The 64,623-nt window shown below is 56.6% G+C and overlaps 6 protein-coding genes across 7 annotated transcripts; 1 reads left to right on the forward strand and 5 right to left on the reverse strand.

Annotated features, from left to right (window-relative positions):
- Positions 1 to 2,504: 2,504 nt before the first annotated feature.
- FHIP1B (FHF complex subunit HOOK interacting protein 1B) lies at positions 2,505 to 13,061 on the forward strand. Its single transcript, XM_056858765.1, has 11 exons — positions 2,505 to 2,652; positions 2,874 to 3,488; positions 5,863 to 6,021; positions 6,296 to 6,382; positions 6,724 to 6,891; positions 7,839 to 7,918; positions 8,288 to 8,457; positions 9,484 to 10,443; positions 11,498 to 11,676; positions 11,786 to 11,948; positions 12,759 to 13,061. The coding sequence occupies exons 1-11, from the start codon at positions 2,515 to 2,517 to the stop codon at positions 13,052 to 13,054; spliced, it is 3,015 nt and encodes a 1,004-aa protein (XP_056714743.1). The 5' UTR covers positions 2,505 to 2,514; the 3' UTR covers positions 13,055 to 13,061.
- Positions 13,062 to 14,245: 1,184 nt separating this feature from the next.
- C12H11orf42 (chromosome 12 C11orf42 homolog) lies at positions 14,246 to 18,388 on the reverse strand. Its single transcript, XM_056858766.1, has 3 exons — positions 18,311 to 18,388; positions 16,047 to 16,755; positions 14,246 to 14,376 (listed from the first exon to the last, which is right to left on the reverse strand). The coding sequence occupies exons 1-3, from the start codon at positions 18,386 to 18,388 to the stop codon at positions 14,246 to 14,248; spliced, it is 918 nt and encodes a 305-aa protein (XP_056714744.1).
- A 9,094-nt stretch (positions 18,389 to 27,482) lies between these two features.
- LOC130485552 (ankyrin repeat domain-containing protein 50-like) lies at positions 27,483 to 32,235 on the reverse strand. Its single transcript, XM_056858767.1, has 3 exons — positions 31,835 to 32,235; positions 31,324 to 31,559; positions 27,483 to 30,475 (listed from the first exon to the last, which is right to left on the reverse strand). The coding sequence occupies exons 1-3, from the start codon at positions 32,233 to 32,235 to the stop codon at positions 27,483 to 27,485; spliced, it is 3,630 nt and encodes a 1,209-aa protein (XP_056714745.1).
- A 4,446-nt stretch (positions 32,236 to 36,681) lies between these two features.
- On the reverse strand, positions 36,682 to 38,768 carry LOC130485267 (olfactory receptor 52W1-like). 2 transcript variants are annotated; one of them, XM_056858418.1, is made up of 2 exons: positions 38,241 to 38,768; positions 36,682 to 37,098 (listed from the first exon to the last, which is right to left on the reverse strand). In XM_056858418.1, exons 1-2 carry the CDS (start codon positions 38,766 to 38,768, stop codon positions 36,682 to 36,684), a joined length of 945 nt encoding a protein of 314 aa, XP_056714396.1. The 2 variants fall into 2 exon arrangements, with proteins under 2 accessions (XP_056714396.1, XP_056714397.1); XM_056858419.1 differs by having other exon boundaries at positions 36,682 to 37,095; positions 38,238 to 38,768.
- A 12,712-nt stretch (positions 38,769 to 51,480) lies between these two features.
- On the reverse strand, positions 51,481 to 53,093 carry LOC130485553 (olfactory receptor 52R1-like). Its single transcript, XM_056858768.1, has 2 exons — positions 52,176 to 53,093; positions 51,481 to 51,711 (listed from the first exon to the last, which is right to left on the reverse strand). The coding sequence occupies exons 1-2, from the start codon at positions 53,091 to 53,093 to the stop codon at positions 51,481 to 51,483; spliced, it is 1,149 nt and encodes a 382-aa protein (XP_056714746.1).
- An 8,579-nt stretch (positions 53,094 to 61,672) lies between these two features.
- Positions 61,673 to 64,401, reverse strand: LOC130485554 (olfactory receptor 52E4-like). Its single transcript, XM_056858770.1, has 2 exons — positions 64,328 to 64,401; positions 61,673 to 62,630 (listed from the first exon to the last, which is right to left on the reverse strand). The coding sequence occupies exons 1-2, from the start codon at positions 64,399 to 64,401 to the stop codon at positions 61,673 to 61,675; spliced, it is 1,032 nt and encodes a 343-aa protein (XP_056714748.1).
- Positions 64,402 to 64,623: the final 222 nt, after the last annotated feature.

Below are 64,623 nucleotides of genomic sequence, written 5' to 3' on the forward strand. Positions count from 1 at the left end.
AGGGCAGCCCTCTTCCTCCAGAGGGTCTTCCCAGCCCCGGGCAGTGAGGCAGTCTCCGAATCCAAGGGAACCAGACTGCCCTGGCCCAAAGGGATGCAAGCTGGGTTTTTTTTTTTTATGGGGGGGAGTTCTACCTTTCCCCAGACCTGATCTGTTTGGGGAAGGGAGGGTGTAGAGCTGCCCTTTTCTATGGACTCCTCCCAAATGGGTTGCAACAGGGTGTTTTGGACTGTGGTATTTTCTGAAGGACCAGAACCTGCTGCCATTTTGGAGTGTGGGAATGCTTAGCTTGGAAAGAAGGCGGCTGAAGGGAGACATGATAGAGGTCTGTAAAATTATGCATGGTTTGGAGAGAGGGAGTCCAAACCATGCATAATTTTATAGACCTCTATCATGTCTCCCTTCAGCCGCCTTCTTTCCAAGCTAAGCATTCCCATAAGTTTTTCTCCCTCTCCTATAATACTAGAATGCGGGGTCATCTGCTGAAGCTGGAGGGTGAGAGAGTCAAAACAGATAAAAGGAAGTATTTTTTCACACAACGCATAGTTAAATTGTGGAACTCCCTGCCCCAGGATGTGGTGATGGCTGCCAACTTGGAAGGCTTTAAGAGAGGAAGGGACATGTTCATGGAGGAAAGGGGTATTCATGGCTGTTAGTTAAAATGGCTACTAGTCATGATGCATACCTATTCTCTCCAGGATCAGAGGAGCAAGCCTGTTATATTAAGCGCTGTGGAGCGCAGGCAGGATAATGCTGATGCAGTCGTCTTGTTTGTGGGCTTCCTGGTGGGCCACTGTGTGAACAGTGAACAGACTGCTGGGCTTGAGGGGCCTCCTGGGTCTGATCCAGCAGGGCCTTTCTTATGTTCTTAATGCTGCTGCTGCCACAGCTCCTCACCTGGAGCAGCTACTTTGTGCCTCGATTCCGGGGTGGGGGGGCGGGAACAGACATTTTTCAGGGATGCTTCATTTATTTACTTCATGTACCCACCGCCTTTCTCCCCGAAGCACTTTATATCGTTTTCCTCCATTTTATCCTCACAGCAACCCTGTGAGGTAGGTCAGGTCGAGTGGCCCAGGGTCACCCAACAAACTTCCATGGCAGAGTGGGGGATTCAAACCTGGGTCTCCCAGATCTTAGTCTGATACTATAAGCACTGCACCACGTTGGTTCTCATATGCTGAGAAAAACAGTTTTTAAAAAATGCGTACTCTTATCTGGAGAGCTCAGGATGGGACTTGCAATAACGGGTATTAAATTACAGGTGGACCGGTCCCGGCAGGACACTGGGGATTTTATTTTTGGAGTATGAGTAGTTCAGTAGTGGAGTGGGCAGCCTAGGGAGGTGGTGAGCTCTTGGGCTTCTCCGTCAATGCAGCCTCTCTCACAGGGTTGTTGTGAGGAGAAAGGGGGAGAGCAATTGAGATAACCATAGAATCATAAGAGTTGGAAGGGGCCATAGTGGCCATCTAGTCCAACCCCCCTGCTCAATGCAGGATCAGCCTACAGCATCCCTGACAAGTCTTTGTCCAGCCGCTGCTTCAAGACTGCCAGTGAGGGGGAGCTCACCACCTCCCGAGGAAGCCTATTCCACTGCTGAACTCCTCTCACTGTAAAGAATTTCTTCCTAATGTCCAGCCAGTATCTTTCCGACCAAAAATTTAAACCCATGATTGCGAGTCCTCTCCTCTGCTGCCAACAGGAGAGGCTCCCTGCCCTCCTCTTAAGTGACAGCCCTTCAAGTACTTCAGGAGAGTTGATCCTGTCCCCCCCTCAACCTCCTCTTCTCCAGACTGAACATTCCCAAGTCCCTCCGCCTTTCCTGATCGGTCTCGGTCTCCAGGCCCCTGATCCTCCTCTTGGCTTTGTCCGAGTTCAGCCAGCCCAGCCGGGAGAGAAGCCTCTCACTCCTGTGCAGTGTCTGTTCCGGCACCTGAGGAGGGATTTGAACTCAGGTCTCTCCTGTCTAAGCCAGACCGGGAGTCTCCCAGCTTGCTCCAGGGAGGAGAGGGAGGGGACTGGCAAGCAGAAACCGCAGCAGGAGCCCTTTCTGACAGCCCCTCTTCTTCTGTCTACGCCCCCAGGGAAGTGGCCGCTCAAACGGCAGCAGCAGCAGCAGTGGCGTTGGGGCCTTCCTAGCTCATCTGCTGCTCCTGTTTGGGGAATTAGCATTTCTTTGATGGCCACTGCAAGTCCCCCTGGGTGTCCGGGGTGAGAAGGGTTGTGTGCGTGTGCAGTGATTTAAAATAAATTAGGCATTTTCTCAAACGGGCTGCTTCCAGGGGTTGCAGCCACCCTCGGCCCCCTGCTCCCCCTTTCCTGGGCCCCACAGCTCGGCTTTCTCTCTGCAGTCCGGTGCCATCCCGAGGGCAGCATGGAGTACCTGGACCCCTGCACCAGCTGCCCCTCCTGGCCTGACCAGCCCCGCTCCGCCAGGCGAGCGCCAGGCGGCCACCCGTGACCTCTGAGCAGCCTGCCCCCCCTTCGCTGTGCCAGCCGCGGCCCCCACCCCCGATGGAGAAGATGAGCTGGCTGAGCAAGCTGAACCCCCGAGTGGCGGGGCACAGGGCCAGCCGTGGGGCGAGCCTGCAGAGCCCCGTGATGGCAGACCCCGAGACCTGCCTCATGGTTTTCAAGAACCACTGGGCCCAGGTGAGTGGCTGGAGGGATGCGGGGGAGAGAGGAGAGGGGAGGCAGCCAGGCCCCGGGGAGCTGGTAAGGGGGCTTCCATGGTCAGTGTGGGAGCAGGGCCAGCAGCCTGCGCACAGGAGGAGAGGTCCTCTGAGCACTTGCCGAGTGCCTTTCCCGTGGGGCTGGGTGCTCCCAAGTGCCACGGGGGCGGCTCTCAGCCCCACCGGCCGCTGTCTTTGCAGGTGCTAAGGATCCTGGAGCAGCGGGGGCCGCGTGTGGCCCAGGGGGCTGCAGACGACCTCAGCGCCGTGCGGAACAACACCTACCAGATGCTGACCCTGCTGGCGGAGGAGCGCCCTCGGGCAGGGGCGGCCGTGGGGCCCATCCTGGAGTTCGTGGGGGCGGAGGGGGTGCTGGAGCGCCTGCTGGGCTGGCACCTGCAGCGGGAGCTCCCCGAGGAGCGCAAGGTGGAGCTGCTGAAGCTGTTCGAGATGCTCATCAGCCAGTCCCCACAGCCCCTGCTGCAGCACCAGCCCGTGCGGGGCCCGTTGCTGCGCCTGCTGGGCCTGTGCGCCGGGCCTGCCTCCCCGCTGCTGGAGAGCAGCCTGGTGCTCCTGCTGAACCAGCTGTGCGTCTCGGTGGCCCGGGAGCCCCCCCTGCTGGAGCTCTTCTTCCACCGCCCCTCCCCCGAGCAGGGCCCCGCCAGCCTCCTCCTCTTCTCCCTCCTGGTCCCCTTCATCCACCACGAGGGGCTGGTCGGCCAGCAGGCCCGTGACGCCCTCCTCCTCCTCATGGCCATGTCTGCTGGCAGCCGCACCGTGGCCCAGTACATCACCGACAACTCCTACTTCTGCCCGGTAAGCAGGGGGTGGGGGCACTGGGGATCAGGAGAGGGTGGCTTGGGGGAGTGCCGGGCGGCTCGCCCCTGGCCAGAGTTTTGCTTCTGCTTGCCCTGCGGGGACTCTCCCACCGCCAAGGGTGTGGGCTCTTGCATGGCCAGAATGCAGGTCCCCCGAGGGGGAGGGGGGAAGGCCCTGCCCTCCACCCAGAGTTTGCTGAAGCCAAGAGGCCCTCCTGTGCCGCTGAGTCCGCATGGGCAGCCGACCTCTTCTGGCAGCAGAGGAGGGCGTGAGGCTGCCTGGCACTGGCTGCCCCTGGGCAGAGGCGGAGGTTTGGCAGTGCACGCGGCGTGGCAGGCAGGTGACGAGAAATCTGCCCTGGCGGAGGGAAGGCTTCTGCCTCGGGTCTACACTGGCTGGAACACACGAGCCAAGTGTGCGTCAGGGAGCCGAGGTCTGCTCACTGTGGCTGTGCTGGAGGAGCCCTCCTGCTGGAGGCCGGAAGGGGCCTCTCTCTCCCCTATTGCCTGAGCACTCTCGGCCAAGTCTGCCCCTTCGGACTGGGCACTTGCAAAGGCCTCCCTGGAGGAAGGAGAAGGCAGAAGCGGAGGGTGGCATTGCTGTGGCTGGGTTGTCTGGCGGGAGCTCTTTGCTTGCCAGATGGTGGGTAGGTGGGCTGGCTGGCCAAGAAGCCCTGGGGGCAGGCTGCCTTCCCACTCCCAGAGTCGCTGCCCACCGGCCCCCCAAAAGTGCCCCCCTTCCCTCCCTGCCGCCATTTGTCTTTTTCGCTGCTGCCGCCACCGCACACGGAGTCAGCAGGTTCCTCAGACGGGGATGCAGAGGCCTTTTTCCTGGCCAGCCCTTGACGGCACATGCTCTGTCTGCCTGGGGGTGTATTTGGTCCCCATGGGCGTTACTTTACCCTTTTACCCTGATTTGTCACATGGTCGCCCCTCACCCCGGTGGGGGGATACTTTGGGCACTCCTCACAATCCACCGTGGTTCTCCCCATCCTGGCGAGCTGGGTGGCATCTGCAAAGCTGGCCACCCTGCCTGCTTTTGTGCTTTTGTACTGCTCTAGAGATGAGATGGGAGGGGAAAGGCTGTTAGTGCATGCTCCTCCCACCCCCAGTTACAGGTGGTGGGGGTGGTTGGCAGAGCAGCGTGGGGTTCTGCCCCTTGTAGGGCCGCTGCTTTCCCCCAGAACTGCAAGATTGACTTTAAATTCAGAGTTTGAGCGTTTGACCAGCCTTTGGCAGGCATGTGATAGAATCATAGAATCATAGAGTTGGAAGGGACCACCAGGGCCATCAAGTCCAACCCCCTGCACAATGCAGGAACTTCACAACTACCTCCCCCCTCCACATCCCTAGTGACCAGAAGATGGCCAAGATGCCCTCCCTCTCATCAGCTGCCTAAGGTCACAGAATCAGCATTGCTGACAGATGGCCATCTAACCTCTTCTTAAAAACCTCCAGGGAAGGAGAGCCCACCACCTCCCGAAGAAGCCTGTTCCACTGAGGAACCGCTCTAACTGTTAGAAAATTCTTCCTAATGTCTAGGCGGAAACTCTTTTGATTTAATTTCAACCCGTCGGTTCTGGTCCAACCTTCTTGAGCAACAGAAAACAACTCGGCACCATCCTCAATATGACAGCCCCTCAAGTACTTGAGCATGGTTATCATATCCCCTCTCAGTCTTCTCCTCTTCAGGCTAAACATACCCAGCTCCTTCAACCTTTCCTCATAGGACTTGGTCTCCAGACCCCTCACCATCATTGTTGCCCTCCTCTGGACACGCTCCAGCTTATCTACATCTTTTTTAAATTGTGGTGCCCAAAACTGAACACAGTACTCTAGTTGAGGTCTAACCAGAGCGGAGTAAAGCGATACCATCACTTCGCATCATCTGGACACTATACTTCTGTTGATTCAGCCCAAGACTGCATTTGCCTTTTTAGCTACCGCATCACACTGCTGACTCATGTTCAGTGTTTGGTCTACTAAGACCCCAAGATCCTTTTCACACACACTACTGCTCAGACAAGTCTCCCCCATCCTATAATTATGCACTTGATTTTTCCTATCTAAATGCAGAACTTTACATTTGTCTTTGTTGAAGTGCATTTTATTAGTTTTAGCCCATTTCTCCAGCCTGTCAAGATCATCCTGCATCTTGGCTCTGTCTTCTACCGTATTTGCTACCCCTCCCAATTTAGTATCATCTGCAAATTTAATAAGCATCCCCTCTATTCTTTCATCCAAATCATTTATAAAGATGTTGAACAACTCAGGGCCCAGCACAGATCCCTGAGGAACTCCACTAGTCACTTGCTTCCCCTGTGCTTCTCTGCACCCCTTCTTATGGGCATTTGTCTTCCTCTGCCCTCCAGGTCCTGGCCACGGGTCTGAGCGCCCTCTACTCCTCTCTGCCCCGCAAGCTCGAGGTCCGGGGGGATGACTGGCACTTCCTGCGGCGCGAGGACTGGATTGGGGTCCCGTCCCTGGTCCTCTTCATGAACTCGCTGGAATTCTGCAACGCCGTCATCCAGGTGGGCCCCTTGTGTGTGCCGGGGGTGGGGTGGGGAGGCTACCCCCCCAGAAAGGGCTGTGGGGAGGCTTCGAGGCAGAATCCCATGTCGGGGGCCTCGGCTAGAAGAAAAACACTTGGGTTGGCTGGAGGTGTGGCCGGTCAGATCTCCTTGGGGTGACTTACCAGGAGCTGGAAGCCTCCCTTCCCCAGTGAGGCTCCTTGGCCCCCTTCACTCCCCCTGCGCCCCACTGCCCGAGAGCTGGGTGCCTGACGCCCCCTTTCTCTGGTTGCAGGTGGCCCACCCCCTGGTGCAGAAGCAGCTGGTGGATTACATCCACAACGGGTTTCTGGTGCCCGTCATGGGCCCTGCCTTGCACAAGGTAAGGCTGGCAGGGTGGGGTGGGGTGGGTGGGGGTTTAAACGTGAAGCAGGACTCGTGGCCGTTGGCTGTCTCTGCCCCCTTCCCCCTTCCTTGTTGGGGGGGAGGCCTCTGTTTGCCTGGCTGTCAAAGGAGGGGGGCCTTGCCCGGGGGCTGGGCCTTGCTTAGTTTCACTGCTTCGCCAGGCTGAGTTTGAGCCCTGGGCGCAGCCAGGGCATCGTGAAGAGCCCGCGCCTGTCTGTGTGTGTGCGTGTGGGGGGGAGGCACAGAGTGGCGATGGTGGCAGAGGGCGGGGGGAGGGCTGCCTTCCACTGAGCCGCCTGCTTCCTCCCCCTCCGCCAGACCTCCATTGAGGAGATGATTGCCAGCACCGCCTACCTGGACCTCTTCCTGCGCAGCGTCACGGAAGCGGCCCTGCTGAAGACCTTCCTGCGCTTCCTGCTGCTCCACTGCCACGACAGCAGCACCATCCTCGACACCCTGGTGGGGCGCATCACCAGCAACTCCCGGGTGAGTGAGTGGAGGCGGCCGAGGGCCCCCAGCCCTCCTGGGGCACTTGGCCCCCGCAGCCAAGCGCAGGGCTGCTCTCCACTCCTCGGGAGCTGGGGGCCACACGCCCGTCCTTGGTGGGCCGGCGGTCCCTGCAGGCGCTGGTGGGAAGCTGCCCAGTATACTGCCGGCCCCTCCTGGTCCCAGCCTTGGTCTCCCAAGTCCAACCAGGAGGGAATGCTTGGCTTGGCTGGGGCCATTTGCCCCGCCAAGCTCCTTTCTGTAGTCTGGATCGACTGCGAAGGCGAGTCTCTTGCGGTACATGAGAGGGAAGGTCAGCCAGCGGGGAGGGGAGGTGAACACAGCCCCACCGGGTCAAAGGTGAGATTGTGGCTCAGTGTCAGAGCATCTGCTCTGCGTGTGGAGTGTAGTCCCCTCTCCTGATTCTGGGGGACCCTTTAAGCCCTCCTGAGCTCCTGCGAAAGCAGGTGAACAAAGTCTAGCAGAGCAGGGAAGGAAGGCCTCTCTCTGCCGGAGGCCCCAGAGGGGGGCGAGGTGGGGTTTGGGCGGCCTGGGTAGTGGCCTGGGTTGGGCTGGCCTGGGTTGGGGCCTTCTCCCCCTGAGCCTCCTGCCAGCCTCCTGTAGTGGTTAAGAGTGGTGGTTTGGAGCGGTGGACTCTGATCTGGAGAACCAGGTTTGATTCCCAGCTCCTCCACATGACCGACAGAGGCTAATCTGATGAACTGGATTTGTTTCCCCACGCCTTCACAGGAAGCCAGTCCTTGGGCTTGTCCCAGCTCTCTTTGAGCTCTCTCAGCCCCACCTACCTCACGGGTGTCTGTTGTGGGGAGGGGAACGGAAGGTGATTGTAAGCCGGTTTGAGTCTTCCTTAAGTGGTGGAGAAAGTCGGCATATAAAAACTAACTCTTCTTTTTCTCCTCTTCCTCCTCCCCCCCCCCCCCCCGCAGCTCTGCATGGTGTCCCTCAGCCTCTTCCGGACGCTGCTGAGCCTGCACTGCGAAGACGTCCTGCTGCAGGTGGTGCTCAGGTATGCTGCTCCTGGCTGAGCTGCGTGGCATCCCCCTTCTCTTTCTGTGTCTGGCCAGGCTGTCCTCAAGCCACTGAGCCTGGCCCCTTAAGTGGGTGGGCTCTCTTGGGGCGCCTGCATTGGCTGCCCAGACGTGTGTGTCTCCAGGAGGCTGGAGGCCTGCAGCAGCAGCGGGAGTGGACGTCTGCCTCGCGGGACCCCCTCTGGAGGGGTGGCCGGGCACAGGAGTCTCCCTCCGGCCCTTCCCTGCTGGGACAGCCACCTCCCACCTCGCCCAGGATCCGTCCCTCGCGCAGCAGCTCCCTCGGGGGGGGGGGCCTTGGGCCACTGCTGGGCCCCCATCCTCCCTCCCTCCCTCCCTCCTTGCAGGTACCTGATCCCCTGCAGCCACGTCATGTTGAGCCAGAAACGGGCGGTGAAGGAGCCGGACCTTTACGGCAAAGCGGCCAGCAAGTTCCTCTCGCTGATCCCCCGCTGCTGCCGCCCGGAGAACCTGCCCCCGCTGGAGCACGAGGAGGAGCACGCCGCCTGGTCCAAGGGTGAGTGTGTGTGGGGGTCTCGGAGGCAGGGCTGGAGCTCTGCGTGGGCTGTTGCCTGCCATGGGAAGAAGGGGTGGGGGGCTTTCTTCTCCCTCCCTCCCTCCCTCCCTCCCTCCCTCCCTCCCTCCCAGAGATGCTTCTCCTTGCTCAGGGGGACACCAGCCCTTGGTGTGGCTAGTCAGTGATGAGGTGAGCGGATGAGAAGAGGGTGGGACGGAGGGAGGGGAGCTTTCTTTTTTAAAGCTCGCTTTTCCTTTACAACCCCCCCCCCCCAAGCAGTCCTTTCAAAGGGGCCAGGTCTTCTTTGGTGCTGGTCAGGGCATCCCCCAAGCCCAAAGGGGAGCACCCGTAGGCCGGTCCTGGCCAGCCGAGTGCTCTCGGTGACGCCGGTGCCCACCGCGGGCAGAGTGGGGAGTGGGAGAGCAGGCTGGGGCCCTGGAAATCCGCCTTCCAGTGCCCTTCTGTCTCGGCCAGCTGGCAGGGAGGCGTGGAGTCCCTTCGTGGCCTGCAGGGCTGGCTCTGCTGTCCCTCCAGCCGGGCCTCCTTTGTGGCTCCAGTGGGGGTGGGCAAGAGGGTGGAGGTGCCGAGCAGGGAGTCTGGGGGGGGGGGAAGCTAGAAGGGAGCAGAAGGGTGACCTGGGCAGAGCTTAGTCTAAGTCCGCACACTTGAGGTAGGCAGCGAGGGGGGCAGCGGCTTCTGCTTGGCTGCTCCTGGCACAGAGGAAGAGCGTGTGGGAAGCTTTTCCACGATGAATGGGAAAGGCTCCACCTGAATGCTTTTGGGCGTTGGCTTGCTCCTCGGGGTGGTGGTGGGGGAGATGGTAGCTGCCCTGGGGAAGCGTGGCTGGTGGACTTGGCGTTGATCCAATTTGCTAGCTGGGGGGTCAGAAGGCTGCTAGGTAGAGGGGATGAGGGTTGGGTCAGCCCCATCATTCTGAGGAGCAAACAGGTCTCGGGTCCTGCTGGATGATCTCTGGAGTCTTTCTGCTTCCCGGCCCTCTTCCTCTGACCCTCCCTCTCCCCCTAGGCCACGGCAGCCCCAGTGTGGATTCCTCTTCGGTGGTGACGGTCCCCAAGCCCTCCACCCCCTCCCGGATCTCCTTCTTCATGCGCCAGGCCAGCTTGAGCACGGAGGCCTCTGGCCCCACCCCCCGCTCCCCCGGGACCCCCACCGGGAGCCCCGGCCACCTTCCCGGCCGCTGGGAGGAAGTCTCGGAGCTAGATGGGAACTACCTGGAATACCTGCGGGACGCCCGCCTGAACATCGACCGCTGTGTCTGGGCCTGCCGGGCGTGGTCCGCCCCTTACGACGGGGAGGTGCCCAGCGCCAGCAGCGTGGCTCCGCCCCAGGGTGCCTCCCTGCCCATCAACAGCGACCACTTCGGCTACACTTCCTTCCACCCCGGGGGGCACCCCGGCCACGCGCCTGCCTCTCCTCGGACTAAAAAGCGGGGCCTGCCGGAGGAGGGGGCCGGCCAGGAGGGGGCCCCCGTGGGCGCCCAGGCCAGCCCCCCCACCTCCCCTGGCCCCAAGGACTCTGGTGGCTTGCTCAACGGGGCCCACGCAGACGCCGGCATCAAGAAGGTGCGCCGGTGCCCGCAAGGGGCCGTGGTGGAGAACGGCTCCGGCCCCCAGCCCCTGCCCCCCTGGGAACCAGCTCCCTGCCTGGACTCGCTCTTGGACGAACTGCTGTCCCAGGCCCCCATGGAGAACGGCGGCGGCGGCACCTCCTCCACCCTTGAGAGGTTCACCGCTGAGCTCAGCCAGCTGGAGGAGGAGATGGAGGGCAGGGGCCGAGGGGAGGAGCCGTCGACCCGTGGCCCCCCGCCCGAGCCTGACCCCCTGTCCCACGAGGAGGAGGAGGCCTTCCGCAGCTTTTCCTCCCATCCGGACAGTGCAGGGCAGCCCCGGCCAGCCGACCCCCTGGCCCAAATCATCAGCAGCCCCCCGCGGACCCCCAGCCAGCCCCTCAGCCAGCCTTTCACAGGTGAGCCCTTTTGCTGGTCATCCCTCATGCTGCTGTTGCCTTCATTGCTACATTTTAAAAGCAGCCTTCTGCGGTGAAGGTGTGTAATGATTAGGCAGAAGCCTGAGGAGGTCTGTTAGGAGCCGGGGGACGGGACAGGGACCTGGGAGGCTGGCAGGAGGAGTTGCTGAGCAGTCTGCCCAGTGGGCCTCGCCTCTCTTGCCAGGAGGCCTGGGTGTCTTCCAGCTCCCCTCATGCACTCCAGATAGGCTGGCAGGGAGGCCGGCATGGGGAGATGAGGTGGAGTCAGAGTCCGGCTGGGTCACGTGCTCGGCATGCAGAAGGACCCCGGTTTAGTCATCCGGTATTCCATCATGGTGTAATGGTTAAGAGCAGTGGTTTGGAGCAGTGATCTGGAGAACTGGGTTGTATTCCCCACTCCTCCACATGAGCGGCGGAGGCTGATCTGGTGAACTGGATTTGTTTCCCCACTCCTCCACACGAAGCCAGCTGGGTGACCTTGGGCAAGTCACAGCTCTCACAGCCCCACCCACCTCACAGGGTGCCTGTTGTGAGTGGGGAAGGGAAGGTGATTGTGAGCCGGTTTGAGTCTCCCTTAAGTGGTAGAGAAAGTCAGCATAGAAAAACCAACTCTTTTCTTCTTTTTAAAATTCTGAGTGTGAGGGGGGTGGGAAAGCCCTTTCTCTGGCAGAGGCGCTGCTAGCCAGACTGGTCCGTGGGCAGACATGGGTGGCTAGCAGCAGGAAGTCTCAGGGGCAGCCTCGGCTGTTGCCAGTCCAACTGGACGCTGCTGAGCCAGAGGGGGGTGACCGGGCCGGGGGGGGGGCAAGGCCAAGGGGACCTTTCCCCTGAGCTCCAGAGCGCTCTGAGGAGAGCCCATGGCTCTCTGCCAAGCAGGCGTCTGACCGGGCAGAAGGGCCGCGGCCTGGGAGACCAGCGTCCGGCCAGCCAGGCCGAAGACCCAGCAGGAGGCCACTGTGGCCCTCCAGGGCTTGGCCAGGCAGACCCTGAAGCCGGGCCCTCACGCCAGTGCCTTTCTCCGACCTGCCCGCAGGGCCCTTTGTGGCAGTACTCTTTGCCAAGCTGGAGAACATGCTGCAGAACTCCCTCTACGTCAACTTCCTGCTGACGGGGCTCATCTCCCAGCTGGCCTGCTACCCACAGCCCCTCCTGCGCTCCTTCTTGCTCAGCACCAACATGGTCTTCCAGCCCAGCGTGAAGTCCCTCCTGCAGGTGGGCCGGCCGGGGGTCTCCTTCCCCTCCCCTCCTGCCTCTGGCACCGGGACCACCTCATCCCCCTGCTGGGCCGTGACCCTGCCGTTCCCTCCCTCCCCCTCGGCAGGTCCTGGGCTCCGTGAAGAACAAGATTGAGCGCTTTGCAGCCAACCAGGAGGACTTCCCCTCCCTGCTCTTCAAAGCCAAGAAGTACCTGATTGCCCGGGGCAAGCTGGACTGGTCGGACACCCAGAACGCTGCCCCCTCCCTCCGCCGATCGGAGACCCTGGGTGAGGAACGGATGCTGGGTGGACTCTCGAGTGGGGTCGGGTGGGGAGGGGGAGCTCTGAAAGTCTTCTCTCTGGCTCCCTCCGTAGCCTAGAGCTCAGACGGAGGGCAGCACCCACAGCCCCACAGCAGAAGCGCAAGGCAGATTCGGAAGGCCCCCCCTATCTTGTTGTCAAGTTGGGAAAATGTGGTTTGGGTCCTGTTACTGTTAGGTAGATCTGTAACGGGTTGACAGATCGCACCCAAAGAGTGCTTGTTGATGGTTCCTCATCCACATGGAGAGGAGTGACTAGTGGAGTGCCTCAGGGATCTGTCTGGGGCGCTGTGTTGTTCAACATCTGTTTAAATGATTTGGTTGAAGGAATAGAGGGAATGCTTATTAAATTTGCAGATGATTCTAAATTGGGAGGGGTAGCAAATACGGTAGAAGACAGAGCCAGGACACAGGGTGATCTTGACAGGCTGGAGAATTGGGCTAAAACCAATAAAATGCACTTCAACAGAGATAAATGTAAAGTTCTGCATTTAGGTAAGAAAAATCAAATGCATAATCGTAGGTTCGATCACCACTTTGGGGTTCGGAAGCAATTTTCCTCCCGGCCATATTGGCCCAGGACCCTGGAGTGTTTTTTTTTTTTTTTGGCCATCTTCTGGGCATGGAGTGGGGGGTCCCTGGGGGTGTGTGGGGGAAGGTGTGCTGGATGCCAGGGCAAGAGACGGGGCCACTTTTGGGGGAGTGGGGGGGAGAGCAGAGGACCGGGCAGCAGTGTGGGGCCCTCCTTTAGTTTCAAGCGCTCCTTCTCTCTCTGCAGTGAAGAGCCGGAAACCGTCCATCGGGGAGCTGATCATGCGCCACACCAACAGCCCCACGCGGGCACGCCAGGCGGCCCAGCTGGCCCTGCAGCACATGCGGGAGGGGCAGGTGATGCACGCCCTGGCGGGGGCCTCCCTCTTCCGCACCTCGGCAGAGAAGCAGAGCGAGGCACTGCGCGTGAAGAACGCCGTCTACTGCGCCGTCATCTTCAGCGAGTTCCTCAAGGAGCTGGCGGCCATATCCCAGGCCCACGCCGTCACCTCCCCCTTCCTGCTGGAGCCCCCCGAGGAGTGACCGGGCTGGGCCCTGCGGACTCCCTCCTGCCTTCCCCCCGTAACGCCCGGGGGGGGCTTTTAACTGGAATCCATCCTCTCCCCCCCTCCTCGGCTTGGCACTGCCAGGCTTGCACTAATAGGGGAGCCGGTGGGTGGCACCCTCCATGGGGGGGGGGGCTGTGTGTGTGCCAGCCCCTCTTTTTAAAACTCCATCCCCGGACAGACAAGGACCTTTTTAATTTATTGGGAATGAATGTTTTTCTGGAGACCGTGTTGCAATATGTATAAAAGAAGCTCTCTCTCTCTCTCCTGGATTGTGCCTGTATGCAGATTGTGTGTGGGTTTGAACCCCTTCCATCCAGCCTGCTTCCTGCCTGTCAGCCTGCCCCATCCTCTTTGCCCCAGAGTGGGGGTGGGGGCTGCTTATGACCCCTCCAGTGATTGGTGCAAAATTCTGCCTCTTGATGCTCCCTCCTCATTTCTCCTCCCCCCCTATTGCCATGGGGTGGGCGGGGTTTGGCCAGCCAGGGAGCTTTGAGAAAGGCCCGCCAGCCTAGCTGGAACACACACACCCCGTGTGTTTTGAAGGCTCCCTTTTTCTGGAGACCTGGGGGTGGGGGGACCTGGCAGAACCTGCATTTCCACCTCCTGTCTGCTTTCGCCAGCCATGGCAGGGGGGCAAGAAAAGTTGAAGCCGATGCTTCCCCCCCCCCCCCACGTGACTCCCTCACCTGCTTCGCCCACAGTCTTTTCTACTGGGCACTTGGCGTTTCTCAAAAAGCCAGAATCATTTCCCAAAGAGGGGGGCTGCAGCAGAAAGAGCCCCCCCCGGCACAGCACAGCAGCAGAGCCCAAGCATGAGCCCTATTGTCCCCGAAGCTGTCTGGGGCTCCCATGTGCTGCTCCAGCCCTGCTCTTTGTCCCCCCCCCCAGGCAAAATGGGTCCGCTATGTGCCACCGATACCAGTGGCTCCGGAGTTGGTGGTGCACCAGGGGACGTCCTGCACTCCCAGCTGCTTCTCCGCCCCGAGCCCCAGTGCTGGGGGGAAAGGCTCTCAGCCAGTGAGGCGGTGCCGAGAGAGTGGTGGCACTCCAGCATGTGTCACGTCCCTCTCCCGTTCCCCAGGGGCTGCCCGTCCCGCCCCACGGGGCTCTTGGCATCCTGTCTGCAAAAGCCTTTTATTGCACCCTATTGCGGGCGGCTGTCAGCTCACTCTTCCGTGTCGCTCTCAGCCGTGATGCTCTCCAGGAGGGGCAGGGCCATGGAGCGCCTGTCTGGGTCGCTCAGGCTCATGGTGGAGGCGCCCAGCCTGGGCCGCTGCCGTTTGAATGGCCACTTCCCTGGGGACGCAGAAAGAAGAAGAGGGGCTTGTCAGAAAGGGCTCCTGCTGCAGATCCTGCTTGCCAGCCCCTCCCCCTCCTCCCTGGAGCAAGCTGGGAGACTCCGATCTGGCTTAGACAGGAGAGCCCCGAGTTCAAATTCCTCCTTGGGGCCGAAATAGACACTGCACAAGAGTTAGAGGCCTGGAGACCAAGACCAACAAGGAAAGGCGGAGGGAGTTGGGAATGTTCAGTCTGGAGAAGAGGAGGTTGAGGGGGGACGTAATCACTCTCTTGAAGTAGCTGAAGGGCTGCTACTTTGAGGAGGGCAGGGAGCCGTTCCTGTTGGCAGCAGAGGAGAGGACTGGCCATGATGGGTTTAAATTTTTGGTTGGAAAGGTACTGGCATGAGGAAGAAATTCTTTACAGTGAGAGTAGTTCAGCAGTGGAATCAGCTCCCTAGGGAGGTGGGTGAGGCTCCCCCTCACTGGCAGTCAAGCAGCGCCTGGAGAAACACTTGTCAGGGATGCGTTAGGCTGATCTTGCATTGAGCAGGGGGTTGGACTAGATGGCCTCTGTGGCCCTTCCAACTCTATGATTCTACAAAAGATGAGCCGTGCCTTCCCCTTTCTGCTAATTGTTATGCACAAGTTCCCGCTATGGGAAAGAGGGAGAGCCTTTGCTGTAGGTGGGATAGCAGTGGTTTTTTTTTTGGGGGGGAGGGGGATTATCAGTAGGGAAGTGGCAGGAGAAGAAAGCAGCCAGCCCCCTCCCTTGGCCTGGTAGCCTGTCTGGGGGGCAGGTGTGGGCATTGGGTTGCAGCAGCTTTGGGGTGGGGCCGGGCACAGGAGGCTAAAGGAGTTGGGCAGAAGTGCTTGGGCTGAAGGAGGGTGAGCCACCCAGGTCTGCTCCAGCCACACTGTCCAGGTGGAGGGGAGGGGCGGGCCAGCCCCTGGAGACCCTTGCTAGGAAGACAGACTTTGGGGTGGGGCGATGCTGCTCGGAGGTCCCCCTGCGCCCAGCAGCCAAGGGCACGTGAGGGTGCAGAGCCTGCCAGGCCCTGCCAGTGTGGCTGTGGGGTGGCGAGCACAACCGCATGCCCCCTTCCGTTCCCGGTGGCACACCAGGGGGCCCGAGGGCAGCTTTTGTCTGCTTCCCTGGGGTGGCTCTTTTGCAAAAAATGTCCCCCCATCATGCCTTTGGGGCAATGTGTGGGTTCTGGCTCTGGCTGCTGCTCCCACTGTTCAGCGGGTGGCACGTGCCCGTCTCCTTTCCTCTGGGAAGCATGAACAGTGCCCTGCCTCTCTGCCCGCAATGGGGCACTCAGCCACCCTGCAAGCCTCCACCACAAACAAGGTTTGTGGGGCTGAGTGGTGTGTGTGTGTGTGTGTGTGTGTGTCCAGTACAGCTGCCAACCTCTCGGTAGGGCCTGCGGATCCCCCAGGATTACGGCTCATCTCCAGACTACAGCGATCAGTTCCCCAGGGAAAATGGCAGTTTTGGAGGAGGGGGGGGGGGCTCTGTAGCATTATGCTGTGCCCAGTCCTGGTTCTACCCCCAGTCTCCAGGATTTCCCCAACCTGGAGTTGGCAACGGAGCAGGTCAGCGGGGGCCGTCCAGGTGCTCTAGAGCCCCTTGCAGCTCCAGCCCCCCCCAACTCGGCCTGAGTCCTGCGAGTGCAGCGGCCTCACCTGCCAGGGTCCGGGAGGACCGGTTCAAGGGTCTCCATCGCCTCCGCCCGCCAGCCCCCTCTCTGGGCAGGGGCAGCTGCAGGGGCACGGCAGGCGGGCTGGGGGCCTCGAGCACCGCCATTCGCACCCAGGCTGCTCTGGCAGGCAGGCTGTGGCCCATGGGCTTCTGGGAGCCCAGCACCCCCTTGCTGCTGAGGGCGAACTTGAGGCAGGAGAAGGCCACGGGCAGGGGCCGGTCCAGCTGCAGGGCGCGCTGCTCAGCCCCCTGGGCCACGGCCAGGCGGAGGCTGCCGCAGTAGAAGACCTCGTAGATGACGTAGATGCTGCTCTGGGAGCGCAGCCAGGGCAGGTCTGGCCGCAGGGCCACCACGCCGGGCCGCAGCACCAGGAAGGCCACCTTCTTGTGGACGCCCGCCATGCTCAGGCGGATGTGCCGCAGGGCCCCCTCCACCAGCCGCGTCTCCTCGTAGCGGGACTCGCCCCGCACCCGGGCGTTGTACTCGCGGGTGCAGTGGGTCAGCTCCCGTGCGGCAGTGGCCCCGTGCAGCAGGTTCTCCAGGGGCCCGACCGGCACCAGGCAGCGTGGCCGGCGCAGGAGGCTCTGGCCTAGCTGGGGCTTCTTGACCAGCACCATCAGCAGGTCGTAGGAGGCGGCGTCTTCCAGAAAGGGGACCGGCACCACCGTCGGCCCGAAGCGCTCCTCAATCACCTGCCGCAAGAGAGGAGGAGGGCATCTCACGTTGGGCTCGCAAGTGCCTCACTAGCCAGCAACTGTGCGGGTCTGTGTGTGTGTGTGTGTGTGTGTGTGTGTGGTGGTGGTGGTGGTGGGGACAACGGTGGGCATGCTCAGAAGAAGTGGAGGAGAGGGGGCTATCCGTGGCTACTAGTCAAAATGGATACTAGTCACGATGCATCACCTATTCTCTCCAGGATCAGAGGACCAGGCCTGTTCTAGGAGGTGCTGTAAGGGAACACAGGCAGGATAAATGCTGCTGCGGCCGTCCTGTTTGTGGGCTTCCCGGAGGCACCTGGTTGGCCACTGGGTGAACGGACTGCTGGACACGATGGGCCTGGGACTGATCCAGCAGGGCCTTTTGTTAAGTTCTTAAGCGGGTGTTACTTTTCTATCACTTGGAGATCCAGTCATCCCCCATTGGCTGGACTGCTGTGATGTGACTGAATGCTTTGGGCTCACTGAGGCTTATGCAGCGAGGAGGAGAAGCCAGTAGAAAGGCAGAGCAGGGCCTGTCGGGATGGTGTGTCTGTGACCCCGCCGAGGAGGGGGGTGGGCTGGGCCTTGAACCTCGCCTCGGCCCAGGCCTGAGCTCGGGACCGGCCCTTGCAAAAGTCTAGTGACCCATGTTAAGCAAAAGCCAAAAAAGCCCCAGGAGTGGAGAAGGGAAGCCTCGGCTGAAGAGCCTTTCCCTTGCTAAGTTGAAGTGGCTTTTCAAGCTTCCCTTTGGCGGGGGCTCTGTCTGTCCCCCAGGCTGAGGGGCAGCAGCAGCAGAAGGCCAGGCAGGACGAGAGGCGGAGCGAGCCCCGGTCCTCCTGCCTCCCTGGGATTCTGCGGGCCTTGCTGTGGGTGGCTGCCGTGGGGCAGCATTCGGCTGGGGCTGGCCCACGGCACCAATCCGTGACTCTTCGCTTGTGTTCTCCAGGAGGGCCCCGGTGGGTACTTTCCTTGGAGGGGGAGAGGAACTCCCATGCTGGGGGTACCCCAGCTATGGCAATGCCCCTAGCCCAGATGGGCACTCCAGGCACCGAGGAGAGGACCCCTCCCCCCCCCTCCCTGCCCCTGTGAGCGAGTCAGGGCTGAGGAGGAGAGCAGGAAGAGAACCGCCAGTGAACGGTTGTCTCTTGTCAACCTGACTGATGAGATGGGGTGCGCAAGAGAGGAAAAACCTCTCCCCCACCCTCAGCTAAACATGGCCCTTGGGGTCTGCACTTGTCCATCGTCCAGGTCCTGTCCGGGGTGAGGAGGGCTGGTGCCTGCTCTTGACCGCCAGCGCTGTCCCCGGCAGAATCGGGCCCATGCTCTTCCGCATCCCTCCTCCCTTGCCAGTTTGGGGGCTGCCTGCCAGGGCGGTGTGTGTGTGTGTGTGTCACTTTTCTGGCAGAGCAGAATATTTTGCCTAAGATAGCCTTGGCACGTTGGAGTCCACGAAACAATTAAGCGCTACTTTCTGGAGAGTTTTGTGATGCCGATGTGGTTTTGTCCCTGGTGCCCCCCCTCCAAGTGGTGGAAGCCCTGCCCGCCCCCTCACCTTGTCCCTGATGAGTTCCCAGCTGGCGTCGGCCTCCCCGATCTCCAGGGGCGGGACCCCGCCGTCCATCTTGCGCATGTCTGGGGGCCAGCCAGGAGTGGGGTGGGGGAGAAGCCGGGCATGGGTGGGCCAGGAGGGGAGGAGAGAGGGGAGGCCGCCGAGCCCTGGGGAGATAGGTGGAGGTGCCTCCCCCAGCCCTGGAGGGAGCCCCCACCCCACTGGCCCAGGATCTGATGTCACAAAGGCTCCTCGCTTCCATCACCTGGGAGGGACCAGCCCCCCCCCCCAGGGATCCCTGGAGAGATGACCTGTCTGGGGTGGGGGTATTTCTTAAAAATGGGGTGAGGAGGGTCCGCTTTGGGGAGCCAGGGTGGGCAGGGGAGCGGGTTGTTATGGTGCCAACAGTTTGCAAAGTGCCCTGCCGTAGGCCAAGGTCTCACTCCGGAAAAGGCCACAGGGAATCTCCCTCAGGCGGAAGCCACAAAACACCGTTGTCTAGGTTTTTAGGCTACGCCAAAGAGGCAGCCGGGGGACAGAAACAACGGCCTCTGCCCCTTACCCCCCTCCGGCGGACGGGTGGGAAGCCCTTCCCACAGGCCTGTGGAAACAGGTCATCCCTGACGTGGAAGCAGGCGGATTAGCAGTTATCCAGGACACACCACCAGAACTCCTTGCTTTATAGAAAACAGTGTTGTTTAATTTACAGTGCACAGATACAAAAGACAAACCGTCACGTACACTTCTCTCCACCAAACTTCCCAACACAGAGTTACAATTACATAGGCTTATATACATAACTCCACCTGAAACCAATAAGGCCACCTGCAGACCTGGCCACAGTATTACATCATCCTTACTGCTTCAAACCAGTTAGTTGCAGTTCACCCTAGAACCTGCAAGGCTATTGCTGCCTCTTGCATCATCCTAGATCCCTCTGATCTGACAGCTGCCTGCAAGGTGAGTCTGCAGCACTTCACCACGAGAGGCGAACAGAGCCTCCAGTCACTGCTGCAGTCTAACCCTGTGGAACTACTGATGGGAGTGAGCCAAGACTGGCCAGTCTTTGTGGAGCAATGCTGCGTAATGTGTACATGAAGCTGCTGTGGGGGGGGGGGACATCCGGAGATTTGGGCAGGCAATAGGCCACTCTACCTTTCTTTCCCACCCAATTCCAAGGAAGCTGTAGATGTTCTAAACCGGTGTCTGGGTCAGTAATGGGCTGGATGCGGGCTAGCGAGCAGAAACCGAATCCTGACAAGGCTGCGGTGCTCTCCATCTGTAGAAAGGGAGGCGGGGACTTCAGATCTCTCCTGACTTGGGTGGGGTTACACACACACCCTTAAAAAGTCAGACTCACAGCTTGGGAGTACCGCTCGACACACTGGTCCTCTTGGAAAACCAGGTGTGGCTGTGGTTGGGAGTGGCTTCTCCCAGCTCCCATGGGTGCATCACCTCTGCCCCTCCCTGGTTTGGTCAGGTCTCGCCTCAGTGACATCTTGAATGGAGGACTGCAACATGCTCTGCTTGGAAGTCAGTAGGGAGGCTTGGAGATTGTTCGGAGGCTGCAGCTGGTGCAGAACCCTGTGGCTAGACTGCAGGTCAGGACCAGTTGCTGGGATCATGTGACCCCCCCCCAACAGAGCAGCAATCTCACTGGCTTCTGGAGATCAAGGTGTTGGTTTTGGCACCTGTAAGGACTGTCTCCTCCCACACATTCCTGCCCAGGAACGAAGGTCACAGGGAGTCCCAGCAGCCCGCTTCTTGGGGGCGCGCCTGGCCTTGGCGCTCCTGCCTTTCTCTCCCAGTCGGGACCCAAAGGGGCTGCCTCGGAAAGCTGTTTGCTCACAACCACCACCCTGCGAGGGCGACCAGGCGGAGAGTTCGTCATGGGCCCGAGGTCCCCCGGTGAGCTTCCATGGTAGAAGCGGGGGTTCGAACCCGCCTCGTCCAGGGTCCTGGTTCACCACTCGGCCCACTGCACCACACTGGCACGCTTGGCACAGCCTGGCAAAAGGCAGAGGACGGGCTGGTTTCCCCATCGGGGCCTCCTGGGGCACAACCAAGTTGCCCCCCAAAGAAAAGGAGCCCCCGCCGGCCTCCGGAGCCTCGCCCCCCCTCCGCCCCCTCCCCACCATTCCTACGGGACCGCGACCGTTCGGGTCTCTCCCTTCCCGCAGCCGATCATTGGCGAGCTCTGCCGGATCCCAGCCCGCGCCCTCCCGCCCCCCCCAGCCCTCCCCCAGCCGCCTGCCTGGGCAAAGACCCCTCCGCCCGCCCCTGCTCCCTGCGCGGCGCCGGGAGGAGCAGGGCCGCCTGGGGCCTCCGCCAGAGTCTCCCCCAGGGGCTCCCTGCCAGTGGCACACAGAGCGTCCTTCGCACGTGGCAGAGAGGCCAATGGAGCAGGGCCGGGGTTTCGTGAAAGAGGCGTCCCAACCTCCCCCCCCCAGACCACTGGGCCGGACCCCTCCCTCATCCCAGAGCTTGCCTCCCGCTGCAGCCTGCAGTCCTCCCGGGCGTTGCGGCCTGGCCGGCACCAAACCTCGGGGTGGGGGGTGGCCAGTGGCCCCCGGGCAGAATTCCCCTGCTGGCTGCCCACCCCAATGGTCAACCGAATGTCGCTTGTCCAGTTGTGTGACTCGGGCTGGGAACCTCTCCTCGCCAAGCCAGTCCTGAGCCTCTGAAGTCCAGCTGAGATTTCTCTCCCCCCCCTCCTTCCCAGGTGGGCGTCCCCGTGCCACTCGCCCTTCCCAAACATGGATCCAGACCCACCGGATCACAAGTCTCTGGTGTTGGCACTGAGCCGGGGCAGGGACTGGCTGAGCTCCTTGGAGAGGCGCCACCTGGAGAACGGCCACCTCGCCATGGCTGTTGGTGGCCACCAGGTAAGGTTTGAGGAAGCCGTGCAGTGTTGCGCCGGGCCAGGCAGCCTCCTGGGCCCGTGACGGCCCCCAGGACGTGCATGACCCCCAGGCGCACGTCAGCCACCAAGAACTCCCCTCGGGGGCTCGCAGCAATGCCCCGGGGGCTCCCGAAACCCTCATTCATAGCTTGCAGGAGAACGCCCCTGGCACTGTACAGCTTCACACACTGCCGGGTAGAGTTGGTCAGCGCCAGGCGCCCGCCCTTGCCCACAGTGACGTCAAAATATGCCTTGCCCCGCAAGGGAAGCAGCCGCCTGGTACTGCCCAGCTCCTGCAGCTGCCGGTTCCCAAAGTCCACTACGTAGAGGGGACCCGCAGGGGTGGCGTGGAGCCCATGGGGGAGATAGAGCTGCCCCTGCCTGTTGCCCTACTGCGCGACCAGCTGGTTGCAGGGCAGAGGAGGGGCAGCCAGGCTCGGTGGCAGGCCTTGCCCCTGCCGGGCAGCTGGCCACCAGTGGCAGCCTGGCCTCTCCCTGTGGGCCAGGGAGCTCTTCCGCTGGGAGGGGGGACTGGAGGGGACCGCCTCCCCCAGCAGAGGTCCTCTCGCTTTAGGGCTGCTGCTGGACCCCAGCCCAGGAGGGGCCCCCTCCACCTTGGGAGGCCCCAGTTCCATGCAGCTGCCCCCAAGGTGCATCCCCACGCCATGTGGGGCTCCCCACCCCTGCCCCAAGGATTCCACAGATGCCCAGCGAGGGAAGGGCCCCCTGGCTGAGGGTGCCTGTCAGAGCTGGGGCTGGATGGGGGCTGCTGTGTGAAGGTCCTCGGCGCTAACTGGCAGCTCCTGCGGGTGCTGGGGGCTGCAGCAGCCCCCCCGTCCTCACCAACCCCTGGGGCGTCTCCCTGGTCAAGGCCGGCAGAGTGCTGGTGGCGGACTGGGGGCGCCACGCCCACACGGTGCTCTGCTACCCCCTGCAGGGCCGGGGCTGGGCAGTGGTGACCGAGGGGTTAAGCAGCCCCCGGGGCATCGCCCTATTGGGCAAGCGCCACCTGGTGGTGGCTGACAGCATGCACCACTGCCTGAAAACCTTCCTGTACTGCTGAGCTACGGGCAGGAAGGGGGGCACACGGGGTCATGACCAACCCCCCGCATGGGGCTGCTTCAGTGGAAGCGCCTGGTCTGTTTGCTATTTAGTTGTCCTATCAGGCCATGCTTTGAGCAAGAAGAGGCCCAATACTGCCAGCAGCTTTGCTCCAAAAGACGCAGCTGGAGGGGGGTGTTCCGCTTACAGTCACCCACGCTGGGCACCTGAAGTCAGAACAAAACGTGGATCAAAAAAATGCGTGCTGCGAGCCCCGGGCCCCAGCGTGTGGGATGCTTTGTGGGACTCTGCATGCGGCTGGGTGATTCTCAGGGGGAGCCCGTTTTGTTTCCATAGTTCTAGAATCATAGAGTTGGAGAAGGCCAGACAGGCCATCTAGTCCAACTACCTGTTCAGTGCAGGGTCAGCCTAGAGCAGTGGTTCCCAAAGGCAGTACCACCCAGTGGGGGGGGGGGCGGTGGGATTACCTAGGGGGGCACTAAGAGGCCAGAGGGCAGCAGGGGGGTGCTAAAGGTGGGCCCCTTCAACTGTGTTGTTGGATAGGGTAGGGGGCACTGGGGTTGTTTGTGGAACCAAGGGGGCGGTGGCCTGAAAAGTTTGGGAACCACTGGCCTAGAGCATCCCTGACAAGTGTTTGTCCAGCCTCTGCTTAAAGACTGCCAGTGAGGGGGTGCTCACCACCTCCTGAGGAAGCTGATTCCACCGTCAAACAACTCTTACTGTAAAATTTCCCCCCTAATATCCAACCGGTATCTCTCTGCCTGCAATTTCCACCCATTATTGAGAGTCCTGTGCCACCAACAGGAACAGCTCCCTGCCCTCCTCTAAGGGACAGCCCTTCACATACTTCAAGAGAGCAATCCTGTCCCCCCCCCTCAACCTCCTCTTCTCCAGCCTAAACATTCCCAGCTCCCTCAGCCTTTCCTTATAGGGTTCGGTCTCCAGGGCCCCGATCATCGTCGCTCTCCTCTGCACCCGCTCTATTCTGTCCACATCTTTTTTGAAGTGAGGCCTCCAGAACTGCACACAATACTCCAGGTGCGGCCTGACCAATGTGGTGTACAGCAGGACTATGACATCTCGCGATCTGGATGGCATGCCTCTGTTGATACATCAGCCTTTTTTTGTGGCTGCTCATATTTAACTTACGGTCTACCTGTACCCCAAGATCTTGTTTACGCACACTGCTACCCAGAAGTGTATCCCCCACCCAGTATGCGTGTTTCTCATTTTTGTTACCCAGATGTAGAACTCGGCACTTATCCTTGTTGAATTGCATCCTGTTCACATCTGGCCACTGTTCCAGTATTCAGATCTCGTTGGATTCTATCTTAATCTTCCGGGATGTTTGCTTCTGGTTTGGTGTTGTCGTCAGTACTTATGCTGTGCTTCACCTCTGGTTGGTTTCCAGATCTCCACGAGTCAAGTGCCTCCTGGACGTCCCTCTCTGTTGATTGTACTGCTTTGTTCTATGCAATCTGCCTGGCATCCCAGTGAGAAAGGGGGACTATAAATAACGTAAATAAACAAAAACAAATACAGCCGCCACCACGTCTCCAGCACTCTCTGACCTTCCAGGATGATCTTTTCCCAGTCAGGGGGGAGAGGCTGCCCAGATGCCCCACGCCCACCAGGGGAGCTTTGGGGCTGAGCCGGGCATGAGCCGAGGTATCTCTTACGCAGGAGAAGTTGCAGTTAGTACCAAGGTGGGGCAAACCGCTTTCAGAGGCTAGACTATTGCAACACACGCTACATGGGCCTGCCCTTGACGCCGGCCATAGAACTCCACAGTGCAACCACTATCGGGAGCTAAGCGGAGTCTGCGTATTACACCTATTCTGCACTCGCTGTGTGGGTTACGGCTCAGTTCCCGGGTTCCATTCAAGGCCCCTCTTCATCACTAACAAGGGTCTTAATGGCCTTGGGCCCACATCTTTGCAGGACTGCCCTCTCCAGCTGTGTTCCACCACAACAGCTCTCCTCATCTGTGCAAAGCCTGCCAAAGGTACCACCCTGCAGCTGGGTAAGATCAGCAATGGCCTGTTCACAGGCAACCATAAGAACGGCCCTTGTGGATCAGACCAAGGCCCATCGTGTCCAGCAGTCTGTTCACACAGTGGCCAAGCAGGTGCCTCTAGGAGGCCCACAAACATGACAATTGCAGCCATCTCTGTGTGGCTCCCAACTTGAGAAATAGCCTGAAGAAATCACGGACACCCCTCCCCTCCCCCACCCCCAGACTCTGCAAATGAAATATTCTGGAGGGCATTTTGATAAAAGCCTTGTAACTGGTCGAATCCGACAGCTCAGGAGGTTGCTTTTATCAAGGAAGGGGCTTGTAATCTAGTGCAGAGCTTGACTGCTGGGGCTCCTTGCTTCAACGGCATTTCCTTCCGCCTTTGCAGCCCACTTTCTGCATTATGGGATGCCAGGCTTTACATAGAGGTTTTGGTTTTTTTTGCATCGTTTGCTAATGCTGTAACCCTACTTCTACTACATTGCTTACTGGATGTCTTCTGCTTTCTGACTGAATTGGAATCCACCTTGCGTCTCACCAAGAAAGGCAAGCTGTTAACGAAGTAGTGCTCATCCCGTGACCCTGGGCCAGAGAAGAGTGCCGCGTGCCACCTTGGACTCCGTGAAAGGCAGCCCTGGGAAAATGCAGTATCCAAGCGGGCACATGCCCATCCAGGGTCACCTGCTCTCTGCCCCCACCCCCAGTGTGTGTTCTGACAGCCCCTCCCCTTATGCTTTGGCACTGGCCCAGAAAGTCATGAGAACAGCTACCTCCATGCTGCGGGGGGTCAAGACCACCACTCAAGAGCCCCACCCCCAAAGGCCCAGATGGGAGGGCCCCCATTTCTGGCAGCATCTGACACAGCTTTAAATATTGGGGGAGGAAACCCCCTGCTGCTGGTTTCCATTTGACACCCCCAGTCATCCAGAAAGACAAGCTGGCCCGGAGGGGTTCTGGGCCTGTGGACCTCCTCCTCCTCTTGCTGGTCTCTGGGGGCCCAGGAGAGAAACCTCTTCAAGCAACGAGGAATTAATCTCTGGAATTCCATACCCAGTGGAGGTGGCGATGGCCAGGAAAATGAATAGGTTGGGGGGGGGGAGGGGAGTTAGACAGATTCCTGGAGGAGAGGTCCACCAGGGGCTACTCGCCAGAGAGACTGAAAGGAGCCTCCATGTCCAGAGGCAGTCAATCCCTGGAGGCGGCATCAGGGAAAGGCCCCCAATGCCCTCTTGTTGGCTCTTCAGGGCAGTGGTTGGCCGCTGCGAAACAGGATACTGGACTAGACAGACCCCTGATCTGGGTTGGCCAGGCTCTTTTGATAGCCCCCCCACTCCTGGGGCTTACATTTGCCACGCCCTCAATGTTTGGGCCGGGTCAAAAGGTTTGAAAGATTGGTAGGGAAATGAAGACAGTTTGGAGCGGGGAAGGGGGGACCCCTCTCTTGCCACAGCCGAGGTTTTTCCTTACACAACCACACGGCACTCCCTCCAAGTGGAGTCAGGCCGTGGGCCCCCCTCCTCTGCTCCACCGGGCAGGGGCTCCACGGGGGTCTCCGGGGGAGGTCTCCCACGTCACCTCCTACTGGATTCTTTTAAATGGAGACGTGGGAACGGAGCCTGGGAGCTTCTGCATGGAAACCAGGCGCTCTCCCCCCTGCATCAGGACTCCGCCAGGCTCAGCTGGTGCCAGGGCGCCCCCTCCCTGGGCCAGCCCCCAGCTGTCAGTCGAGTCCTCTCCTCCCCTGTTGGACCAGCCTTTACACAAGGGGGAGGCTGCACCAGTGGAGGGCATGCTTGCCAGGGCCGCAATGGTGCCAGGGCCCCAGGGGTCCCGATTCGCCCCTCCCTCCACCCCTTCCCCAAAGGATGCCAAAGCCAGAACATGGGGGTGCCAGCACCGGGCCTTTATTGGTGACCATTGTTTGGCGGCCAGTGCCAGCCGTGAGGGGCCCAGTGCAGGGGGCCCAGCACCACCCTCAGCCCCCTACCACCGACGGGGCGGGCAGGGGCTGTTTTTGGTATCCAGGGGTTCCAAAGTCACTTGTGGCGACTAATTAAATAAGTGATTAAGACATAAAGGAAGCCAGAGCAGCCACAGCACCAGGTGTGTGTGTGTGGGGGGGGGGAAGGCAGCCACCGTGGCCCACGAGCACCTGCGCTCCTGCTCCCCCGACCATCAGCAGACGGAGATGCTCAAGGCAGGAGCCACGGAGACACTGGCTGGGGAGGGGGACAACGACACTGCGCCCCTTCCTCTCCTGGCTCCAGGGCAGGAACACCTGGCCGAGCTACGGACAGTTGTGCATTTGGTCAAAAGGCTGGGGTGTTGAAGCAGGCTGGAGCGCAGGCCAGACCAACCGTAGACCTCCAACCCACCAGAGTCACACTGGTGGGGCTAGAAGGGCTGGCCTTCTGGTCTGCTCTTGCCCAGGGTGCCAGGGGAGAACGCCCACCCCGCTGGAGCAATGCCCCACCAGCCCTGGCCTTGCTCGGGCGCATCTGGCTCTGCAATTCAGACCAAGCGCCATCTTGTGGCAATGCCCCCGCCAGCCCCAAGGAAGGGAACGGAGGGGCGCAGACTGAGCGAGGCTCTGTCTTCCAGTGATGGGCACTCCCCACACAAACACCCCTTCCCCTGCCCCCTGATGCTCCCTTCCCACTCCGCATTGCCCCGCTTCCAGGGTTCAGGGTTTAAGAGGAGGCACCTCACCGAGTGCACGGGGGGGGGGGAGGGACACACCACTTCCGTTCTCTTCACAATCTGAGGCCAAAGGCACCTCTGACCACAAGGCAGGAAGCTGCAGGAGGTGGGCCCTCTGGGAGCTCAAAATGCCCCCCCCATCTACCGCGCTCTCTGCCTGTGGGGCGAAATCCTGCCACGCAGCACTTACTACCCCTGAACCAAGAGCCCCCCCCGTCTCCCCCCCTGCTCCCTGCCTGCCAGCTCTGTGTGTGCTTGGACCATCCGTCTGCAAGCAGCCCTGCGCATGACAGGAAGTGCCATCCTAGGCAACGGGTGGCACTTCCTGTGATGTTCAAAGTCAGGCCAGAGATGGGAAGGAGATGCCAAGGCATGTGGGTGTGGACAGCAATCCCCCCCAGCACAGCCTCCACTAACTTGTGCAAAGAGGCCTGCTTGTGCTGCGTACCCAGAGTACCCAGGGCGCCTCTGCCGCCCGCCCCCCCAACTGCTGGTCAGAGGGGGGTCTCCTGCTTGTACTCGTAGCCGCACGTGGGGCCCTCGAACTGTAGTTTGATGGCCGCCTTCAGGTGCAGATGAGGGTCCAGAGAGTCCAGGGAGATGAGGGGGACCCCAGGCCCTCTGCTGTGCTTGTCCTGACCGGCAGAGCGATGTGTGGCCGAGACGGCAGCCTGGCGCCGGCGGGGCAGGGAATGCTGCTGTATCTGCTGGGCAAAGCTGAGGCTGTCGACGGGCACAGTCTGGGCCGTGGCCAGTGAGTGAAAAGTGGATGTGGTGGCTGCCGAGGAGCAGCGGGACACCCGGGACTTGCAGCGTTCGTCCACGGAGTCCACGGAGGGAGAGCTGCTCCGCTTGCCAGGGGGGGCCGGGCTGCTTGCGGAACTGCTGGAGGAGCCCAGCTGTGGGGAGGTGGCCGCAGGGGTAGCGCCGTGGCTTTCCAGCAGCCGCAGTACAGCATGGTGGCCCTGCTTGGCTGCCATGCGCATGGGGGTGCGCCCTGCCCTGTCGCGGATGTCGGGGTTTGCTCCATGTTCCAGCAGCACTCGTACCACCTCGGCTTGGCCCTCCTGTGCCGCAATGCCCAGTGCGGTGGCCCCTTGGTTGCAGGCGTGGTCAGGCTGCATCCCGTTCTCCAGCAAGAGGTGGGTGAGGCGGGCGTGGCCCTGCCAGGCGGCCAAGTGCAGGACGGAGCGGCACTCCCCATCCATGGCTTCCACGTCTGCCCCGTAGCTCAAGAGGAGCCGTGTGGCGTCCTCCTGGCCCTGCCAGCACGTGACGTGCAGCGCGGTCCGGCCCTGGGCGTCCCGTCCCTCGAGACTGGCCCCGTTCTCCAGCAGGAGCTCCGCCATTTCCGTGAGCCCCTCCAGCACCAGGAGGTAGAGCATGGGGCGCCCCTCAGCATCACACAAGTTCACGTCCGCCCCCTTGCGCAGGAGCAGCTCAGCTGTGGGGCGGTGCCCTCCCAGCATGGCCAAGGTCAGAGCAGAGAGCCCATCATAGCCGGTGTGATCGATGGGGGAGCCGCGCTCGAGCAGCAGCTGCACGACATCCACGTGCCCTTCCTGGGCAGCTAGCATCAGCGGGACCCGCCCGTCGCGGTTTGGCTCCGCCAGTCGGGCGCCAGCCTCCAGGAGAACAGCACAGGTCCTGGCATGGCCCTGCCAAGCAGCCAGGTGCAGGGGGGTCCAGCCCAGTCCGTCGCGGTGGTTCTCGTCAAGGCCTCGCTCCAGCAGAGCCCTGACCACGGCCTCACTCCCCTGCCCGGCTGCCACACCCAGGACAGTCCGCCCTTCGCTGTCCAGGACATCGACAGCTGCACCCCAAAGCAGCAAGGACGCGACTACTGCCCTGTGGCCCATGGAAGCAGCGGCCAAGAGCGGGGTGCAGCCGGCTGAATCAGCCTCATCCACGTCAGCCCCGGCTTCCAGCAGCAATTCAACCACGTCCGCGTGGCCTTCGTAAGCGGCTACAAGCAATGGTGTCATACCGTCGCGGTCTGCGTGCCCTGGAGAGGCTCCATGTTCCAACAGCAACTCCACCACCTTGGCATAGCCACGGCTCGCTGGGACACAAAGGGCTGCCACGGAGAGTGCCGTGCGCCCATCCATGTCGGCGTGGTCCACATGAGCGCCGTGAGCCAGCAGCAGTGCCACAATCTCCCGGTGTCCCATATAGGCAGCTGCAATGAGCGCAGTGCGCCCCTCCGTGTCGGCCCGGTTGACGTCAGCCCCATGCTGTAGCAGCGTGTCCACAATGTCCTCGTGCCCCCCCCAGGCAGCCGCCCGCAGCGCAGTTCTCCCCTCTGCATCGGAGCAGTCCACATTTGCCCCAGCCCGCAAGAGGATGCTGACGGCCTCACTGTGGCCTCCCCAGGCCGCTGCCCGCAGCGCCGTCCAGCCTTCACGGTCAGGGCGGTCCACGCTGGCTCCTTGGGCCAGCAAGCAAAGCAGCACCTTGGTGTGTCCCTGGCGCGCAGCCAGGGTCATGGGCGTCTGTCCGTGCTGATCCGGGACCTCGGCCTGCGCCCCCCGTGCCAGCAGCAGCCCCGCCACCTCGTAGTTCCCGCTGTGGGCAGCGCTGGCCAGCAAAGTCCGCCCGTTGGCATCACGCTGGTTGACGCTGGCTCCGTTTTCCAGCAGGAGGCGCACAGAGTCCTCGTGCTCCAGGGCGTGCTGCAAGGAGGGCCCCGGTCCCTGGTCCCCCAGGCGGGCCCCTGCCAGCACCAGCAGCTCCAGCACAGGTGGCTCCAGGGGCAGCAGAAGCTCCTCCAGCTCCAAGCAGCGATCCACAGGCGCCCCGCACCACACCAGCCACAGGGCCAGCTGCCAGGGCTCCATGCCCAGCTCGGCGTAGAGCAGGTGGCGGGCCAGCTCGTGGACCTGCTCCGGGCTCAGCTGCGGTGCCCGGCAGGAGGCACTCATGGCTAGCAAGGCGTGCCCGCGGGCCGGGCAGCAGAGGTACTTCTGGGTGCAGTGCTTGACGTCACACAGCCACTCGGCAAAGCTGGCGTGGAAGAGGAGGCAGGTGCCGCCGGGGCCGTTGTGCACCAGCGCTGCCAGGGACGCCCGCCACCCCTCAAACTCCTCCCGGGACACAGGCCGGCGAGTCCAGACGGCAGCATAGAGCTCTGCGGGCCCCAGAGGACGGGGAGCAGCTAGGAGGGCCTCCAGCAAGGGGCGGACGGCAGCAAACTCGTGCCCGGGGAAGAGGCGTTGGCACAGCCAGAGGTAGAGTCCGTACAGGGTGCCCGGAATATGGCGCACCTCCCGCAGGGTGACCAGCTCCCCCGCCACGCCGTCCAGCACCCGCTCCAGGTACAGCAGGCAGCCGTTGCTCTTGATGTGCAGCTGGCTCAGGGCCTCTGCCGTGTCACGCGTGAGGTGCCGCCGGAGAGCCTCCTCCCGGTCCAGCCGGGCCAGGATGTACTGCTGCACATCGCACACCACAGAGTCCCGCCGCAGGTCATCCAAGCACAGCCGCCGGAAGCCTGGAGGGGAGGAAAAGCCACGGCTGACAACGACACCACAGCCCCGCCGGGGAAAGGGGAAGGGCCACGGGGCATGTGCGGCATGCAGGCACAAGGGGGATCCCCTCCCCCTCAGGAAGGCAGCAGAACCCCCAAGCCCCATGGATGCTAGCAATCCTCCAATTCTTTGGGGAGCCCAGATGCCAGGAAGAGGAGGAGGAAGACGAAGAGTTGGCTTTTATATGCCGACTTTCTCTACCACTTAAGGCAGAATCAGACCGGCTTACAATCACCTTCCCTTCCCCTCCCCACAACAGACACCCTGTGAGGTAGGTGGGGCTGAGGAGGTGTGACTAGCCTAAGGTCACCCAGCACGCTTCATGTGGAGGAGCGGGGAAACAAATCCAGTTCACCAGACTAGCGTCCACCAAGAAGTAACCCAAGAAGGACCAACCCCCCTCCAAGCTGCCTCCCCCGTGAATAATCCAGGCCCATCAGACACAGGCCTGGGATCCCGGTGGGAGGCCCCGCCTCATGTCCCCCCTCCAGCACATGCAGCCCCAGCACCAGGAGGGGGCTCAGCGGAAGAGACTGCTCTGCACGAAGCAGGCGGCATGGAGGGCAGGCGATGCGACATGCCCTGAGAGGCTGAGGCGCGGCTGCCGGTCCAAGCAGACAATACCGACCTCAATAGACCGGTGGTCTGATTAGGTGGAAGGCAGCTTGCTGTGTGTGTTCCTGGCCCTGCAGGGAACGGCCCCGCCAAGAGCCCGGACGTGCACAGGGGAAGGCCGCGAAAGGCCGCTCCGTCCCCCCTTCCCGGCAGGTGAGCCCCCTAGCATGGCTCCACCCCCAGGGCCGTTTCTCACCGGGAAAGAGGCGCAGCACCCCCTTGCTGTGGGAACGGGCGGTGCAGACCAGCAGCAGCCAGGGGGGCAGCAGCTGGAGGTGGCCCCCCAGGAGACGGGCGATCGTGCGGCTGGGCCCCGGTGGAGGGGCGCGCTCCTCGTCCCGGCCGTGCTGGCCCCCGGCGTCCAGGGCGTCCACCAGCAGCAGCAGCGGCTTGGCAGGGGGCGGCAGGTCCAGCAAAGGCAGCAGCACCGCTCTGGGGAGGAGACGAGGACGGACCCGGTGGGGAGCGCCCCACCCCAGCAGCGCCCGGGCAGGAGTCTCCCTCCCTCCCTCCACGGGCCGAGGAGCTCCGCCCTGCTCTGCGGTCGGGGGGCAGAGGAACAGGGGCTCGGCAGGGGTGGGGTGGGGAGTGCAAGGACACCCGGGTGCCTGTCACCACGCCTCCCCCCTTCCTCCGGTGGGCCCTGGGGGCAAGGGCCCCCCCCCCGGACGGGCCCCGCTCGGCAAGGCGCCCCCGCCCCCTCTTACCTGCGGAAGGCCTCGTCGGGGTCCTTCGTGCACTCGGGGGCCTGCAGGGCCCGCCAGGCGTCCAGGTGCCTCAGCTGCTCCCGGTAGGCCGGCAGCAGCGGGCAGCGCTGCAGCTGCCCCACCAGCCGGCGCAGGAAGGCGCGGGGGGCGCGCGTGCGGGCGTCGTGGGCTTGGCAGAAGTGCCAGGCCAGGGCGCTCTCCGCCAGCGCCGCCCGCCGCCCGGCCTCCGAGGTGGGCCACAGCGCCTCGCTGCACAGGGCCGTCTTGCCGCTGCCCGGGCCCCCCGTCACCAGCACCCCGCCGCCGCCGCCGCCCCCCTCCAGGCTCCGCGCCAGCCGGCCCAGCGCCCACGCCCGGCCCTCGAAGCCCTTGCCCTGCAGCACGCTCCCCGCCGGCTCCATGCCGCCCCGCCGGGCATGGCCCGCCCCACCCCGCCACGGGCGCCAGGGAGAAGGCGGCAGGGTCAGGCCCCCCGCCCGCCGGCCACCTGCGCCGCGCCCGCCCGCCCATCCGGCAGCCGGCGGGCAGACAGCAGCGGATGCTGATTCATCGGCCCCCCGCCCTGCAGCCGCCCGCCCCGCCGCCCCGCCGCCCCGCCCCGCCCCTGCTCCCCCCTCCGGCCGATCCGTTCACCTGGCGGCGGTCCCCTTCTCAAGGCCGGGCAGGCGGAGGGAGGCAGCCGCAGGGCTCTGCCGCACACATCCCGGGCCCGGATTTGGGCCGGGCGCCCCCCCCCCCCCCAGCGGGCAGAGGGATCGTGGGGGGGGCGTCCTCCCTGGGCCCCAAGAGGAAGGGAGGGGCGCGGCGGGAGGGGGAGGGCGGGCAGGCAGGCGCTCCCGAAAGGGGAGCCGGGCGAGCAGGCACTCTTCCAGGGGGGCGCCACCCACCCGAAGAGCCGAAGCCTTCCTCTCCGGCGGCTCCCGCCTTGGCCGGCTGACCAACAGCCCCGCGCCGGGAAAGCCCGCCCGCCTGCCCGGGGTGTGGGCTCCGGGACAGAAGGGGGCAGGGGCGCGCCCGGCCGGGAGGGGCTGCAGCGGCGGGGGGGGGCGGGGCGCGGCCGCACTGCAGGGCTGGGAGGGGCGCGCCGGACACGTCGGCCCGCGGGGGGGGGGGGCGCCCCGCCGCCTCACCTGCGCCTTCCGGGCCGGCGGCTCGGGGCTGCTGCCCGCCCAGGGAGGGAGGGAGGAGGCGGCCTGGACGCCGCCGCCGCCGCCTCTCCCGCCCACCGTCCCCATGGCTGGGCCGAGGCTCTGGCGCACCTCAGGGGTGCCAGGTGGCCCCTGGGCTGTTCCAGGCCGGCGCGGGCCGTGCAGCCACAGCCAGACCTGCCAAGCGTGCTCAGCGTGGATCCCGCAAGGTCCTCTCCGGGACTACCCACGAGCCCCTTGCGTGGGCCTGGACCTGAGCAGCAGCAGCATCCAAGCAGGTGGCTCCCCATGTGAAACACTCTGCGTGACACTGCTGGGGCCGGGGGGCTGAGTGCAGATCTCCTCCGTCCTGCGTGGACCCCCGTCCGCCTCGCGTCCGCTGGGCTCCTCCAAAGGTCTTCCCCAGTCGGGCCCGTGGCAAAAAGCTGTCCCCGGCGGCACATGTCTTGATCCGCAGACAGTTACCTCGACCGGCCCCTCCCTGGGGAGCGTGCGATGCCTGGCGAGGCGCGGAAGGGTGGTCTTTGGGCATGTGGGGGCGCGTTCCCGGCCAGAGCGAGGCCTGCCTCTCGAGAGGCCTCCAGCTCCCCTGGGGAGACCCGCTGGCCGCCCCCACGGCCCCCTGCCCTCTGTCTCAAGGAACGGAACTGACTGGCCCTGAGTGGAGCACTTGAGAGGTGGGAGCAGAGCACGGCCCCTCTGCACGCAAGGGGAGGGAGAGCTTTTCCGGTTAGGAATCACGACAGAGGGGAAACACAGACGTTTTGCATGAGGCCGGCGAAACGGAGGACCAAGGGAACATTTTCTCCCTCTTGCGTAACATCAGGGCGGGAGATTCAGGGCAGACTGAAGTCAGTTCTTCACACCATGCGGACTGACCCTGCGGAACTCGCTGCACAGGGTGTACTGATGGTGGCTAGGCTAGACGACTTTGAAAGGAAGGAAATTAGACAGGTTGATGGAGACCGACAGGCACTCACCACGGGACGAGGGCGCGCTCTGGCCTTCATGCCCTTCCTTGCGGCCTTCCGGTTCAGCTGCTCCAACTGCCTCGGTGGCTGGCTCACCGTGCCAGCGGAGACCAGTCAAAAGTCAGCGGCCCTTCCAAATGGCAGGGGCACTGCTGATTCCAAGAGGCCCCTGGCCTTTGGGGGGCCCTCCCCTCTGCGCCATCCTGCAGAATACCTGGCGAGGCCTGGCTGATGTCACCATGGAGACAGAGCGGGTCTACCTTCTCAGGTTCTCATCTGGTCAGGACTGCGCCCTGAACGCCAAGCAGGACGGAGGGGTAGATGGGGTGGGCATGCCCAGGAAAGCCAGGCTGCAAAGGAGCCCCACCCTCCAAGACACCCATTTTCCCCAGGGGAGCTGATCTGTGTAGTCTGGAGAGCAGCTGTCATTCCCGGGGCGGGGGGAAGGAAGGATCCCCAGCGTCCACCTGCAGGCCGGCATCCCTCGCTCTGACCTGTCTGCCCCTGAGCCTTCCATACCACCTGGTCTGCTGGTGCCTCCAGGCTGGGGAGCTCCTGGAGATTTGGGGACAGAGCCTGGGGGGAGGATGGGGACCTCCGTGGGGTACAAGGCCAGAGAGCCCCACCCTCCAAAGCTTCTCCAGGGGAACTGATCTGTGTAGGCTGGAGATGAGCTGTCATTCCGGGGGATCCCCAGGCCCCACCTGGAGGCTGCTGGCATCCCTAATTAGGAGTGTCTCACCACTAGTCAGGCCCCACAGAGCCACCCGGCAGGTCACAGTGATAGTTTTGGACTTTGGGGAAAACTTGGCTCAGTGGTAGAGCCTCTGCTTGCCATGCAGAAGGTCCCAGGTTCAGTCCCTGTCATCTCCAGTTAAAGGGACTAGGCAGGTAGGTGATGTGGAAGACCTCTGCCTGAGACCCTGGAGAGCTGCTGCCAGTCTGAGTAGACAATACTGACTTTGATGGACCAAGGGTCTGGTTCAGTAGAAGGCAGCTTCATGTGTTCTTCTGTTCCACAGACTTAAATGATGAGCCTAAGGGCATCGTCACTGTTCCCAGTGGGTGCTAAAACATCTGCATTTTGCACTAGAAAGGGAGCCTGTCGGAACCCTCCATGTCTGGGGTACATACATGCAGAGGTGAAAGCCCTGCAAAGATCTGCCTGTGGAAGCCCGTTCAGTCCTGAGTGGCCCAAAGGGGAGAGATGGAGCCTGTCAGTTCCTTGCTTTATTTGCAGCCCACCTTTCTCATGGAGACGCAAGGTGGATCAGGCAGTGAAAATCACTCTGATCAATAGAATGAGACATCTAACAAGAAAATGGGACTGGGATTACAGAAATCTGAAACAAGCAAAAAGGATTAGACACAATTACGTTACACAATGCAGAGAATGTTTTACGTAAGTAGACAACAGTGCCGGGAGAGCAAGGTAATGCACACGAGGCACAGTGGTTGTGGTCTATGGCCCCGTTCTCATTATAAAAGTGCCTCGACCATTTTGTTGTAATATAGCCGCGGTACCTTTATAAAAATACCCCCCTGAACCATTCTGTTCTACATGGGTTGCGGAATGATAGATGTGTGGGGGACTTCTTGAATTTAGGCAGATCACGAGAGGGAGGGCAGGAAGGGCTGTGTCAGTGTTTGGCTCTCGTGGCCCTTACATGCCATGGGAAATGCAGATCATCACTTTGGGGGGGTCAGGAAGCAATTTTCCTCCTGGCCAGATTGGACAGGGATCCTGGAGGGTTCCCCCCCATCTTCTAGGCATGGTGTAGGGGTCACTGGGGGTTTGCGGGGGGGATGAGGTAGTTGTGAATGTCCTGCATTGTGCAGGGGGTTGGACTAGATGACCCTGGTGGTCCCTTCCAACTCTGTGATTCTATGACCGCCTCACATCCCGGGCCATCTCCAGTCTTCACTGGCTCCCACCTTCTCTTTGCCTCTCCTGGTGCTTGGGCTTCTCCTTCTCTAATCTTGCAAATTTCAAGTGAGTCTGGATTTGTGCCCAGGTCTATATCACCTGCAGGCCCAGTTCTTTGAGGGTTAGTCACCTCTGTCATTCCTACTTTTTAAAGAGGCATTTTCTTATCTACCTGATTCATTTGCCATGTTGGTCCATTGCAAAAAAAAAAAAAAAAAGGGAGTGCCAAGATTCTTCTTTTGTTTTGGCCAGAGCTAAACACCCCGTTCAGAGAATCTGACTGTCCAGAATAACCCCTGCTGGCACCATTGTCCCAGGCAACCCCTGGTGAAGCTGATAGATCTGTGGGCAGAAAAACACAGATCCTCTGAGCACCTGATGCTTGCGATGAAAGGAGCTCTGACTCACAAAGACTCATGCGGGAATAAACTCGGTGCGCCGATAAGGGGCCTCTGGACTCCTGTTTTATCTGAGGGGAAAGTCTGTCAACTTGCAAACATTTTATATGGCTGTTCCTAAGTGTGTTGGGGAGGGCGAATTTCTAAGTGTCTTTCCGCAAAACTTGTGAGGAGTCTGCAGGGCAGGGGAAGCCAAGCGTGTAGGCATTTGGGGGCACAGGGTGGGCACAGGCAGTGCCGTTGGCAAGCATGTGCTGCTATTAAGAGTGGGGAGGGCTCTCAGAAAAGGTGAGTCTTTTCTAAATACCGAGAAAGCCTGAAAATACAGAGTCAGTTCTGCATTGAGCTGAAGGGAGCTTGCCCGCGGCTAATGTCCCCACTGGAGAGGCCGGGGGAGGGGGGTTCAGGAGGTCCCCTTTGCTAAGAAGAACAGTTTGAGCACTCTGGTTCGGATCTGCTTTGTCTTGGCTCCGTAGACCAGGGGGTTGAACATGGGGGGCACCAGGAGGTAGAGGACGGACAGGATGATGTGGACGGGCTGGGGGACGCGGTGGCCAAAGCGGTGAGTCAAGAAAGAGAACAGCCCCGGGACGTAGAAGACGAGGATGATACTGATGTGAGCCCCGCAGGTGCCGAAGGCTTTGCGCTGGGCCTCCCTGGAAGGCAGCCTCCACACCGTGCGGAGGATCAGGGCGTAGGAGGAAGAGATGCCCGCAATGTCCAGGCCCGACACAGAGAGCGAGAGAATCAGCCCGTAGAGGTTGTTGGCTGTGGTGTCGCCGCGGACGAGCTTCACCAGGGCCATGTGCTCGCAGTACCGTGTTTCCCCGAAAATAAGACACTGTCTTATATTTATTTTTCCTCAAGAAGACACACTATGGCTTATTTTCAGGGGATGTCTTATTTTTATTAAGTATGGTACAACAATCTACATTTATTCAAAGATAGTTAAGTCATCTTCTTAACTAAACCTGCTCGATGGGAAACGAACCCCGCCGCAGTAGACACCTGAGCTGACTCCGCCAAGCCGAATCTGCCCGCCGAAAGCCGGGCGGCGCTGCCCTGCAGAGCACCAACTCTGGGGTAAGCGGCTTCGGGATCGCAGGCTACTTTCTCACAGACAGCCTGGAGAATTTCCCCAGGTCCCCCTCTCCCGTTTTACAGTCACACAGAACCGAACCTGCACGCATCTGGTCCCCCCCCCCTGAATACTGAGACAGAAATGCCCCCGGTTTTCTCCCCACCCCGTACACAATTCCCCCCTTTTAAACAGATGGTGAAGGGAAGCATCTGCAGATGGAGAAAAGAAGCCATTTTTATCTGATGAGGCAGTCCTCGCTCTTCTTCCTTTGGATCTCACCCAAACCCCACTGGGTCAGGAAGGTGGAGAGGGAGGCTGCCTGATTCCTGCATTGTACTGATTTAAGGATCGCCGCCAAGATCTGGCTTTGTTCCATCGCTGGCGAGTGCCCCGATCCTCCTCATAATCCCCACCTTCCCCCGACGATACGATTCTCTCCCGGAGGGTGGGCGGGCGAGAAAGGGGGGTCTTCCAGAGCCTCTGTCCAGCTGGTCATTCAACCCAGATGTGCCAAGAGTGGAGGTGATTTCCAAAGCCTCTTTTGTTTGGGGGGTGCACAGGGAATCAAACCTCTCCCTACCCCCACCCCCGCCAAAGATCCTGAATGGTGAAGGGGCTGAGTCAGTGCAAGGCACGGCCCACAGACCCCGAGGTTCCCATCCCCCCAAAGCGCGAGCTGTTGGATTTCAACCGGGGGGCTGCGGCGACGGCGGCAGTGCGCAGCGTCGCCCGCCTTGAACAGCGCCTTACCGCTCCGCGCAGGTACGCTGCATATCACCATGTCTTATTTTCGGGGTATGGCTTATATTGCACAAATGCTTACAAATCCTGCTACGGCTTATTTTATGGGTATGTCTTATTTTCGGGGAAACAGGGTAGCAGTGGGCGATCACGTTGGAGCGGAAGTGCTGGAAGCGCCTCACCAGCAGTGGGAAAGGGACCACAATCACCACGGCTCGCACCACCAGGGCCAGGGTCACCTTCGCAACGAGGCGGGGGGTGAGTAGGGTACCGTATCTCAGCGGGGCGCAAATGGCCACGTAGCGGTCAAAGGCCATGGCCAGGAGCACCCCGGACTCCATGGCGGTGAAGGCGGGGAGGAAGAATATCTGGGCCAGGCAAGCGTCCAGGTCGATCTCCCTGGCATCCACCCAGAGGATGGCCAGCATCTTGGGGGCGATGGAGGTGGAGAGGCCCAGGTCCGTGACGGCCAAGATGCAGAGGAAGAGAAACATGGGCTGGTGGAGGCTGCGGTCAGATTCTATGATCAGCAGGAGGGAGGCGTTCCCCAACAAGGCCATGACGTACATGCAGCAGAAGGGAACGGAGAGCCAGCTGTGGAAGGCCTCCAGCCCAGGAATCCCAACCAGCAGGAAGGAGGCGGGAGGACCCTGGCTGATGTTGGACATCCTTGGGGTGGGTCTCAGGAAGGCTCCGGGGGTGTGGGAGGCTCAGGCAGGATCTTTGCCACCAGGCCGAGGTTCTCTAGGAGCCAGTTCCACAAGAGAGCCTCAGCCATGGTCTCCTCCAGATCCTGAAGTTCAGTGACATCCTGTGGGGAAGAACAGGAGGAAGATGAAGAATAGCAGCCCCTCTAGCACCACCAGGAGGAATGTGCTGTTCTGGTGACAGCTTTTGCCCCCAAAGGTGCAAAGACTGCTGGAGGCAGGGTTCAAAAAGCGAGCACAACACCACCGTTCAGAATCATGATGGTGAGGAGGGTCCCACGGGGTGCAGTGGTGAAAGGGTCCAGCACGCTGGTGAGAAGCCCCCAGCAAGGCAAGCAGGCCACCTCTTGGAATCACAGAGGGGCCTCAGAAGGCAGGCTGGCCGAGGTGGGCCTCTGTTTTCACAAAGTTGTTGCAGCCCCCCAGCAGCAGGAGGCCATGCCCAGAGGGGAAGGGGACGGTGGTCCAGCTCTGTGGTGCATCCAGCCCAAGGATGCCTGGCAGGACGAACCTTGGAGCCTTCGAGCGGGTGGCGCACAGGGTCCGTAGCATCCTGGCAGTGGCCGGTGTCCCTCAGAACCCTGTCCCACTAGGAACACAAAGGTCACTATTATTCCGCCTCGCATTGCCTACAGATATGCTTACCTGTGAAGGGGACGCTTCGCCAGCATCTGAGGAGCAATGTTTGGGACGGCAGCATGGAGCCCAAATGGGGGAAGCAGGAACGGAGAGTCCATGAGCCCTAGAAGCCACAGAAGGTGCAGATGAGGAGACTCGCTTGAGGAGAGGAAGGGAAGGTGATCGTACACCGGTTTGATTCTTCCTTAAGTGGAAGAGAAAGTCAGCATATAAAAACCAACTCTTCTTCTTCTTCTTCTGCTTCTTTCTTCTGCTGCTTCTGCTTCTTCCTTTTTTTCTTCTTCTGCTGCTTCTCCTCCTCCTCCTCCTCCTCCTCCTCCTCCTCCTCCTCCTCCTCCTCCTCCCATGGACTCTGAAAGATCCCCTCATAGAAAATCAGGGCCCAACTAAAAGTTGCAATTTTTAAAGAGTTCGGTTTGGGTTTTCCTGGGTTCCCCAGTCCCAGCGGATGTTTCCTGAAGCCACACGGCAGTTGCCGGAAACAACTTTTACAAACACTCGGTATGGAGTAGCAGAAAACATCTTGGGAGGGGAGGCAGGCGCACTTCCTCCCTGTGCAGGGCTGTCCTGAGGCCATTTTTTTAAAAAAGCAATTCCCCGCAGCTGTGTGTGGCCCATGGGACGTGGCAAGTGAAGGCCTCACATGGAAGCCAAAGCTCCTTTCCTCCGAGTCGCCCCACTCAATGAAGGGCCTCGTCTGACTTCCAAACGTTTGGCTACTTGGAGCATGTTCCAGATTGCCTTCCCCTGCACAATTTGGAGTGACAAACAGTTCCCTGCTTTCAAAACCCTTGGGTGGGTCTGTTCCCTGCATGAGGAGATGCTGCCTCTGCCCCTCTCCGAAGCCTGGGGGGGCTGCTGCCTTGGTGCCTTCCCTCTGGCCTCTGCATGGCCCACCCCCCAGATTGGGCCTTTGGTGTGTCATGGGGGGGGGGGAGGCTTCCAATCAATGGAGACATTTCTGTTGAATTAAACCAGCAGCAGAATTAGGGAAGTTCCTCATGCTGAGTTTAAGAACCCACATCAAAATGATTAGATTTGAGTCCAGCAGCACCTGAGAGACCAACCGGATTTTTGGGGTATGAACTTTTGTAATGCCTGAAATCATTATATGTTATTGAAAATGTATTCTTTCACTGAAGAAATGTATTCATTCACTGGAGAAGTATTGGAAACGTATTCTCTGATTTGAAATATATTCTTTGTAATCAATAAAGTATAATCTGCACTTATGAATATGCCATACTCAGTGTATCAGAGTTGGCATCTATGATTAAAGTCACACCAAGCACACACACACACACACACACACACACACACACACACACACACATGTTAAAGACCTTGAGTATGAGAGGCCCAGCTTTGCTTGTTAGAAGCTAATTAGAGGATCCATAGAAAGCCCTAGTATGTTTTCATAAGCTGCCCCCCCCCCACTCATAAGGGCCAGCTAGGAAAACTCCCTTAGTTAGCCTTGGCAGCTGCCAGGGTCCAAGATAAAAACTGCAGTAATTTAGGATCAAATAGAAAAGCACCTGACCATGAGGGTCTTTACTGCTGATTAGTGAGAATGAGATCACCACTTCTGTGTAATGCCTCCAAATCTCTAATAGGGTATTCAAATCCTCAAATATCTATTATTGGTTGTATGTATTGATGCCATGTATTATTATGTATTGACGCCATGTATTATTATTATGTATCACACCTCCCATTACCAAAGATTATATCTGTGTTTGCACTCCTTTGATGTTTGTGTGAATTGTCCTGCGCATTTGGGCAATTTTCACCCAGTGTGTTTATTGGGCCTAATAAACAGACTGCTTTGAACTCTCAACCTCCTACTGTGTTATTGTCATTGGGAATTGATACAATAATACAGGCATATCACTTTCAACAGTCGAAGCTCCCTTTGTTGGATACTAGTTCATATCCCGAAAATCTGGTCTGTCTCTCAGGTGCTCCTGGGCTCGAATCTAGCAATTCTACTGCAGATCAACGTGGCCGCCGTCTCAAACTACCCACAAAGAAATGAGTAGGTTTTCTTGGAAAAATATAATAAAGGGGATATCTTTCCCCCTGTTCTTAGACCAAGGTCCTGAACAATAAAACTTAAATAAGACCCATCTCTAAAAACATCTCCCTTCATCTCTTCTCTGCAGCCTCCAAAAAGTGAGCAACAAATTGTGGACGCTGAGGGTGACCCACGTGCTGACCCTTTGGCTCCAAAGTTTGCTCGAGTAAACGCGGACCATTTGTTCAAATATGGTATAATCCATTTTAGCCTAAGTTGGTACACGTAAGAACAGTACAAAAGGATCTGTACCAAGGAGTCCACTGACTGAAGAGGGCAGGGGACACAGCCGGTCTGAAAAAGGGATCTTTAGCCCTAAAAGGGGATGTCTACATTCCCCGAAAAGTGTGAGGTGTTTCAAAGGGGCTGCAGGGGTTTCCTCAGGGCGGCTGCTGTCACCCAGATTATCTCCCCCAGAACTGGCGGCTGGTTGGCCTGCGTGGCTGCGCTTGGGGGATTCCTCCTTCACGCTGGCTCCGCTCCGGCCTCCGGAAACCCTCTGTCCAGAAGGTACCTTCCGTGGTGGAAAGGAAAGGGCCAGATCCCAGAATCCACTCTCAGAAGTTTTCTCTCATCTCTCCTCCCGCCCACCCAGCCTTGAGACTCGTCCATTGGTGTAACAGTACAGCATGAAGAAGAAGAAGAAGAGCTGGTTTTTCTATGCTGACTTTCTCTGCCACTTAAGGAAGAATCAAACCCCCCTCCCCACAAACAGACACCCTGTGAGGCAGGTGGGGCTGTGAGAACTGTGGCTAGCCCAAGGTCACCCAGCTTGGCTTCATGTGGAGGAGTGAGTGGGGAAACAAATCCAGTCCACCAGATGAGCCTCCGCTGCTCCTGTGGAGGAGGTGTGGGGAATCGAACCCGGTTCTCCAGACCAGACGCCACTGCTCCAAACCACATCATGGTGGCTCTCACGATTAAGCTCAGAGCCCCTACAGCTGCCCAGGGGCCTCCTGGTGTCTTGGGGGGTCATTCCAAGAAGCACATTCAGACACACACACCCAGGTTTACTCTGGTGGCAAGCATAAATTTCTTGGCAGGCCAGGTCAGTTGCAGGCACCATGTGTGTGTGTGTGTGTGTGTGTGTTTGGATGCCCTTTCCCCCCTCCACCCCCAACTGGCAGGACCTCCGAACTCTCTCTGCTCGTCCCTCCTTGCTCGTCCCTCCTTTCCCAGGCCAGGGGTGTTTGGGCTTTGGGGCTTGGGCTCACACTCACCCGTGCAGGCGGAAGTTGTCTCCTCCTGGCTGCTCCCACTCAGCTGCCTGCTTTGTCACGAAGGAGCAGGCATTTATGCTGCCCCCGGGCAAACCCCCATTATCCCCCCACACACACACTGGGTCTCAAGGGCTGGGGTGCTTCTCCGAGGAGAAAGACTCTTGAAATCCCAAACGCCCACAGAGCTCCCAAGATGAAGGGCAGGAGGGCGTCTGGTTCAGACACTGTGTGAAAGAAGAGGTGGGACTCCATGGACCATCGGTCTAACCCAGCTCTGCCTCTCTTAGGCTTTTGATAAAAGTTTCCATAAAGCTGGAAAAGGGACAGCCCAAATGATCACGAGTCAGAATATTTTTGCTACGAGGAAAGTATTTGCAGCTTTCCATTTTTTTTTAAAAAAAGCTTTATTAATGATACCATATTGCTATGAATAGTACAACGCTACCCACTAATAACAAAAATTATCTCCTCCTCTGGTTTTGACAGCTTGTAGTACTGTTTCATAGGGGCTCCGATCCCACACATGCGCCCCAAAGCAACATTTGGCATGCTTTTGTCCTATAACAATAAACTTTTCCAGTACATTTTGTTTGGAAAATAACTGTTCTTCTAAACAAATCAATTAGAACCTGAACATGCAGCATCTGGATATTAATTAGTTCAAAAGTTTTATAAGTAATAAAATGGATTTCAATAGGGAGAAGTGTAAAGTACTTCACCTAGGCAGAAACAACATAACGCACAGGTACAGGATGGGAGATAGTTGGCTTGACAACAATACATGTGAAAGAGATCTGGGAGTCTTAGTGGACCACAAACTGAACATGAGTCAACTGTGTGATATGGCGGCTAAGAAGGCCAATGCAATTCTGGGCTGCATCAATAGGAGTATTGTGTCTAGATCAAGGGAAGTAATACTACCACTGTATTCTGTATTGGTCAGACCTCACTTGGAATACTGTGTCCAGTTTTGGGCTCCACAGTTTAAGAAGGATATTGACAAGTTGGAGCGTGTCCAGAGGAGGGCGACCAGAATGGTCAGTGGTCTGGAATCCATCTCCTATGAGGAGAGACTTAGGGAGTTGGGTTTGTTTAGTTTGGAGAAGAGAAGGTTGAGGGGAGACATGATAGCCATGTTTAAATATTTGAAGGGATGTCATGTTGATGAGGGAACTAACTTATTTTCTTTTGCTCCAGAGACTAGGACACGGAGTAATGGATTTAAACTAATAGAAAAGCAATTCTACCTAAACATTAGGAAGGACTTCCTGACGGTGAGGGCTGTTCAATGGTGGAATGTGCAGCCTCGGAGGGTGGTGGAGTACCGTCTTTGGAGGTCTTTAAGCAGAGACTGGATGGCCATCTGTCGGGAGCGCTTTGATTGTGGGATCCTGCATTGCGGGGCGAGGGTTGGGGTCTCTGGGGATGTGGGGGGGGGGAGGTAGTTGTTAATTTCGTGCACTGTGCAGGTTGGACTAGTTGGACCCTTCCAACTCTATGATTCTATACCCACAGTGTTCCAGCCCAGACTCCAGGCTGGCTTCAGACAGGGGCCTTTACCAAGGAACTTTTAGCCACGGCTGCAGGCTGTTGCAGCCTTGAGGTGGCTGCTGGACTTCCCGTGTCCCTGCCGATGCTCCTCGCTGCATTCCTGGGCAGGATCTTCTACTCTTGAGCATCCTACATTAAGTTGCCCGTGTGCAAAGCAAGGGTTTAGCAAATCAAGACAGGCAGAAACACCCTTTTTATTATTATAGACGGAATTAATTTGTACCTGCCTTTCCCTCCAACGTGGACCCACCGTGGCCGGTATCATTCTCCTCTCCTCCATTTTACCATCCCAGCAGGGGGTTCAGGAGTTCTCCTTTGCTAGGGAGAACGCTCAGGCAAAGGAACGTGTGAGACTGGCCCAAGGTCATCCAGCAAGAGGTCATCTGGGCCAGGAATCATAGAATCATAGAGTTGGAAGGGACCACCAGGGTCATCTAGTCCAACCTCCTGCACAATGCAGGAATTTCACAACTACCTCCCCCCCACACCCCCAGTGACCCCTACTCCATGCCCAGAAGATGGCCGATGCCCTCCCTCTCATGATCTGCCTAAGATCATAGAATCAGCATTGCTGACAGATGGCCATCTAGCCTCTTCTTAAAAAATCTCCAGGGAAGGAGAGCTCACCACCTCCCAAGGAAACCTGAGGAAGCACTTTGTGTCAGGAAGTTCTTCCTAATGTCTAGATGGAAACTCTTTGGCTTTAATTTCAACCCGTTGGTTCTGGTCTGACCTTCTGGGGCAACAGAAAACAACTCGGCACCCTCCTCTATATGACAGCCCTTTAAGTACTTGAAGATGGTTATCATGTCCCCTCTCAGTCTTCTCCTCTTCAGGCTAAACATACCCAGCTCCTTCAACTTTTCCTCATAGGACTTGGTCTCCAGACCCCTCACCATCTTTGTTGCCCTCCTCTGGACACATTTCCAACTTGTCTACATCCTTCTTAAATTGTGAAATGTGGTTTTGTTAGATGTTTAGGCAATTGCCCACTCTCATAAGGGGTTAATGTGAATTTAATATTTGTTTATGGACAATTTCTAATCACGTCGTCCATCCAGAACAAGCAAGATTTAGGAAAGAGTTCGGCACTATTGACCACTGCTTGACTCTTTATCAGCTGCTGCCACCGAATATTAAGGGTCCCTCCGAGCCCATGTTTGCTGCATTCATAGATCTAACAACTGCCTTTAATGCAGTTGATTGAAATCGACTGTGGGTGAAATGAGTGGGCACAATTGTTCTTGTTACGGGAATGTCACTCTGATATTTTTGCTAGAATGGTGGCCCTAACTGAGGAGATTCCAGTTACTCAAGAGGTTAAACAGGGATGTGTTCTGGCCCTACTGCTTTTAAATTTGTATTTAAACAACAGTGTTTCAAGTCTATCTGGCCCTGAATTCTTCCCACCATCCTTGGTTGGTTGGAAGGTATCTGTCCTCTTATACATGGGCAATATGGTGTTGGTCTCCTTCACCCATATTGGCTTAAGAAGGATGTTGCACAAACTGGGGCATTTCAGCCGGGATGAGACCTTAAACATTAATTTTGCCAAGACCAGGGTAATGGTCTTTGGGAAGAGACCTCAAAGGCTTAAGTGGTCAAGAGATGGAAATTCCGTTGAACAATGCAAAACTGTTAAATATCTTGACCTTTAAGGTGACCTTTAGTGAAAGCCTTTCATGGAAAGCCCGCTTGGCGATCACAAGATCCTCAGTTTTTAGAACCACAGGTGCCATCTTTATAACTCAAAATACAATACAAAAACACAATCAAACGTAAGTCATAAAATTATTAACAATTCAAACACCAACATTAAAAACCAAACTCTTTATTGAAAACTGAGCCAGAGCATCAAAAGAGCGTAAAACAGCTGTAAAAATTACATTAAAATATCAACCCCTTAATTAGAAGCCTGGGTAAAAAGCAGTGTTCTTAAAAGACAGTATGGTAGGGGCCAGGTAGGCCCAAGGGGGAAGGGCATTCCACAGGTGAGGTGCCACCACTGGAAAAGCCCTGTCTCTCGTTGCCACCAGCCTCACCTCTGATGATGGGGGGACAGAAAGAAGAGGAAGAAGAAGAAGAAGAAGAAACAGGAGGCTCTTGTAGGTTATCCGGGCTGTGTAACCGTGGTCTTGGTATTTTCTTTCCTGACGTTTCGCCAGCAGCTGTGGCAGGCATCTTCAGAGGAGTAACACTGTCCTTCAGTGGGATTTGCCAACTGTTGCTGCACTGGGTATTGGATGGACTGAACCAATACCAGTCTTGGTAGATGATCAGGGGTGCATAAAACTGTCACAGACTGAAAAGGTTAAGCCCCAAACCAAACGCACGGATGTTACCTATGACCTCCCGAGAGCCCCGCAAGAACAAAGGACTGATTGATATGCAAAGGCATAATTCGACTTCCGGTTTCCAGCGTGATACTGCAGGACGTTCAACGCTCTGCTCCATATTGGGAGCTTTCATTTTTCTTTGTTTTAGATTTTTTGGGGGGCTTATTTTATTTGGTTTTTAAATCTCCCGCTGCCTTATTTAAGTCTACTCAAGTTGTTATCTTGTTTTCTAGTTTTATGGGCACTGTCTTTCTTTTCTTTTTCGCCTTCCTCTCTGCCTCCCTTGCTGAATTGTAAGGGGTTTTAGGTTGGAGGGCAGGCAGGCAGAGGCACTCCCACAGCGCAAGCAGAGTGTCTATTTTATCTATTTATATTTTATCTAGTTTATATATATAATTTCACCTGTCTTTAGATATTATTGTTATTTCTTGTTTTTTATTTTAAGTATTTTAGCATGATGGTTGATACGTAGTGGTGGTAGGGTTGCCTTGTGCCCGGTGGTGGCGGGTAAAATCTTGCCAATCCACTGGGCTGCCCATCAACCAGCTGAGGGCTGACAGCACCATGGGCACACGGGCACGCACAACGAGCCTACGTCGCTTCCGGGCAAACTGTGGATGCTCTATCAACTTCGGCTGAAACTATGGTTTCGATAGAGTCTCAGCCGAGATTGACAAAGTGTCCGCATCACTTCCAAGTTAACCAGAAGTGACATAGACACTCGGGTGTGCGGGCGCATTGTGCCAGGCGCACGCGCACACCGCACGCTCCAAAAAACCTCCTGCCCATGGACCAACAGGACCTGGTAAGACTAAGTGGTGGGCAGGAAAGGGGAGTTTAGGAAGTGGGAGAAGGAAGGGGGGAGCTCTGGAAGGGGCTGTTGTCTCTTAATTGAGCTCTGTTGCGTTCCAAAGCGTTTGCTTTTCTTATTGGAAGGACGCCTCTCCTGCCTCTCCTTTTCACCCTCTCATTCTGCCTTGAGGAACAAGTTTGCTTACACTTTTGCTTTCTCATTAACTTCATGCTAAATTCTCACCACTTTTAACCCTCGCGTATCTATATTAGGTGGTAGAAATTTCCGTGCTGAGTCACAAACTTTTTATGTATATTGATTTTAGGTATGCAACATTGATATGCAACATTGACCAATGGAGGAAGAAGAAGAGTTGGTTTTCATATACCAACTTTCTCTACCACTTAAGGGAGAATCAAACCAGCTTACAATCACCTTCCCTTCCCCTCCCCACAACAGACACCCTGTGAGGTAGGTGGGGCTGAGAGAGCTCTAACAGAGCTGTGACCAGCCCAAGGTCACCCAGCTGGCTTCATGTGAAGGAGTGGGGGAAACCAACCTGGTCAACCAGATAAGCCTCCGCCGCTCATGTGGAGGAGTGGGGGAATCAAACTCGGTTCTCCAGATCTGAGTCCACCACTCCAAACCACCGCTCTTAGCCACTACACCACGCTGGCTCTCCAGCGGATGCAGGTCTTGGAAGCTAAGCAGGGTCATGGATGAGCTCACTAAACCATTACCTATTGAGTCTAATTGGAACCTTCTAACAAAAATGAACTTGCTGGAATAGTAGGGTTGCCAACTGCCAGGTAGTAGCTGGAGATCTCCTGCTAATTCAACTGATCTCCAGCCGACAGATCAGTTCATCTGGAGAAAAATGGCCGCTTTGGCCATTGGATACTATGGCACTGAAGTCCCTCCCCTCCCCAAACCCCACCCTCTTCAGGCTCCGCCCCCAAAATCTCCTGCCAGTTGCCAAGAGGGACCTGGCAACCCTATGGAATCGTCCTCCTGGCACCACCGAGAAGAGGTGCTGGAGAAGGGACTGGGCAGTGGCGTGAGTGGTGGTGACGGGCGTGTTGTGTGAAGTGCCTCTTTTACAGGCAAACCCAGAAGGCCTCGGCTGAGCTGAGCTGGAGGGACACAGTGTCACTTCCCTGCCAGTAACCTGCGGGAGAGCTCAGCCTACTCTGCTGTTCAGAACCAGGTAGGGTTGCCAACTGCCAGGTAGTAGCAGGAGATCTCCTGCTAATTCAACTGATCTCCAGCCGATAGAGATCAGATCACCTGGAGAAAAATGGCCGCTTTGGCCATTGGACTCTATGGCATTGAAGTCCCTCCCCTCCCCGAACCCCGCCCTTCTCAGGCTCCTCCCCCAAAATCTCCCGCTGGTGGCGAAGAGGGACCTGGCAACCCTAATGATCCAGGCCAAGACCATCCTGGGCCTGGTGGTGGACGAGAAATAGATTTCCGTTGTGGTGGAGGAAGGTGCCACCAAAGCACAGCTGACTTTTGGCGACCCCTCGTGGGGTTTCCAAGGCACGAAGCGTCCAGAGGTGGTTTCCCATTGCCTGCCTCTGTGTAGCAACCCAGGACTTCCTTGGCAGTCTCCCATCCAAGGACTGACCGGGGCTGACCCTGCTTAGCCTCTTAGATCTGATGCGATTGGGCCAGCCGGGGCCACCCAGGTCAGGGCAAGAGAAGTCCAGAGCCGGTTTGCCACTGCCTCCCTCCGCATAGTGACCCTGGGTTTCCTCAGTGGTCTCCCATCTGACTAGCTAGGGTTGACCCTGCTCAGCCTCCAAGACCTGCAAGATCAGGCTATCCGCCCCCCCCCCCCAGGTCAGCACAACTTTTGGTTCTGTATTGTTCTATCTCCTTTTTCAAGCCCTGAAGTTTCAGTGTTCATTAATAAACCATTAAGTTAAATGAAACTGGGTGTTTGTTGTTGCTCCACTATGAAATAAACAGTTTAATTCATGTAAATAACTGCAACTGGGTGTGCTCAATCCATTTGAACTCTAGGTGGCCCTGTAATACAGCATTTCGTGGAGAGCATCTTCCTTGCTTTCCCTCCGGGCTGCCTCTTGCCATGCTCGGTCTTTGCCTGTGAGCAAGTTCTTATATCCTAAAGGTCTCCTTGCTGCTGGAAGAGCTGTGGTTAGTTGATGCTTTTTGCCAACCCTGTTGTTGTGGTAAACGCTATGGGAAACCACTCGGCGTGTGTGCGCGGTGGGATTATTTCCCCAACTCTGTTAGCACAGGCATCCCAGCTTATGGCTAAAACAAGTAAAAGTCCATTGAACAGAACTTCCCAAACAATTCTCTGTGGGGACACAAGGGGTTATTTCTTGCAACAGCCCTACTAAGATGCTTTGAGGGGATGGAGCCTAACCAGGGCTTGGTCACCCCCAAGCGCAGGTCAGGCAGGTGTAAGGTGCAGGTCTCCTTCTGGCCCTCTCTTAAAAAGCAGACCTTCTTCTGCCTTGGCGAAGATTGTTTTTGGAATGGGCGGCGTCTAGGGTTGCCAGCTGGGAAGGCATTGGGGGGCTGAGAGAGTGTGTGTGGGGGAATGGCATTCCTTGGCACCATTGCCCCCTGCTTTGTTACTGCTGCTCCACTGAGTGAGGAGGGAGGCCAGGTCATTGGGGGCGGGAGGGGGCCACTGTGGGCAAGCTGGCGAGACCAGTGACGTCGACTTTCCACAGACAAGCCTACTTTCTAACGTCACAAAAGCACTTTTGATATAAGGACTGAATAAGGCACTTTCGAAGCAGATGGCCATCTTGAACCTTTAGTAGTGGAGTACCCAGAAACTGCCTCTGCCCTTGGAGCCGTCTCTGTCTCTCAACACCAAGACTGGCCCAACTGTGAGGGGGCATCCCTTTAGATGTGGAGATTAAAATCTCTCTGGCCGAATCAAAGCTATGCATTAATCACTCTGGACCATCAGTTCCCAACCTTATTGGAAGAGTGACCCACAAGGTCAAATTTACTTGGTGTGGTGACCCACTGACTTATTGTCATGTGGATTTTGGACCATAGGTTTTTGACAGCCACTGTTTTTATGTATTTCAACTTCATGTTTTCCTATTTTATAACCGTTATTTAAATCTAAGTTATCCAAGCAAAAATGTACTTAACACACTTAATGTTGAAATTGTTGAAATATTTATTGCACTTACATAAATTATTCATAGTTTTGGGATGTAAATGTAAGAACACAACTATCCAACTGCAGGCTGTAGCTTCATGAACTATAAAAATTATAGACACAGCAAATGGATCTTGTTGAACCCTGAAAGCTAGCAGATCTTTTTATTCTTTGGCTAATTAACATTTAATTTAAAAAAGCACCAAGAATTAATGCATCTGTTCCACACCCCCGGCGGAATGCACAATCCTTTGCTTGTCTATTCAGAAGTAAGTGTCTATGTTGAACAAAGCTTACTCCCAAGTAAGTGGGCAGAGGATTGCTTTGCAAGAAAGCCCCGTTGAATTAAATGGCATTTACTTCAGAGAAAACAAACTTCAGTGGAACATTTCTCCTACCTCACAGGGTGTCTGTTGTGGGGAAGGGAAGGTGATTGTAAGCCGGTTTGAGTCTCCCTTAAGTGGTAGAAAAAGTCGGCATAAAGATGATCTTCCTGAGGCTCAGTACTGGAATCATAGAAAGAATCATAGAATCATAGAGTTGGATGGACTCATACAGCCTAGAGCATCCCTGACAAGTGTTTGTCCAGCCTCTGCTTAAAGACTGCCAGTGAGGGGGAGCTCACCACCTCCCGAGGAAGCTGATTCCTCTGTTCAGCATGCAAAAGGTCCCAGGTTCAATCCCTGGCAGCATCTCCCGTTAAAAGGGTCAAGCAGGAGGTGACGTGAAAGGCCTCTGCCTGAGACCCCGGAGAACTGCTGCCAGTCTGAGTAGACAAGGCTGACCTTAATAGACCAAGGGTCTGCTTCTGCATTAGGTAGCTTCATGTGTTCAAAAGCTCCCAGGTATGGAGAAGCCACATAATAATTCCTTTACAAGTCCAGGCTCCGGTGTTCATTAAAGTAGTCAGGACAAGCGGCTGGCCAGCGTTCCCTGCAGTGGCCAGGGGCTGATGCGCAGATGCTGCGCTGGGCACCAGAATGGCAGCCCTTCCTTGACCAACTGCAACCAGGTGGAGACTGGCCTTGGATTTTGCAGCCCTGACTCCTGAAGCAGTCCTGGCTTGGCAGGAGACGTAAACCACAGACTGTTCCCTTGAAATAAGAGGGCTGGCCATGTTGGCCTGCAGTAGAACAGCTAAGTTTAAGTCCAGGGCCATCTTAGAGGTCAGTGAGATTTTTTGGGATATAAGATTCTCATCTCACTAATGATGCTAATTTTCTGCCCCCAAGCCTTTCCCCTCTGCTGTAATCAAGCTGATTACTGGCTGCGCTGTACTTCTGCATCCTGGCTCCCTTCTTGGCAACACCCCTCCCTCCTTCTGGCTGGGATATCAGGGCTCAGGGATCTCCATTCCGTCTTGTGTCTGGCAAAGGGAGCTTTGACTCTTGAAAGCTCACCCCCTGGGAATCTTGATGGTCTCTAAGGAGCTGCTGGTCTCGAATCTCGCTGTTCCCTTGAAGTGGAGCTTTTCATGCTGTCAAAACCAGCTTTGCAGTTTGTTGCCTTCCAAAGAGAAGAAAGCACACAGAGACCTTGGATCACTGGGCGTCCCCAACCCTTTCTCTGGGCTTCAAGCCACCCGCACGTAGAAGACTCACTATCAGCCTGCTTCGTATCTGCTTCGTCTTCACGCCATACACAATGGGGTTCAGCATTGGTGGCACCAAGAGATAGAGGACGGCCAGCAGAATGTGGACTTGGTGAGGGACCCCGTGGCCAAAACGGTGTGTCAGGAAGGAGAAAAGCCCGGGGATGTAGAAAATGAGAATCACGCAGCAGTGAGAAGCACAGGTGCTGAGGGCCTTCAGCCGCTCTTGCCGGGACGGGAGGGCAAAGACGGCCTGGAGAATCATCACATAGGACAAGGCAATGGAGAGGACGTCCGAGCCCACCACGAAGAGGGCCACTGCCAGGCCGTACATCTGGTTGACAGTGGTGTCCCCACAGGCCAGCTTGACCACAGCCATGTGCTCACAATAGGAGTGGGGGATGACTCGGTGTCCACAGAAGGGCAGATTTTGGAGGAGGAGGGCAAAGGGGGTGATGAGGATCAGGCCCCGGAGGATGATGACCAGCAGCATCTTAGCCAGGGTGGAGGTCTTCAGAATGGCGGAATGCCTCAGGGGGAGGCAGATGGCCACGTAGCGGTCCAGGGCCATGGCCACCAGGATGCCGGACTCCACAGAGGAGAAGGCGTGGATGAAGAACATCTGGACCAGGCAGCAGTGGAAGCCGATGGCCCGGGGGCCCAGCCAGAAGATGGCCAGCATGAGGGGCAGGGTGGAGGTGGAGAGGACCAGGTCGGTGACGGCCAGCATGGCGAGGAAGAGGTACATGGGCTGATGCAAGCTGGGCTCCGTCTTGATGATCACGAGGAGCAAAGCGTTTCCCACCAGAGCCAAGAGGTACATGGAGCACAGGGGGATGGACAGCCACCTCTGGGTGGCCTCCAGGCCTGGGATGCCAATTAAGAGGAAGGAGGCAGGCCTGGAAGTGGCGTTGCTGGCAGGAGACATGAGGGCATCCTGTGAAAAGGTTCCACCACCTGCAAGTAAATGGGGGAATTGGCACAGGCAGCCAACAGGAACCCCCACTGCCTTACACTGAGCCAGACCATCGAGGTCAGCCTGGTCCACTCAGACTGGCGGCAGCAGCTCTCCAGGGACTCAAGCAGAAAAGGGTCTTTCCCATCACCTGATGGTTTTTTAGCTGGAGATGCCACTGGGGATTGAACCTGGTACCTCCTGCATGCCAAGCAGTTGCTCTACCACAGAGGCACAGCCCCTCCAGACCCGACCATGGCAGGGTGTCCTGCAGTGCTCTCTCTTACCCCTGGGAAAACACAAACCCATCCAGAAGTGAGAGAAGGAGTCTTGTAGTGCCTTAAATACTGATATTTAAGGAAGCTGGGGAAGAGCATCTGCTTGGCATCCGGAAGGTCCCAGGTTCAATCCCTGGCAGCATCTCCAGTTAAAGGGGACCAGGCAAGAAGGTGATGTGAAAGACCCTTTTCTGCCTGAGACCCTGGAGAGCTGCTGCCAGTCTGAGTAGACAAGACTGACCTGGATGGACCGAGGGTCTGGTTCAGTATAAGGCAGTTTCATGTGTTGGGAAGGGGCTGTGGCTCAGTGGTAGAACATCTGCTTGGCATGCAGAAGGTCCCAGGTTCAATCCCCGGCATCTTCCGATGAAAGGACAGGGTAGTGGATGATGTGTGACCCTGGAGAGCTGCTGCCAGTCTGAGTAGACAAGACTGACCTGGATGGACCGAGGGCCGGATTCAGTCGAAGGCAGCTCCATGTGGGCTCGTGTCTCTCTTACATACCCTTCAGTGAAATGAACGGAAGTAGTGGATGCGGCCTTGGGGTTGAGCCAGGAGCAGCTGTTGATGCCCTGCAAGAAGAAGAAGAAGAAGAAGATTCTCCACTTAAGGGAGAATCAAACCGACTTACAATCACCTTCCTTTCCCCTCCCCACAACAGACACCTTGTGAGGTAGGTGGGGCTAAGAGAGCTCTAAGAGAGCTGTGACTGGCCCAAAGTCACCCAGCTGGCTTCGTGTGAAGGAGTGGAGAAACAAATCCAGTTCACCAGATTAGCCTCCGCCGCTCAAGTGAAGGAGTGGGAAATCGAACCCGGTTCTCCAGATCAGAGCCCACTGCTCCAAACCACCGCTCTTAACCACTACACCACACTGGCTCTCAAGAGCTTGGCTTGACCCTGGCTGGTGTCTCTTGCTGAGGACAACAAGACTCACCTGGGAGGTGCCTTGCTGGAGTGACCACTTGGTTTCTGCAGGCATGATCCTGCCAGATCGGGCCCCTCTCTATAGCGCAGCAGTTGAGAGAGGTATAAAAGTAATAATACAAAAAATACCCTCCACCTTGTTCTCTGTCCTGGATCATTTTTCCATGTGGGCACACCCTGCCTTGATGAGGAGCTGGGGTGACCCGCGGGGTGCCTCGGTCCCAGGGACAAAGTCCTCACGTGCTGCTGACAGTCACGCTCAGGAGTTCTGTGCTGGGAATGTAATTCCCAGTTCTGCATGATAGGCCTGGTCGGATCAGGACCATGGGTTGGGAAAACGGACGGTGCAGGGGGGGACAGGTTTGCACCCCCTTTCCATGCATGCTGCATTCCCATTCCAGACTGGACCCCCGCCCACCTGGGCACTCCAGAGCGGAACGGGGGTGGATATTTGGGAGAACAAGGAGGGCTTTGCAAGGAGCAGACAGGGCCCTGGGAGACTCAGGCTCAACCAGTGTGGGGGCCTCTGCTTCTTCTGAAGAGCCTGTGGCTCCATCGCTCTTAGCCACTACACCATGCTGGCTTGGATTGCAGCTATGCATTCAGTCCCAGCGCCCTCCCTTCTGACCTCAAGGGCTGGCATGAAAGTATTTGTTTGCCCGTCACTCCTTCTTCCTCAAATTTAGGGCTGATCCCTGCCAGCTTCACCCGTAGTTCTTGGCCTGGGCTTACCTGTCAGTCATACCCCTCCGTGTGCCCAGCCACCCCTCACTTTCCCACGATGCCTTCGTCTTGGCAATGCCTCCTGGATTCCACTGCCTGTGGTCATGGCTATAAATGCCTTTGCGCCATCCTCCGGGCCGGTCCGTCCAGCACACCTCCTCCCTGGAAGACATGAGCAGCAGCTGCCAGGTGCTTTGGGCTGGGTCAGCTCGGAATAGATTTGTCTCTGGGGGAGGCGCTTAGTTCCTTCCCTGCACCCTTGGGGAAACAGAGAACGCCAGCCTTTCTGAGGAGATGAAGGTGACACCAAGGTCCCCAGTGAGGGGGAAGGAGGAAAGCAGCAGTCCAGAGAGGGGGGCTCATTCATGCCCCACTTGGGTCTGGGGGCCTCCAATCACCCATGGCACCGTTGCTCTGAAGTGCTGCCTAGGTGATGATGAAGAAGAAGAGTTGGTTTTTATATGCTGACTTTCTCTACCACTTAAGGGAGACTCAAACCGGCTTACAATCCCCTTCCTTTCCCCTCCCCACAACAGACACCCTGTGAGGCAGGTGGGGCTGAGAGAGCTCTAAGAGAGCTGTGACCTGCCCAAGGTCACCCAGCTGGCTTCGTGTGGAGGAGTGGGGAAACAAACCCGGTTCACCAGATTAGCCTCCGTTGCTGGTTGGCCACTGTGTGGACTTGATGGGCCTTGGTCTGATCCAGCAGGGCCTTTCTTATGTTCTTATGCTCATGTGGAGGAGTGGGAAATCAAACCCAGTTCTCCAGATCAGACTCTACCGCTCCAAACCACTGCTCTTAACCGCTACACCATGCTGGCTCTCTTCCGACAGATCATCTGCTTCAAAAGTGGGGTTCCAAGATTGTTCATCTCCCCAGAAGGATTCAGAGGTTGGGGCCACAAAGGCAGCTTATCCTGAAGGTTTCCTCTGGGGCTGAGTCAGGCCTGTCAATCAGTCCTGGAGAACATAAAACGGAAGTCATAAATAAAACCCTTAAAACGGCCAGGTCTGAAAGGGCTTCTCTTGCCACGTCCAGCCTTGTAAGTCGCAGAGGCTTAGCTGGGAGCTGACTTCACCCCACCCTCGCTGGCTCCACGTGTGGTTTCAGGGCACCTTTTGGGATACAGCTGAGGTACAGCAGCCGGGGTTGCCAACTCTGGCCTGGGACATTCCTGGAGATTTGGGCGTGGAGCCTGGGGGGCAGGGTTTGGGGAGGGGAGGGACCTCAGTGAGGTATAAGATGCAAAACAGACAAAAGGAAGTATTTCTTCACACAAAGCATCATTAAATTGTGGAACTCCCTGCCCCAGGATGTGGTGATAGCTGCCAACTTGGAAGGCTTGAAGAGGGGAGTGGACATGTTCATGGAGGAGAGGGCTTTCCAGGGCTACTAGTAGAAATGAATACTAGTTGTGATGCATACCTATTCTCTCCAGTACCAGAGGAGCATGCCCATTATATGAGGTGCTGTGGAACACAGGCAGGACGGTGCTGCTGCAGTTGTCTTGTTTGTGGGCTTCCCGGAGGCACCTGGTTGGCCACTGTGTGAACAGACTGCTGGACTTGATGGGCCTTGGTCTGATCCAGCACGGCCTTTCTTCTGTTCTTAATGCAACAGAGTCCAAATCTGCCATTTTCTCCCGGGGAATGAATCTCTGCAGTCTGGAGGCCAGTGGTCATTCCAGGAGGTCTCCAGGCCCCACCCGGAGGCTGGCAACTCTAGAGACAGCCCATCTGGCTTTGAGGTCTACTTCTACGTATGATGGGCCCCATCCAGATAATCCCTGCAAAGGCTTCTCCACTGCTCGAATCCTCCAGCCCTGGAGGTGGCCAGCAGTTGCTGGTGATGCCACAGGGCTCTTCCCAGCCCCCCCCCGCCACGCATGGCCCCATGTGATGAGCTCTGTGTCATATGTCCAGCAAGGAGGAGCTGCCCTGGTGCAATTCGTGACAGACAATCTTCTGCTGCAGCGGATGCACAATTGGGGAGGGGGGGTTTCTAAAGGCATGGGCCAGAGTGCCCGAGTTCCTGAATCCCAGCCCCTTCTTCATTCCTCCCCGTGAGATCTTCTGGAGCTTTTTGTTTGGGAGTCCTTTGCAAAAAATGACTGTGGCGCTAGATGAGCCTTCTTCTTATGGCCAGGAGAGATGAGGAGGGGCGGCCCAAACGAAGTTTTGGGGGTGCGGGGCTTTGCGGCAGCCCAATGGAGGGCAAAAACCAGCCTTTGGACTGGTCACCGTGTGTGTGTGTGTGGTGGTGGTGGGGTTTCTTTTCAAGAGCAACATTCCCATGACGTAGCTATAGCTCATGACCATCTTTGCCCATGTGAACCGGCCAGAGCACTTGCATCTTCTTTCGAGGCCCTGCTCAACACAAGCACAGTGTTGTGGGCACGCTGGGTGACTGCTGGAGATGAAGCCTTTTTGCTGGTGGCTCCTAGATGATGGAAACAGGGAGAGGGAGGGGTTGAGGCTCAGTGGAAGAGCATGCCCTTGGCATTCAGAAAGTCCCAGGTTCAATCCCCGGCATCTCTAGTTAGAACAAGATCAGGTCATAGGTGGTGTGAAAGACGCCTGCCTGAGACCCTGGGGAGCCGCTGCCAGTCAGAAGACACAACACTGACCTTGGTGGATGTAGAGTGTTCAAAACAGATGAAAGGAAGCGTTTCTTCACACACCTAGTTCAGGGCTTCATGGGATTCGATTGGGGGACACATTTAGCCTCTCTGGCTACAGCTGCTGAGGCTTATTTTTATCCTTCCTTATGTTGAGTGTTTCCGTCCTGTTGCCTTTCTATTTAAAGCACTACAGAAGGCAGTTTGCATAACCACAAGACAACAAACAGTAGGAAAAACACTGAGCTCGTCAGCGGCTGCAAGGGGAAGCCACCCTGGGCCAGCAGGCCAGACGGAAAGGAGCTGCCCTCTAAGCCAGGGGCCCCTCGCCTCCTCCGAAGCTCTGCAAACAAAAGCAGAAAGTCCGGAGCAATTAGGAGCAAAGGTGACAGGCTGGTCTCCTCAAGGAGGGAACTCGACACATGAAGAGGTGAAGCTGCCTCATGCCGAATTACTCAGACCATCTACCCGCTGTCATGAAGGAGGTCCAAATCAGCCAAGCAGAGCAGGTATAATTATATTTATTGTGGACGTACAGCATAAGATCGTGGGCCAGGCCGAACCAGGACAACTTCCCCAACAATGACCAAACTAGGCCACTAGGTGGCAGCACCGACCATGCTCTAAGAACTTAAAGAACCTACAGAGGGTGATTCAGTTCTTTGAGGATGTATCATAAGAACATAAAAAAAGCCCTGCTGGATCAGACCAAGACCTATCAAGTCCAGGAGTCTGTTCATATGGTGGCCAACCAGGTGCCTCTAGGAAGCCCACAAGCAGGACGACTGCAGCAGCAGCATCCTGCCTGGATTCCACAGCACCTCATATAACAGGCATGCTCCTCTGAGACTGGAGAGAATAGGGATGCATCATGACTAGTATCCATTTTAACTAGTAGCCATGGATAGCCCTCTCCTCCATGAACATGTCCACTCCCCTCTTCAAGCCTTCCAAGTTGGCAGCCATCCCCACATCCTGGGGCAGGGAGTTCCACCATTTAACTATGCGTTGGGTGAAGAAATACTTCTTTTTGTCTGTTTTGAATCTCTCATGTTAGCCAAATTGCTCTTTAACTTGGGGAATTAGCAAGCAAGATGGCAAACTACAATATTTATATAGCGACAGCAACCTTTGTATACCAGAAATGGTAAATGTGACCTTTAAATAAAGACAGAAGCAGAGGATTCCGAATTAAGAGAGTTTACGTTGTTTTCTTTCAAATCAGTGATGCATACACACATACAGAGAAATCTAAGAAATAAGAGAGAGGAGTACAGAGACATTTGCCGTAAGGCAGGTAGGAATATTTTTACGGGGATATATGATACCTTACTGTAGTCCAGAGTTCCATAGGATCAAGATGAATAAATAGGGGGGGCATGGGGAATAAATAGAGGGCAGGGGTAGCCCCCTGCGTACTCTAGCATGACTGCTCACTCCGGCAGAGTGGCAGGCTGTATGAAAAGGGAAGCCCTAAGGTAAAACTATGGGTTTGGGCCACCCCAGATATACTGTTTTTCTGGGGGCTGGGAGAGGGGATTTACCCCTCCTAGGTTTCCAGGTGACAAAAGGTGACAAAAGGATTAATCTGTGGCTGCCGAGGTGGGCTAGTGAGAATTTGGAAATCTATTCTGATTCCAATGGCTTTTGCAACCTGGGAGGAACCGGGAGATCTCTGCTGAAGTGATTAGCTTTCTGGAATAATAGGCACAATCTCCGCAAACGTATGGGGCTCGCTGGTGCATAGCTGGAGGGACAACTCATCGCTGATATCAGGATCGCTGCTGATTGCCCATTAAGCTGCTGATGTTACAATGGGAAAGTGGGGTGTTGGCACTGACTACGTGACTGTCTGCTTTCCATGACATGGCTGCGGCTGGAACAGAGTTTGCACAGGAACATGGAGTCTCTCAGGTTCACTGGAGGTTGCCCTTGCTTCTGCTTCCTAGCTGCCGGCTGCACGGAGCTCACAGGAGCGGCCGTGTCAGTTTTAACGGAGCATGCAGCAGCCGTCCAGTAGCGTTTGGAGCAGGTGCGCGGCTGGAACAGTAGTCGTGTGCCTGCATATTGGGTTGCCAGGTCCAGTCTGGGAATTTAGGTGGCCCGAATGCTTTCACTCACCCTACAGCTTCAGCAGATGACCTCTGGTATTATGAGAGAGGGAGAAAAGCTTCTCCCTGTCCACTCTCGCCATACCGTTCATAATTTTATAGACCTCTATCATGTCTCCCCTTAACTGCCTTCTTTCCAAGCTAAACAGCCCTAAGCGTTTTAACTGCTCCTCATAGGGCAATTGCTCTAGCCCCCTGATCATTTTGGTTGCTTTTTTTCTCCACCTTTTCAAGCTCTGCAATATCCTTTTTTAGGTGTGGTGACCAGAACTGAACACAGTATTCCAAGTGTGGTCTCACCACAGATTTGCACAAGGGCAGTATGACAGCAGCAGTTATATTTTCTATTCCTTGACTAATTATGGCCAGCATGGAATTTGCCTCTTTCACAGCAGCCACACGCTGGGTTGACATCTTCATTGAGCTATCCACTACCACCCCAAGATCCCTTTCTTGGCCTGTCGTTGCCAGCACAGATCCCATCAGTGTATATGTGAAATTGGGATTTTTGCCACAATATGCATCACTTTACACTTCCTCTCATTGAATCTCATTTGCCTTTTAATGCCCATTCCTCCAGTTTCCCCACTTGCCAAATTCAGCTATGATGAAAATGCAACAAACCCGGACAAGTTGTTGTCACAGTCTCTGACATGTTACAGCACATAATCTATAGTATTCTGTTGTACATGTGTAGAATTATTTCCTATAAAACTAAAAAGCTACACATACAAACTGCTGAACAGTTATATAACTGAAGGTTTAGTTACTTTCAAAAGAGAAGGAACAAAAGCCTCTGGCTTCATTAAGCTGGTTTCTGAAATACTCCTGCCATCTGTCAGGAGAAATGCTTCTTCCACCCTTTCAAGGTCTTCCAGTGGGAAACCTTTCACCCTTCCAAGATAATTCTTTTAAAGTAATCTTTAAGTGAAGAACTTAATCACCTTTTTTAATGTAAGAGCCTCTTCATATCTTATCAGTTAGAATGTCTTACTGCCCTCTTGAAGGACATAGAATGTCTTCCTGCCCTTTTCAATGCCATTATCAATGTCATTGAATGTTCTCTACCCTAGTCAAGGCTATGTAATGCAATGTAAGCATATAATTGTGTTTTATGATTTAAATGTGTAGACATTATACTATTGATTCACAAATATATGTAATGAATGCATCTTGTGCTGAGGATGACAATGATGTTAAAATTGGGTATATAGAGTGATTACAAAGCTTAAAACTAATAGTTTTATGGTTTAGTAAAATAGACTAAGAGGATGTGGATGTCCAAATATGGTCTTATGAGTGGAGCAACTTAGCACACTAAGTGAGGTAGCTTAGCACCTACCTGTTGCAGGGTTATAGAACCCTCCAGATAACAAGTGTGCAGAATCTTTTTTACCTCCTTTTCAAGGAGTTTGAAACAGTATAAATACAGGCACAGTAGGACTAGATTTTCAGAGCTCAATCAGAGTCTCTCAGAAGAAAGGCTACTGGTATGTATGGTTTTGACTTATTCTAGATATTGTGAATTAGATACTTTAAACTGAATGAGATTTATTTGACTGTTATATTTGAAATGGATTTTAAAACTGAATAGTATGTAATACTTGCTTACTTTTACTGCATACATTGTAACAGAATACATTGTCACTGCATATATTGTAACAGAGTGTGAAGACTTTGTAATTTGCATTTACACATTTTTACTAGAAGTATATCAATAAAAAGACTTGCTTTTAACAAAGTAAGTAAAGTCGTTGAGTCCTGCTTTGGTGACTGGCTGAAAAAGATAACATATCGCTTCTCAGGAAGTGGTCCTTTCTAAGAGCCTAGTCACTTCAACAGCCCGACCCGCTTCATTGTGTCCTGGGAAAGTTCTGAACATTAGAATTAGAAGAATCTAGAAAGAACCGCGCCCTTTGTGCCATAAAGCTTGGGCTATTCTCCTGCGGATCTCTCTGGTCCTCACCCCATAAATGACCGGGTTGAGCACTGGGGGCAGGATCACGTAGAGATTGGCTATGAGTATGTGGGCATAATGTGGGATGTTTTGTCCAAAGCGGTGGGTGAGGAAGGAGAAGAAGGCTGGGGTGTAGAACACAAAAATCACGGCCACGTGGGAGCTGCAGGTGCCCAGGGACTTCAGCCGGGCCTCCTTGGAGGGCAGCCGGAAAACGGCACGTAGGATTTGCACGTAAGACAAAAGAATCAGGACCACATCCAACATGAGGAAGGTAATAGTAAACAAGCCATAAATCATATTGATCCTGATGTCGGCACAGGCCAGCTTGGCAATGCCCATGTGCTCACAGTACGTGTGGGAAATAATGATCCGAGGACTACAGAAAGGCAAGCGCAGAGTAAGCATAGCAATGGGAAATACGAGGATAAACGTTCTCAGCACCACTATGGAACACAGCCAGGCTACACGGCTCTTGGTCAAGATCATGGCATACCTCAAGGGGTGACAGATGGCCACGTATCTGTCAAAGGCCATACAGGTCAGCACAACGGACTCCATGCCCGTGAAGGTGTGGATGAAGAACATCTGGGTCAGGCAGGCCCCAAAGCTGATCTCCCCGAGACCAAACCAGAAGATGGCCAGCATCTTGGGCAGGGTGGACGTGGAGAGGCCCAGGTCGATGGCCGAGAGCACCGAGAGGAAGTAGAACATGGGCTGGTGAAGGCTGGCCTCTGTCTTCACAATGAAGAGGATGGTGGAGTTCCCCAGCAGGGCGATGAGGTACCCCAGGCAGAAGGGGACCGAGAGCCAGGCGTGAAAGGATTGTAGCCCAGGGACACCCAGCAGGAAGAAGGTGGGCAAATAGGAATGGGTGCTGTTCAACAGGTAGAGTCTCCTGTATCCCGGAAAGTAAAGTAAAAAAGATGGCAGAGTGTGCAGCAGTATGTGTCCACCACCAATAAAGAGGTGATAATAGATTCATTTTAGAAATATTTTGCCCCATGTGTTTCAAATAATAACCTCTCCTCAGGCACAATGTAATGTGTAGTTCTTATCCCATAATTAAGTACGTAGTAATGTATACATTACATACCATTCCTTCAAGAAATATAATATAATATAATATAATATAATATAATATAATATAATATAATATAATATAATATAATATAATATAATATAATATGTATAAAATGGGCGATAGAGATCACATTGCAAATCTACATTGGTTATTGGAGCATACGAGAGAATTTCAGAAGAAAATCAGCTTGTGTTTCATAGATTACAGCAAGGCTTTTGACTGTGTGGCTCATGAAAAGCTATGGCTGGTTTTAAAGGAAATGGGTGTGCCACAACATCTGATTGTTTGATGCACAACCTGCGCTCTGGACAAGAGGCCACGGTTAGGACCGAATGGTTTCCAATTGGCAAAGGTGTCAGACAAGGATGTATTTTATCTCCCCATCTCTTCAGTCTGTATGCAGAAGATATCATAAGGAAAGCTGGATTGGATTTAGATGAAGGTGGAGTGAAACTGATGGAAGGAACCTGAAGAATCTGAGATGCAATAATGACACCACATTATTGGGAGAAAACAGTGAAGCCTTGAAATGACTACTGATGAAAATTAATGCAGAAAGTGCCAAGGCAGGATTATAAGAGAACAGCAAGAAGACAAAAGTAATGACTACTTGGGAATTACTCAATGTAAGGCTGATGATGAAGAGATTGAAATGGTTCAAGATTTTCTATTCCTTGGCTCCAAGAAATCAGAACCAAGATATCAGAAGGAGACTGAAATTGGGAAGGGAAATCATGAAGGAGCTAGAAAAGTTCCTTGAGTGTAAGGATGTGTTATCAGTGATCAAGATCAAGATAATTCATACTATAGTATTCCCGATTACTATGTATGGGTGTGAAAGTTGAACAGTGAAGAAAGCTGACAGGAGGAAAGTTGATTCATTTGAAATGTGGTGTGGGAGGAGAGTGGACAGCCAGAAAGACAAATAAGCGCATTCTAGATCAAATCAAGCCTGAACTCTCCCTAGAAGGTCACATTATGAGATGACAAGAACCCCCGGAAAAGACAAGAATTCTAGGAACAGTTGAAGGCAGCAGCAAAAGAGGAAGATGCAACATGAGATGGACGGACTCCATCAAGGAAGCCCCGGCTCTCCGTCTGCGAGACCAGAGCAAGGCTGTTAACAGCAGGACTTTTCGGAGAGGTCGTTAATTCAGAGGGACACCATAAGTCGGAAGCAACTTCATGGCACTTGACACACACACAAAATATAATCATAATATTGTGAGCTGCCTTGAGCACCATAGGAGGAAAGGGGGATAACAAATATTTTGACTAAAAAACAAACAAATGGAATTATTGCACCCATTGAAAGAAAGAGGGGCTGCAGATGCCCTGGAATACCAGGGAATTCCCTGGTCAGCTATACTTCTGACCTTGCTATTGAACCAGCTTATCTTCCACTAGATTTCATGTCTCTCCTACTTTGCTTCTCATATTTTGGGGTGGCCCCCACCCACACTGTACCTGCTTCCCCCTCGTGCTGGATAGAGCAGGTCCTGCCGGCTCACCTGGTGAGCATACCGGTGGTCGTCTTCTCAGAGTCAAAGGGGACGCCCAGGTGAGGGGCTGGCAGCTGCTGCATCCTAGCTGGGGCTCCCTCTGGTCAGCTCTGAGGCTGCTTAATGGAGCCACAAGGATAATTTATAGCATCTGCTTGGAAGTCCATGGTTGGGGCCTAAGTAACCATCTTCCCTCCCTTGGAGTCCCAGAGGCGAGCTCCCCCATTGCCCACGCCTGGAATGTCAGGGGGATCTCGAGGAACTGACGTCCCCCTCAGGTCTCAGCCTGGCTTCCATGGAGGCCT

The sequence above is a fragment of the Euleptes europaea genome, chromosome 12 (assembly GCF_029931775.1).
Source record: "Euleptes europaea isolate rEulEur1 chromosome 12, rEulEur1.hap1, whole genome shotgun sequence".
In the NCBI taxonomy this organism is placed as follows: Eukaryota; Metazoa; Chordata; class Lepidosauria; order Squamata; family Sphaerodactylidae; genus Euleptes; species Euleptes europaea.

Bases quoted from the DNA above. Each gene is read 5' to 3' on its own strand.
- LOC130485552 (XM_056858767.1), bottom strand. From the start codon at position 32,235: ATGGAGCCGGCGGGGAGCGTGCTGCAGGGCAAGGGCTTCGAGGGCCGG. The intron at 31,560-31,834 runs GTAAGAGGGGGC...TCTCCTCCCCAG, and splicing joins CCCGACGAGGCCTTCCGCAG to AGCGGTGCTGCTGCCTTTGC. The intron at 30,476-31,323 runs GTGAGAAACGGC...CCTCCCCTCCAG, and splicing joins GGTGCTGCGCCTCTTTCCCG to GCTTCCGGCGGCTGTGCTTG.
- FHIP1B (XM_056858765.1), top strand. From the start codon at position 2,515: ATGGAGAAGATGAGCTGGCTGAGCAAGCTGAACCCCCGAGTGGCGGGG. The intron at 6,383-6,723 runs GTAAGGCTGGCA...CCCCTCCGCCAG, and splicing joins TGGGCCCTGCCTTGCACAAG to ACCTCCATTGAGGAGATGAT. The intron at 8,458-9,483 runs GTGAGTGTGTGT...CTCTCCCCCTAG, and splicing joins GCACGCCGCCTGGTCCAAGG to GCCACGGCAGCCCCAGTGTG.
- LOC130485553 (XM_056858768.1), bottom strand. From the start codon at position 53,093: ATGTCTCCTGCCAGCAACGCCACTTCCAGGCCTGCCTCCTTCCTCTTA. The intron at 51,712-52,175 runs GTGAGTCTTCTA...ACTTAAACTTAG, and splicing joins AGATACGAAGCAGGCTGATA to CTGTTCTACTGCAGGCCAAC.
- LOC130485267 (XM_056858418.1), bottom strand. From the start codon at position 38,768: ATGTCCAACATCAGCCAGGGTCCTCCCGCCTCCTTCCTGCTGGTTGGG. The intron at 37,099-38,240 runs TGCTACCCTGTT...TTCGGGGAAACA, and splicing joins GCTCCAACGTGATCGCCCAC to CGGTACTGCGAGCACATGGC.
- C12H11orf42 (XM_056858766.1), bottom strand. From the start codon at position 18,388: ATGCGCAAGATGGACGGCGGGGTCCCGCCCCTGGAGATCGGGGAGGCC. The intron at 16,756-18,310 runs GTGAGGGGGCGG...CTCTTGCGGCAG, and splicing joins GGGAACTCATCAGGGACAAG to GTGATTGAGGAGCGCTTCGG. The intron at 14,377-16,046 runs GTGAGGCCGCTG...CTGCGTCCCCAG, and splicing joins GTCCTCCCGGACCCTGGCAG to GGAAGTGGCCATTCAAACGG.
- LOC130485554 (XM_056858770.1), bottom strand. From the start codon at position 64,401: ATGCAGCAGCTGCCAGCCCCTCACCTGGGCGTCCCCTTTGACTCTGAG. The intron at 62,631-64,327 runs GTGAGCCGGCAG...TCCGGGATACAG, and splicing joins ACCACCGGTATGCTCACCAG to GAGACTCTACCTGTTGAACA.